We start from the raw sequence: 72,089 nt of genomic DNA, 5'->3' as shown, positions 1-72,089 counted from the left end.
GAGAGGCAAGAGGAGAACAGGGGGAGGGGATGCAAAGTATGAAGAAGTAATGGCAGGATATTTATCTTTTCCATCAGAGGAAGAGCACAGTGTCAGCGTCTTGCTGCAGTCCAATTGTGATGAAAGCTATGTCTTAGTGCTTCTTTATTAAAATGCTCATCCAGAAACTGTTGATCATAATATTTTTATTAGATTGTATGATAAAGTGAGTGAAGTGTGAGATATCTGTTCTAAATCGTTTTCTTCCTTTTTATCTATTGCTCAGTTTATTCTGCCAACTAAAAATAGAGACGGCTGTGGCTGAGGGGTAGAGCGGTTGGCCTCCAACCAGAAGGTCAGCGGTTCGATCTCAGTTTTTCCGATCTGCTTGCCAAAGTGTCTTTGGGCAAAAACCTGAATTGCCCTGAATAGATTATTGGATATTTTATGTAAGTGTTCAGGAAGAACAGTGTGCATTTAATTACAATCAAAACGGATGTTCTTGTCTTTTCCCCAAATTAGACCATGGAAATTTTACATCAGCTCTTACATTGAAACTCTGGTTCCCAGGGACCTAGGGGTAATTTTTGATTCCCGGTCGAGGATTGAGAAATATCCGAAGTCAGTCCTGTTATTTTCATTCAAGAAACATTGCCAAACTACACCCCATTTTATTTTTACAACAGTTCCAACAAATCATCCATTGTTTTTTCCCCTTTTATCTTCACTATTATAATCGTCAGGATTCTTGTTTGAGCTAAGATCTTGTATCATGATTAGATTAGGTTCAAAATTCTGCTACACAACTGTAAGATCCCACAGCTTTAACATGTTACACTTGTATATGTATATATCTGGATTCCTAGGATTGTCCTTAGGATTGTTTCCAAAATACTTTTATCAGCTTTTAAGGTGTTACATAAATGTATTTCAGCATATGGAATATGAGCTCCTGATCCACTACCTTACACAAGTAAATAAAGATAATACATTGTACATACAAATTGTTAATGTGTATTAATAATTGTGAATGTCATATGCACATTGTTTTGTACACATTTTTAGGTAACAGGCAGAAAGAGTAACAGACTCAGGTCAAATAATTGTGGAACATTTGCTGTACTTTAACCTGCTTGGAGTACCAGCAGGTTAAACAAAGTTTATGCCATTAAAACAGCTCTAATAGTGTTGAGTCAAGTTGCCAGCTATAGAAAAGTTCAACAAACTGGCTTTGAAATACTTTCAAACGATGGTCTAATAGTTCTGGCACTCATTGTATTGTTCTATGTGGCAAATCCCACCCATCTGGCACAGAGGCAGGGCCAACACAAATCATAAAAATTATCGTCAAACTTTGTTTGGCTTATTTTCTTGGGCCCCTGGTGGGAAGAGGAGGAAGCAGAGATGGAAAAATGGAGGAGTTATCATCTCTTCAGTGATTCTCTGGCTCCCCCAGTGGGGCGGCTGAGGCATCTCTCAGGCATTCTGCATGCGTTTGTCATGTTCTTATCTGACATCCATTAAAACATAATGGAGAGCAGATGCCGTGGAGATGGATAGCTAACCATAACACACACACACCCACACACACTGACACAGAGAGAGACATCTGCAGCATCCATAGAACTAATTACATAACACTTGCTGTGGAACACCGGCAACCATGCCATGCTTTCCTAAACCGAGAGATTCCGGGGTGATAAGTGACACCCACATACATAAATATACATAAATTAAAATCGAAAAGTACACAAACAAAATTGCACTGCAAATATACTAAACTGATTGTAGGATCAGGATCAGAAAAAGAGCAAGGCAGGCACACAAACTCAATCAGTCACACATTCAGATGCAGTGATGTAGCGATGGGGAAATGGAAGAACAATTAGCGTAAAGCCTTGGGAGAGCAACGCCTATGAACTGCTGAGGACGCAGAGTCATCGACCAAGAATAGACTGTGGACGAGAGGAAGAGAGAGAAACGGAGGGAAATGTGCAGTGTCACTGGGAACAAGTCACCATCGTGCCCTTACACCTGCCAACAAAAACAATCACCACTAATGACACAGGGGGAGACAGAGGAAGAGAAGAGAGAAGAGAGAAGGGTGTAAAGGCAAATGGAGAGAAATGGAAACAGAGGGACAAAGACAGAGGTGCAATGGGAAATAATAGGAAAGCCAGTGTGAAATAGATAGTTTGCAGTTAGTGTGGAGGTCAAGGCCAGAGGGACAACGTAATTGGGCAGCCCCCCCTGAAGGCAGTGTTGATCATGGCTATGATGCGGGGTGCTGATTGGAGGTGAAGGGCCAACGCTGAGGAGACGGGGCCAAGGAGGCTGTCCGTTTACGTGGAAACGAACATTGTTATGAGTACAGTTTGTCCTCTGATGTCATGCTGCTGCCTCTCATGGCCGGGCCTTCAGCCATATACCACTGAACTGCTGGTAACACGCACACACACACACACACACACACAGAGGCCAGTGGCTTGCAAGGATAGAGCACACACACCCATAATGGCACACAAATAATCACACTTTAACCACATAATTCATAAAAATACATGTACTAGCTCATTCACACTTAAACATAACATGGTGTGAAACAGCCACTAAGACCATATGAATATAACACCTCACTGTGTCACCCACTACCTGAACCTATTCAAGCATGAATCCACACAAATATGATGATGATGGTGGTAATGATGATGATAATACAAGAGGAGTATTTATGGAAATGCAGTGGTTAAGCTGCTGAAAAGTGCTGAGAAGTTTCCCAGCTCATTCTAAATGGAGCCGTTGGGCTCTGAGCAGAGGGTGAGGGAGCCGCCTGTCTCACTCCAGGTTCGACCTGCGTTGACTGATTCTATCTCCTTCTGGGTTTTGGTGAACGCTGACAGATCCTGTCACCGCTGGCAAAGTAGGTCTCCACATGTGCAGTCATGAGTCTGCACCCTGCAGCCTCCAAACATACAGTGTACACACAGGCAGCAGGACAGATACACACAGTCTGCTAGTGTTGGCGTAGCATGAAAACTGTCTCTGTTGTTTTCAGTTAGCATTTAAGACACAGTAAAATGAAACTTCCATTTGTCTGAGTAAACCCCGCCCACTTTTTGCCATCCAGTCAGATGCTAAGTTTTGATTTAAATCCCTCTTGTAACTTCACAGAGTGTAAACACTGAGAAATCCACAGTACAGAAGCTGAAGATGGTCTAACTTGTGATTCCCTGCGACTTCACGGTCAAAGTTAGAGGTGCTATATATATATGATCAAAATTACAAATTACAATTGTGGGGTAACGGGGATGTGAATTCTCTTCACTTTAAAAAAATTAAATACAAATCTGAGATTATGAAAAATGTAACTTTAGAAACATATATTTGTGACAGGATGATGATGATGATTTTAGGATATGGTACATTACTTGAGATTAAACTCTGGACAGTGAATCAATTAGTTTGAATTAACTCAACCTTATACATCCACAGCCGTAAAACACACATATGTCATTCATAACTTATGCATTCATGATAAGTAATAAAAAAAACAAAAGCAGAAAGGGGGCATTTTTTTACTTTTCACTCTTTCAGTAGGTAATATTGATAAAATGTACTTCTGTTACGAGGACTTTTACTTGTAGTAAAATATTTACAGTGTGCTATCAGTATTTTATGTAGTTAAGGATCTGAATACTGAATACTTCTTACACCAATGAATACACCACTGACAGAATCAACCATTAACCTGTTGATTTGTGAATTTCAGTCCACAGCTTTAATAACTGGTCTTTCCTGTTTATTATTGTTTAACACTATTTTCAGCAGTGACCTTAGTTTAAAGATGACTTATTTAAAGTTAAAAAGCCTGGTGCAGAGACGTAGTGTAGCTGCTTGCTATATTGCTTCATAGATGTCTGTGGAAAGATGTCAGACACAAACAAGAGATGTATTTCTCTTATGAAGCAGTAAACACGTGAGTATGCCAATAACTAAGACAGGCTATATTAAGACTGTATTAAGAGCTTAACAAGATATTTAGAATTGACAAACAGTAACGTAATGATAATTTAATCAGCAGGGCTTTGACTATCTACTTGAAAACAAGACATCAAGTGAGCTTTCAACTGTAGTCACTGGCCTAGTAACGCTACAGGTACCTTCACAAAAACTCTCTCACGAAGGCATAAAGCAGTACCAGACATCCGGTCCAGAAGCTGTAGAGTGGGACGTGTGGGAGCTCTTACTCTCTAATGGCTATTGAAGAGGTACTAGGGGTGAAGATTTGAGCGGTAGCGTCGGCACCCATAACTGGACCAGTGTTGGACAGACTACTCATCACAAGTAATGTTTACCTGCCAACTAAAGACTGGTCATATCAACATACTGACCATAGCATAGTTTACACTGAAGTATTAACTGGGACTCATGGATGATTGTGATGTCTATTATCCAACACTTAACCACATCCAACGAAAAAACTCTTGAACAAACTGTGTTCTCAGTTAAAGCAGAAAGGAAATCCCGGTTCCTAAAGAACAGCAGCCAGAGTACACAACTACTGAACTGTGCTGTAGGTGAGGTCAAACAAGACCCAGCCTGCTCCAAGCATGGACTATTAATACAAGACTGGATTTGTCCTCGCTTAATCAGTCTGGTTGATCTGCAAACAATCGGAGAAGGTTTATTTTGGCTTATGGGACACCACAGGCTCTGAGTCATGTCATGGCAGATGAGGTGAGCTGGTATCTCAAGATAATTATATGTATGGATTGTGTATTCTAAGTCTCTTCTTTTTTTTTTATTAAAGTGATGTCACCCCTCAAGCTAAAGAGCTGGGGTCTAGTGTACATTAGACTGATTACTGAAGGGTAGGATTGGGTGAAGCGGTTCACAGTGAGTCCACTCTTATTTACAACAATAACCTGAGGGCAACATTTGAACGGGGCGGATCAAACACTCACACCTGGTGGCTGCGCTGCAAAATCACAATTACATATGTGGAGATTTGAACCGGCAGCCAATTGACTGACAGGTTGGCCTAGTGTAAAGGAATGCCTTGGGTGCAGTCAATTCAACACCTGAATGGTAATAAAAGTAAACGTGAAGAAAAGTTTAATAACGGACAATAAGACAGATGAACCAATTACACCAGGTTCATAAATATATGTTTAATGGGAAGAAGTTTAATAGAGGACTGTGTTTTACCAGCCTTATCTGTGCAACCACAACCAAACTCTTTATACTTTGTTTATGCTGGTAATACAACAACCAAAGTTCTCTGACAGATATGTAAGTGCTCTCCAGGGATTGATCGTGTGGATACGTCCTATGGGGAACCCAGATAATGCAAGTCCTCTCATAAATTCACAGCTTTCCGGGGGACTGAATGTTCTTTGGGCAGTGGTGATTGACTGCAGCTCCAAGGGTCATTATTTTCTGGGTGAGTGCCTACATCTTAAAGGAGACAGCAAGTAACTCATGCCTCCAGGACCACAGCTATAAATCTGTGTGTGTGCCTCGAGGCTCACTTGATTCTGCTGTGGAGCTTGCTCTTGCATGCCCATCAATCAGTTCTCACTTTATAACTGTAGTGACTCACAGATTATCTCCGCAGAGTCAAATGAGTTACTGTCCTATATTAAAATATCAGTGATTCATGGATTCGGAAGTTCAGCAACATGATTCTGCAGCCACTTATCATAAGATTTGTTGTTTTCAACATTACACACCTCAGAAGTCACAGGTGGTTAGAAAATGCCTATGATACTTAAGGACACTTGTATGAAAACAAGTGTTGGATGTCCATCCACAATTATGAACGGAGTAACTCCAAACCATGTTAAACAACATATGTAAAATGTTTTCTGTGGCTCTGGAGGGAGCTGTCCAATGTTTAAAACAATAACCCTGAGGATGTCAATACGTTGATTATGTTGACAAAAGTGGATATAACCTGCTTTAGAGGACTGTGTTGAGGGTGTGGATGCAGATAAAGGCAGGTTGTAGAACGTTGGAACACACTGTCGAGCCTTCTCTCGACTTAACAATACAACTAAGTGGACCTGGCTCTCAAATGAAGTTATAGACACAAGGCTACTTATTTAAAGATAGTCTAGCATATCATCAGTCTTAAATTAAGTGCAATACTTACTTGTTAGAGAGCTTAGTTAGAACTTTAAAATGTACTTCAATGAAAGGACATGTTTGAACGTAATGGACTCCCCACTATTTTATGATAAACAACACTTGACATTTTATAGTTTTGTAAATTCATCGACAGTTGTTCTATATTCCTAAAGGTTCTTGTTTGCTACCCCTGCTAGCATGCTGTTAGCCATAAATGCCAAAACAGCAAGTTTTTACCACCAAATGTTACATATTTAAGACCTTCACTTTCACAGGAGTCAGATTTGAACAAAGCTTTAGCAACGCTCTCTTCACCTCCACTGTGCAGATGCACACATTATGTGTAGCCGACATAACTGTCACTTCACGTGCACGCCTCATAACTGACTTTACTGGTTACCAACTGATGTTCTGAGACATGAACAGGCCTGCGGCTGGCGCACCAAGGATGACTCACTCACCCATAATAACACCCTCTGAATCAATCAATCCTCAAAAACAACAGTCAGTCATCTGTGACATTATAAAACTGAGATTTGAGGTGAACTGTGTCATGTCAGTTGTATAACCGTTTGTGTGATGACTGAGGATGTTGGCTACAGCCATTTTGTTGTTCAGTCATGTTGTATTATTTATTCATTTATCTTGTATTTTTTAACACATAAACCTGAGGAAACGTCAGCTCAGTCTATGGTTTTGTATTCCAGCCCCCCGTCTGCTTATCGCTGACACTATCACATCATTATTTCTCCAAACAGCAGGAAGGGCCTAAATCATTGTGACGCAAGCAGAAAGCAAGGACGCACTCTGAATGGCTCGATGAAAAGCGGCAACAACAACATCTCTCTGTGAATGTGGGAAGGCAGTGTCGGCATGACTCTGGATCGAGGAAAAGCATTGTGACAAAGGCTGCATACTTGTTGTTATTGTTATGATACAGCCAGACAAAAGTGAAACATTTTACTCTTTGCAATGGAAAACCCGCTCGGCCCAGTGCGCTCCAGCTGCTTCGGTTTCCTCCCTCGCCCGTCTCCCCCGGCAAGTCATCTTTCATGCCATTGTGGATGTGACACGCTGGAAACACAATGAGACAAGCACAAACCCAAACTGCACTTCCCCTGGCACCACTGCTGCATTGTGGGACCCTGTGGGAGGACATGCTGGGTCAACTGGGGCATTTGCACCCATGACTAAAAATTTACAGTTGAGAAAGCAAAGACAAAAGGCAGACATGTAGATATAAATATTGGCCTTCTGGCTGCTTCTTTGTCATTACCAGTCTGTCTTCGTGCCTTTTAAAGTTAATTCTCACCATTTTACAGTCTGTTGGAAGCCAAGTCTGTTGAGATTAAATGGTTAGAAATCAAATCCAAGTTTGAAATAGTTACACAGGTGAGGGTGGGGAACATTAGGGATGTCAGTGATTAACTGAATACTGGTTAATCACATCCACTTTTCTGTTACTCCCTGGCTAACTTCTGGTTAATGTCTCTGCTTCAGCGTATGTCTCTCTGGCTGAAGACTCCAGTCATGGGCAGGTTGCATAATGCCAGGCAGGTCGGTTATACTATATTGTTTTACACCAAAATTAGCAGAGAAAAAAATGGTTGTTTTTTACGTGGTTAAACCCACTAAAACCGTGCGATGACTCCCATCCCAATGCCAGCAGGGGAGTTTGTCTTTCTGTTTTTCCATAGTGCGTCATGTCTGACATCATGCACCCACCGACAACTGAGATGTTCACCTGGGCGTCCTGTTTCCATAAATGCCGATCGGAGCCAGAGCCGTAAAAAACTTATCAAAACTGGTCTCGGGAGTGAATGTTGATTGAATTAATTCCTTTTGCAGACAAAAGCCAGATGTTAGCAGGTGTTTGTGTGTTTTTTGGCCACTGTTAAAGGATCTTTAGTGACAGACAGGTACACTTAGTTGTGTTTTTTTTATGGTCAACTCTTTTTGTAGACGGCTATCGGCAAACTAAGGATTTCAACAAATAAGATGAAAACCCATAACTCATCCAAAAATTACTCCTACTTTTGATGTTCAGTGGTTTGGTTTAATTTAAGAAACAACTCCAAGTTCACCATCAACACCAACAACACCTGTTTACAGCACACATGAGCTTACCCCAGGGGGCTCTATAGGTAGCACTTATAATCACCACCCACCTGACACACACACACACACATGTACCCTATCCCTGCTTCTCCTGACCATGACCCCAACTATCCATCTCCTGTATCTGTTCAGCCTCCTCCTCCTCTCTAAAAGAGATCAGATTACAGGCCTGTTGGATAATGGTAAACACTGTGGTCAAATGCTGGGCAGTGCTTGTGTGTTTGCTTATGTGTGAGTGTGTGTGTGTGTCAGTGGATGAGGTAGCAGTTGTCAGCGAACAATGAGAGCTATCGCTGTCCTTGTTTTGCCTTTTTTTCTAGGAGCCTTCCTGCTTCAGCAATACACACACATAGGCACTCAGATTATAGGCTGTTTTGTTTTCCTCTTCTGCTGAATTCAATTTGCTACCATACAAGTGGTCGGCACTATGTGTTTAACTCCATCATCCGTTAGGTCATGGTCTGTTCAGCCGTGACATCCAGACCGTTCTGCCCCCGCAATCGAGCCAGTAATCGTATTGATCCAAAACACACCTCGCCCCACCATCACGTCTTATCTACGAGATCGACCACAAACAGCGAGGCAGCCCGACGCTGTAGACGTCCATGCAGTGCTTCGTCTCTCTTGATCGTTATTAAAGGTGACATCTCTCATCCAAATCGGGCGCTACACTGAAGCCTCCTCCCTTCAGAGTTTGGGTTGGAGCTATAAAAAAAGCTGTTGAAACTTTGCTGTGGTTATGTACAGCTGTCTGCTGCATAGACGCGCTAGATTTATGTTTACAAGCTAGCCTGGTTTACTCCGAGCTGTCTGAGGGGTGCGTAAAAGAGCTGGAATTTGGATGATGGTAATCAGAAACAGTCGGGCTTAAAAGAGGTTTGGGAAGAATGTCAATCATCGCCTGCCTTGGTTTTTCTCCATGATTTTATTTTTGTCTTAATCCCGATGATTTTATGGTCTATATTATCTGACTTTATATGAAATAGGGTTTGATTTAATTTAAACAATTTTACTGATTTCTAAAAGAATAATTGATGATCTTGATGAAAATGGTGTGTGTGTGCAGTTTGGTGCAGCTCCAAATAGAAATCCAGATCAGGTTTTATAAGGGGACTGTCGGGCCATGGCGAACGTATGCGCTCTAATAAGTATGTTACTTCACTTCTAAAGACTTCCATTGGTTTAATCTGTATTCATACACACTTTACAACTAGTTGATACAGCTAGTGGCTCATCAGAGCCATTATAACAAGTAAAGCAAGTTGAGAGTTGTGCTGACATCAGCATGCTATCCTCACAATGCCAATGCTGACATACTGATCTTTAGCAAATATGATGTTTAGCATTATCCCCCGCTTAATTCAGCATAATAGCAAGGTAACGAAAGCACAAAATCCTGGAATCACCAAGCCTATTGTAGTCACATGGTGAAATGAATGTGGCCCTGTTCAGACCTGGTGTTAACATTCATCCTGAGAGATCCGCTCACAAGTGGACAGCTCTAAGTACATCTGTTCACACCTGGCATTAGAGTGCGTCCTGTGACCGCTGGTGATCGGAGCTCACATCCCTGCTCTGGATTCAAATAAACATGTACACATGTACAAATAATGTTGTTTTTAGCCAATTTGACGGTACAGACGTGTCTGTTGTCAATGTGTTTGTGTGTGTGAGAGACAGAGAGACAGAGAGAGGGGGGCAAGGAGGGGCTGTGAATAATGTGCTGCATGTAGCTTTACGATGAAACAATGGTATATTTTGTGGTGGAGGCCACAACTTATTCAATGTATGGGAAACGCTGATAAGTGTTCAGATATTTTTGATTCATAGTGAAACTGTTATGAGTCAGAGGACGTCCGCTGAGCAGGCGGTGCTTCATGTGGCCAGGACACATTTGCGTTCACATGGCTAAAAGAATGTGGCCACCTCTGCATGTGGTCTGAGTGATCAGATCTCTTCTCCAATGTATCCTCACTGCATCTTCACACCATCACACCCGTACTTTGAGCTTTCCACTTGTGATCGGATCACTCAGGATGGGTGTTAATACCTGGACTGAACAGGGTCTGTGTGTTTGTAGTTGTTGAGAAATTTTATTTAATACCAATTAGTTATTGGTGCTGCAGGGAAATTGACCAAAGTCATTTGGTTTCATCGTTTATAAATATGAATGTCTACACAAAATATTGTGATGTTCTATCCTGTCGATAGTGTGGCTTTATAGGTGTGAGGTTTCTTTAGAGAGACTGGTTTCACTACTGATAAATAAAATCCATTGATACCATGCTGAGATAAAATTTCTAAAAGAAATACAATGTTCCCTCTAATATTTGAATTATGCTCAATGCTATGGTTAGACGAAAAAGTTTGTCTCAGAGAAAATATTTTCAAGGACTGAAACTCAGACTTATCAATCCAGTCTGTTTGAATAGAAACTTCAGCATTTTTTGTAATTTCAGATCCTCTTCATCTGGGAATTTTGTATATGTGCTCTCATTTAAATGACTAGATATTATGTTAAATGCAAGTTATGTTGCTGGAGATAAAAACAAGGTTCACTACAAGTAGCGACCATAAACACTGTTTGGTAGCAGTGCTCGTGTGCCGAGTGTTAACAGATGGGCCACATACCAGTGTGACAGGCCTGTTTCCATAAAACAGAAAAGGACTCCTGTGATCACCCGCTGCAGAGGGGTGGGACTCTCATCTGCTGCTACAAGAGCGCTGAGAGATGGACAGATTGGGAGATGGGGGGCCGGATTCCGCAGACGCAATCTTCAGTCACACACAAACACACACCTGAGATCAGATCATCACCTGCAAAGATAGACAGACATGCTAACACACATATCTGACCCCCGCCCTCGTCTGCTCATACACACCCACATACACAGACCCTGCACCCGGCATACACATCCACGTGTACAAATGAGTGGGATGAGTGTAATTGCAGAGACATAAATGCAGAAACCTCAAGGATTAACGTGAATAGGTTGCTGCAACAGGTACCGTGATTCAAACCAGACCTGTACTGTTTGCAAAGCATTTGTTTCATTCTGTTGGGATAACACAGGTCATGTCAGGTGAGTGGTGACATCACACAGAAGTGTCTGTCTTTTGTATACAGTAGGTTTTCTGGGATTATCATTCTAAGCAAATCAATTTAAACCAGGCTTATTTTAGATGTCCATCCAGGAGGCCTCTACATCTGTTTTTGCCAGCTGGGAGACACAGAAGAAAAAATTAGAGGTACACAATGTACTTTTCATTCTGGTCATACACACACGAGCACCATGAACACACACGAGCACGGGCTCATGGAATTAGCAGGCAGGCATCCCCTTGCAGGCATTTCTGTGGGCAGCTGGGACTCTTTAGTGGTCAACGCAGACGCAGACACAGTCAGAATGAGAGCTGCATGGAAATCTAAGGCCCTCATTAACACAGATGATTCAGCCCCCTTTCACAGGGCCGTGAGTGTGTGTGTGTGTGTGTGTGTATGTGTGTATGTGTGGAGGGGTGAGGGGGGTGACAGCGGGCGTGAGAGCATCATTCACCAAAGTATTGGTTACGGTGGAAAGGTTGTGACCCCCAGTATTTGCAAACAGCTCGTACAGTTAATTTCTTTCCTGTGCAGGTGCCAGGAACTGATGGTATTATAGGCCTTCACTCGCTGTGGCTGGCGTCATGTTTTCCTCCTCTGAACTGCTCTCATATAATCACTTGAACATAAACAGCTTTAAACGCAGGCTGAGATTTATATGCAGCTACCGAAGCCCTGGGGGTCAGAGGTCACCGCGGAGGGCTGCAGGTGACCACAGGTGTATGTGTGTCTAATCAGTGGTGTGTTCTAGCTACTAATAACATGGGGTCAAAGGTGACTGCCACACAACACCAACAGTAAACATACTGGCCATGACGGACCGACAATGATGTAAAGAATAACAACAGCAGACGAAAGGGAAGGAGGTTAAAGGGAATTTAAAGTGGATTAAATAGGTTTACAGTAAGTTCTGCCTTTTCAAATTAATGGACTCATCTCAGGCTACATGGGCCCGCTAATCTAAATAAACATCTTGGGTAAAACAGAGCAATCTCATTACAGGGTCCGTGCAGGAGCCGTTCGGGGGCTTTAGACTGCATCACGTCATCTGAAGTCTCAGGAAGTCTTCCCATCAAAATTCCCTCTCCTTGAGTGTCTTTATGACCTCTGTAAATCTTCTCCACCATGTCGTCTCAAACATTTGGAAACAGATTGATTGAGGATAGGTGTGTAATGATACCCCAGTATTTTCAATAATCGTAGTATATGTATTTAAAAGATGAATTATTAATCCCATGTTAAATAACCCAGTATATCTTGATCTATTTCCGCTGTGCACTCTTCCTCTCTTATTGACTGTTGATCTCTTTGGAATTAGGACCCAAACTTTTATTTACAACCAGGAAAAACTGAAATAAACAATAATAATAATAATAATGATAATATTATGATTATATACATTTTTTCTCACTTATCTAAACAAGATGACAAAGTGCTTCACACAACACATGCCAATAAAAAACAAATGAATAAAAGATCAAAGGTAATCGGATTCTCAGGATGTATTCAGTTAAATTTGAACAATATCGTGAATATGTTTTTGTGCACCGACACACTCACACAAATGCTGATTCATACAGCATGCTGGACGGCTGATCCTTCTGGTTTTGCAAATTCTGTGTGTGCGTGTGTGATTATATTTGGGGGAATTAAACTATTTTATTATATATATATATTATTAAATGTATTATTATATCAGTACTTCTCCTGAGAAAATTAATAATTGAATACATTAATAGGCAAATTGGGCTGTCTGATCATTCTGACCATCTTCAATCACCAAAATCCTCATATATCTACTCAACCTTAGTAGGTAATAGTACTTTTAGTATTTTTAGCATTGATACATTTGCAAATAACAAGTTAAAACACCAGTAAACAAAGTTGATGTGAAGATTTTATAAATGTACTGATAGTAATAGTAATGATCATAGTAATGCTACTATTATTTTCAAACTTTCTATGGATGTCATGATAGTTTCGTGATCCTGAATTCATTTGGCCACAATAATCATTCGGTGAAAACCGGATATTTGACAGTTTGAACTCTGGGTTCTTGTTTCATAGACAAATACTTTGAAGAGACTATGAAGAGAATTAGACTATATATCGATCAAGGAAATCGTCAAGGAACGATAATTACTATCACCAAAGGATCATAAAGGTATTGATAAGAGGCAGATGAGTGATTTTTTTTCACAAAGCTGGCGGTTTTAGAGGAGATCCATCCTGTCTTTTCTCTGCAGGTGTGGACTGAAGCTTAACCTCCTTAATTAATGCTGCCTCAGGTAACCTGAAGCTAAGTCCACACACACACACACACATATGTACTACTATCTTAGTGAGGACACTCATTGAGATGATACATTCCCTAGCCTAGCCCCTTACCCTAACCGTAACCATCCAAACTAAATGCCTAACCCTTACCCTAACATAAATTCTAACCCTTAAACCAAGTCCTAACCCTCAAACAGCCCATTGAAAGACCCTGTGTGTTCCTGTAATTATATCTTTGCGAGGACCATTTTAAGCCTAGACCCTACATAGTTAGGACATTTTTGGACAAAATATCCTCACTTTCCAAAAATGTCCTCACTCTGTAGGGTCTATGCTTAAAATGGTCCTCACAAAGATATAAGTACAGGACACACACACACCCTTCTTGCTTGCCCGTCTGACTGCCCGACCACCTGAAGCAATGTGCGATATTGGAAAGCCACCCCCGTCCTCCCCCATCTCTTGTTCTCCTTCTACCCAGTCCCATTAAAAACTCGAGCTCCTGGAGGAAACACCCACTTCCTCCACATTCCTGAAGGGTTTTCCATAGAGGGAATAGTAAACAAACCTGTGAACAAAGAGCGGAGAGGGGGGGCATGGACCAGTTAATGTTATTTCCCTTGTGTAGTAAATCAAACTAAAGGGCGAGGTGGAGGAGAAGGGGGGCTTCTTTTGTGAGTTGGCTGAGGTGTTTAACATCAGCAGCGATGGCGGCAGGAGTCAGATAGAGAACAAAGGCCTGGGCGAAGGCCTGCACCACCCTCCTCATCCTCCCACTTACCTTTCCCAGCTGCTTGGTACACCCAGCCCCGCAAACACACACTGGCTTTCATCGGATGGGAGGAGGAAGGAGTTAGCAGTGGGGAGGAAGGCCTCCTTATCAGTTTTCAGCATGAGAACCTCTTGTGTTGTTCACTGACTCGTGTCAAAACCTCGGCCTGAACTTGACGCAGAGGGAGCGCTTTTGTGTGTACATGTGAAAGCAGGAGAGAATGTGGAGAGACAGGAAGAGAAACAGGCTGTCGTTAACTGACAAGTACAAACAGCCAGTCAGACAGTCAGCCTGTGACACAGACAGCTAAATGGAAAGACAGACTTTAGGCCTTTTACATGTGGGACTGATAGACAGCTATGATGTGTAAGTGTTTGTGTAAATGGAGGGGAAGGACACCGAGTACCCGTCGGCGACATTTTGCAATTTACATGATAGAGCCGGTGAGTCTTTGAAATCTCCAGGACTGGGGGGGTCACACTGGCATACAGCTGCTGACTTTTAAAGAGCTGATTTGTGCAGTTGATTGACCCAGGATCCGTCCTGGGTCCCCTCCTCTTCTCTCTGTACACCAACTCTCTCGGCTCTGTCATTCACTCACATGGCTTTTCCTACCATAGTTATGCTGATGACACCCAACTAATCCTCTCTTTTCCCCAATCTGAAACACAGGTAGCAGCACGAATCTCTGCCTGTCTGACTGACATCTCTCTTTGGATGTCCGCACACCACCTGAAAATGAACCTTGACAAGACTGAACTACTTTTCCTTCCAGGGAAACGCTCTCCCACCCACGACCTGACTATTATCTTTGACAATTCCGTGTTAGCCCCCATCCAGACTGCTAGGAACCTGGGTGTGACACTCGACAGTCAACTCTCCCTTACTGCCAACATTACTGCAACAACACGTTCCTGTAATATACATGCTGCACAACATCAGGAGAATACGTCCCCTTCTCACTCAGAAGGCGGCGCAGGTTCTGGTCCAGGCCCTGGTCATCTCACGCCGAGACTATTGTAACTCCCTCCTGGCAGGTCTACCTGCTAGTGCCATCCGACCTCTGCAGCTCATACAGAATGCAGCAGCTCGACTGGTCTTTAACCTAAATTCACTCACACTACTCTGCTCCTCCGCTCCCTTCACTGGTTACCAGTGGCTGCCCGCATCCGTTTCAAGACACTAGTACCCGCGCACCGTGCTGTGAACGGATCGGGTCCAGTCTACATCCAGGAGATGGTCAAACCTTACACCCCAGCCCGTTCACACCGCTCTGCATCTGCCAATCGGCTTACTGCTCCCTCACTGCGAGCTAAACACTCAACAAAATCACGACTGTTTGCTGTCCTGGCTCCTAAATGGTGGAATGAGCTCCCCAATGACATCAGGACAGAAGAAAGTCTATACATCTACTGCCGCAAACTAAAAACACACCTCTTCCGACTATACCTTGAATAAAATATTTTTTTGTTTAAACAAAGAATTTAGTAGCACTTTGTAGTTTGGCTTTCTTGAAAAAAATTGTAATTTCTTGATTCTTGATGTTCTGGGTTTTGTACCCTCATGGTTGAATGCACTTATTGTAAGTCGCTTTGGATAAAAGCGTCAGCTAAATGAAATGAAATGTAATGTAATGCAGTTGTTGTATATTTCGTGCTGGCACATTGGCACAAACTCCCACAGACACACATACGAAACCATTCCCCACAGAAACCTCTGCACTTATTAAAAAAAAAAAGAAGCCAGCTTCCTTCCTTAAAGGTCACTCCACTCAGTGTTGACAGCTTCTGAGGGCATGTGAATTCGACATCCACCTAGCGTCCAGAAACAATAAAAGCCCATTCCAGCCTTAGACCTCTGAGCTGTAGAAAATGTCTGCTGCTCTCATATAACACAGAGGGCCCGTTAAACCGTGTCCCAGTGTCACAAAGGCCGACGCAGGATGTGTGAATGACTCATCTTCTATCCTGCTATCTAGCAAGGGCCTACTAAATGTGAGTCCTGACCTGCTGCTTGTTCTGACGACGTCCCTTCTGCTTAATCCCTCTGGCAGAGGCCGGCCTGTAGCTGTGGATCCTGCCCCGGCTTGCACACAGGAATGTACTATTGAGAAAGCGCTGCACCGCAAACCCTCCCAGCCATTCCAACCCGTAATCAGATCCAGCCTGTCATCCCCCATCCCGTCTCCAATCTCTCTCTCTCTCTCTCTCGCTCTCTATTTCCTCTTCAAATCCTTCTCTCTCTAAATGACATGCACACACGCAGAAAACAAACACCCACATATGAGAACAAGCACTCAGACACCCACGCACAATCGCAGACACCAATTTGTAGACATGTAAGCTTGTGCAAACACAGCGCTAAAGTCACAGAGACTTCCTGCAGCGACGAGGAATTGTAGCTCTACAGGGGGAAAAGATCACTGGCTATATTTGCACTTAGAGAAGTGAAGAATAAACTGATACACAACATTTCCACATTCAGGGCATTTCTATCTCATTTACTTGTAAGAAGTTCTCCGCAAGCAAGCTTGTGTGTTAGCAAGTTTATTAGCTTTGTCATGAAAGCTGTATTCAGACATGATCTTCGGAGGATGTCTACAGAATTTCTCCGGAGTTTTCCTTTGACACCTGAACAACGCAGCAGGACATTCTCTGGTCAGACACATTCACAACAACACATTAATAACCAAAATGTTCAGGTAAGGGGTGGTGCAAGAGAGGGCCGAAAGTAATCCAATAATTCCACTGACGAGATCATGTGTTTTTGTTTACAGAACATCGACCCCGGCGTGTGCCCTTATCACCAAAAGCTCTCTTGAAATCTTTGTCGCTGTCTTCTACGTGTATGGCACGTTTCATCCGGAGATATTTGTATTCTTGAAGTTTTTTCATTTTTGCATCTTTAGCATCACATCATCTACACACCCACTTGTTCAAGCTGAATCCTGCAGAGGATCTCCCTCTATGTTGTCACATTGGCTCATTCGGACATTAACCAGAGTTCTTACTAGGGGGCTAGCAGGAAAGTTCTGGAGAAAGTTCGGAACCTCTCACTTGGACATTTGCTTTCTCGCATACAGCCCCAGGAGATTATCCAGAGTTCAGTGCAAAAAGCAGGTAAATAAGACATTCATATATTACACTCTGACAGAGGACGTTAAATTAAACTGGATAAGGCAACAAATAGCATAGCTTCCCTCTGGTCCATCAAAGGTCAGCAATTTCAGGATGACTTCCCCTTGGTTAATGGTGCAAACTTGTGTGCCATCAAATTTCACCTCAATAATCCTTATTATGATCAAATCCATTGATCACAACAAAATGTTATAGGTGTAATTGCTGATTTAACCAGGTCTTTTGTGAGGGTTTCATCATGAATGTTACTGTGTACTTTCTCTACTTTTCATTCTCACCTGTATGGACTTATGGTTGTGTATGTTGAAGCTATTTAAAGATTCTCCTCTTGCGTCTATAAGAGGTTATTTAATGTAAGAATTCTAACTCCATGTGTTTCATAAGAGGCAAATATTTGTAGCATACATGTCCACTTACAGTCTTTGTCAGAGTTGCAGTTACTTAATCATCCTAACAATGAGCAGTTTCTTCCACCCTCCCTCTCTAACCACCAAATCTCCTCATCTCGTTCCACCTGACTGCCTATGATTGCCGCTGATCCTTCCCTCTTCATCTCCAGACCTCCTTCCCTCTTCTCTCGCTTTCTGTCTTTCTGTCTCGGTATGGGGAATATTTCTTTAAGCTCCGTTTTCTTTCTTCTCCTCTCAGGAAACTCTGACTGCGGGGCTGTTTTGCTGGCTTTCAATAAACTCTTGGATCCTGCGCCTCTCTGAAAAACCACAGCTTCGATTACACAAAATGAAGCACCACACAACCCTGGGCAACCGAAAGGTGTTTTCAATAATTACTTATTATATGTGTTTGGCGAATCCGAAACATCTGCGGTGAATTTGACTGAAAGAGCCCCAAAACATTCCTAAAATAGGAGTGACGCACGCAGGCTCTGAGACACAAACTGTCTTTCAGACACACGCACACACACTGGAGGGCTACACTGCCCCATTGTCAGTATGGGTCTATTTGCGGGCTGTTTTTTTAGCTGGCCACAGCTGCGGAAATGAATATCAAATGTGGTTCTGCTCCCATAAATCAAAACCGTTTGCCGTGTTCTGACTTTCTTTTCCCCGTTTAAAGTCAATTCGCTGGGGCAGTGTGCATTACACTTGCACCCCACCGCTTAACTCTTTCCTCTGAAACAGTCACAGAGGAGCGTTCAGGAGCTGGAAGTTGGGGGGGTATCCCTATTAAGACCTCGTCATACTAGCATTTAAAATAACAGCATTTTAAGGCGAATTCCACTCGCTGCAATAAAATTGCAGCTATCAACGGATTTGCTCAAGTATATTCACACATATTTTTACTATCAAATCAACTTTGGTGAACGTTGACAGGCACATTTGCACCACTGACTGATCATCTAGTAGCTGTGGTCTCCAGTTTCATGGAGAGTCAGACTGTCTAGAATGAAAGAACCTATCATAGCTTATTAGCTTTTTTGCACATCCACTTGAACTTGCACTCCTCTGTTGGAGTATATAATATGATACAAAAATTTATAATGGTTTGCAGACAGTTATGAGACAGTAGTCAATGGTACACTGTTAGTGACAAAGTAAGCTTGCTAACTTCCATCCATCCACCCATCCATCCCTCTGCTTATGGGACTCTGGTAGCCAGCCAAATAGGGTATCCTACGCTCCTCTTCCTCGCCACGCTTTTCAGCTCTTCCTGCGTGTTCCCAGGCCAGATGGGATATGTACTTCTGGGTCTACCCAATCCCGATTGGGCGTGCCCAGTAAACCTTAAAAAATACATCATGACTAGATGCCCAAACCACCTCAACTGTCCCCTTTCGACGTGAAGGAGCAGCGGTCCTACTCCAAGTTCCCTCTGGATGTCTGAACTCTTCACCCTATCTCTAAGGCTGAACCTGTCCACCCGACAGAGAAAGCTAATTTGAATTCGTGATCTCGTTCTTTTGTTCACTACCCAGAGCTTGTGTCCACAGTTGAGGGTTGGAACGTAGATCAGCCGGTAAATCGAAAGCTTGGCCTTGTGGCTTTGTTTCTTTTACACCAGTATTACTGTAACACCACACTGACCTGCCTGTCGATCTCGTGCTCCATCTTCCCCTCACTCGTGAACACGAGCTCTTGATAAGTCCTTCACTAGGGGCAGAAACTCATTCCCATGGAGAGCACTTAAACTCGTAAACTGGCTATGTGTTTCTTTTCCCACTTCCCACATGATCATCAATCTAAGCCTGGGAACAAAATGCTAGACTACAATAAATGACAAACAGCAGGAAGCCTAAATACATTTTGTGACTGACTACCCTAGCATGTTACTGGCTTGCTAACATACTAATAGGCTGTCCAGGTACAGTAGTTCAGCCATACAGATATTTACCTAACATTTGGGACCATAATTGCGAATACTTTGTGAATGCATCCATTGGCTGTATCTCTGTATGGTGCGATCCGGCCTTTTAGGTAATAGAAGACATCATTGCTGATGTTTATGGGATCCAATGATAACATTGTGTGTGTGTGTGTCTGTGCACATTAGTGTGTGTGTGCACATTAGTGTGTGCAGGTGAAGGAGGGTGTATAGCTGAAAGCGCCGGAGGTCCTGGACCAGGCTTTACCTCTGCTTTTCTGGGATTAGAGGGGATCCAGTGCTGTCCAAATCTTATCCTAACCTACCGTCCAGGCCAAACCAACACACACACTCCAGATCAAGCTGTGGGACAATAGACCTGGCCGTCTGTTAGTTTAACAAGTCTGGATGCTTGCTAAAGGGGGATTGGGGAGGCCTGCTCTGATGTCCAAAGGCCCGGGAGGGTGAAGGAGGGAGGAGGGACTGAAGCATTGCCAAAGGGGAATGTGTGTGTGACTGTGTGTGCATGTGTATGTTCAAGTAGGCCAGGGTCACATAAGGCCGTGTGTGTGTGAGCGTGTATGTTTGGGACAGTGGAATGTGAGGGAGGAGAGGGGGTACATGCAGCGAGGGACATCCCATTAATACCGGACCTAATCTCCACCCTGGGCACTGGATATATAAACACACACACATACAGTACACACACACACACACACACTGGCAGACTGACGGACAGCCAGACTGAAGGAAGGGGGTGAAGTTGATGTTTCTATTCTGAACTCAAAGGGATAGGAAGAGGAAATGTTTTCATTCCATTTAATATAACCAGCACCTACAGTTACACTGTCAGAAATGAAAGAAACATGTTTGAACACACGGCATTACTTTTAACTTTCTAAAACATATTTTAAAACGTCACAACACAGGTTCTAATGTGACAGTGTTTTCTGTGTTACATATATTATCCTGAATGCTTCAGTCCTCGCTGGTGGCCTGTGTTGAGCACCACTGACACTACATGCAGCAATAGCATACCATGTTTAACCTCATGAGTGACCATATGCTAACAAATACCAGTGAATCAGACACTAATAATGTAATAATAAATAATTAATTATATTTATATAGTAATAAATTAAGTCTGGCTGAGGATAAAACTTGGCAGGTTAACATTTTTTATAGTTCATTTTGTTTATTCTTTTTTGTGGGGGGAAAGTAAGTTCCCAATTTGACCAAAACCTGGGTTTGATATAATGAAATGTTCTCTGCAACATCTCGGATCAAATATCCTCTGAGTTTCCTTATTCTCTTGAGTCCCCTGCAAAATGTTGAATTTAATATGTTCAACAGTCCAAAAAAATAAAAAAACACTCTGGTTTCCCTTTTAAATTATTGTCACACAGCTTGGTTTACAGTGTCTTAAATGTACTTTTTTCATATAAGAGTGACGAAGTGCATCAAAGGCCTGTTCATAAGTCTGACATGTATCCAGTTACTTTGACCTAAAGTTTCAAAGAAGGCTTATTTCCCATCAGCTATTTCCCAAAGTCAAACTTTTTAATACACATGTGAGTACAGATGGTTAAATAAATTCCAGATTACACCTTCAAACTCCATTCAGAGAAAATGACTGTTTCCCCCGCACTGTGCTGTCAGCCTTAATAAATTTCCCCTGAAAGCGTGTTCTTTGCATGCAGCCTAATGTGTTTAAGCCCTGAATCTGGGCAACATGTGCAAGTGCCTACTTGCACCCATGCACACACACACACACACACACACAGCCACCACCCCAACCCAGCTTTAGATTATTAAAATGGGTGGATTTACAGCTGATGTAGAGACATAATTGGCAGTTTCACCTAGAGTTATAATGCAGCAGTGTCATCCCTACAGTACACTCTGTAATTACACTAGAAAGTTATCTGTCTGTGTCCGTGTGTGTGTGTTTGTGCTGATCAGTGTGACTGTGTCTTAGTATGTGCAGGTTTGTGTCTCCGTCAGTGTTTATATGCTTGTGTAAATGACAGAACCCCTGTGATGTCGAGTCCCATCGAAAATATTTGCTGCAGCTCCAGCTCCTCTATGCCGAGAATGGCAACAATAACAACCCCCTCAGCACTGGAAGGAGTGATGTCAGCCTCTCCCCTCCCTTCACACACAAACAAGTGACACCCCCTGGATCGTTCATCAGACACTGGCAGCATACCAGCCTAATTTAGCCAGACCTTACAAAATCACGCACATACACACAGCTTCTGTCGTTTTACTCCCCAACCTTTCCTCGCACCCTCCACTGAATAGTCACATTCATCGCTGTCTGCACAGAAACATAAAACACTATTAATAAAATAGCAATAGCCTGCTGTGTGACACCTGCCCGGCTTTGCCAATGTACACTTAAACCCCACTCCAGCAACAAGTGTTATCATAGTCAGCACGAAGGGAGGTGTCGTAAAAAAAAAAGTTTGAGTTAAAAAATATAGATCCTGGATGGCAATTTGTGTGTGGCTGGGGGAGGTTACACTGTAGCTTGGAGGCAGGGCAAGATGGCAGGACAACAAGAATAATAGTATCTACAGCCAGGTGTGAGTGCATGGACATCAGGTTATAAACACCAAGACACGAGTGTCAGAGGTGATAGCCAGTCTCTATATAGGGCACAAAAGAGTGGTGCTACAGAGAGCCAATGGAATAATACCAGTGGGAGCACTTCAGTGAGCTGCTGCATGGAGCCAATGGAAAATAAAGCTGTGCCATGCTAGTGGAACGGGCCAGATTGAAAGAAGAGGAGAGGAGAGGAGAGGAGAGGAGAGGAGAGGAGAGGAGAGGAGAGGAGAGGAGAGGAAGAATAAAAATGAAGACCAAAGGAAAGGGGGATCTGTAGGAGTCAGAGAAAGATCATGATGATGAGGAGTCAGAGCTTGCATAGCGCCACATCACTCTGGATCCATATGGACTGACTAAGGATTTGTCCATTTGCAGTATCTCAATATCAAAATATAGAGTGGGGGGCCATCCAGAAATCATTCATAGATATTCTTCCCGACTGTACCAAACTTCCTGGTGTGCCTTTACTTATCCATTTTCTCTCTTCCTTTTTTTGAATGTTTAGTTGTTTTTTTTGTAGTTTTCTTGCGGAAAGTTATTAGGGCCATGTTGAGATTTCAAGAATAAGTTCAAATTTGAGAGTACAGTATTACAACATTATTTTTGTAATATTACGAGTTTCTTCTCAATTACAAGTTTATTGTCGTAATACAACATGGCACCAATACTCAGTCATAGAAAATTACTTCAGAGCTTCAATGTTTTGTGCTGACAAGAGGAAAACTCACCCTCGTTTACCCTTAAAGTTATTTCTTTTTATTGTTAAACCCTCTTCTGTCTTTTTTGTGCAGTCCTGTATCGCTTGAAATCCCACGATTCTCTGTTAATGTTTTGGGAACATACACATATCAACCATAACATTTAAACCACCATACCAGCTCTAACCAGCTCTAACCCCTGGAGGCGTGACCTCCACAGGATCTCTGAAGGTGTCCTCTGGTATTTAACACCATGATGTTAGCATCAGACCCTTTAAATCCTGTACATTTTGAGGTGGGGCCTCCATAGTTCCTGATCAGATTGAGATCTGGGGAATATGCGGGTTAAGTTACCACGTTGAACTCTTTGTCATGTTTCCCGTGTGGCCGAGAACATTATCCTGCTAAAAGAGTGAAGTGGTTTATTTGGTCTACAACAGTGTTAAGGTAGGTGTCAGATTAACATCCACATGAATGTCAGGACCATAGGTTTACCAAAGCATTGTCCAGGGCCTCACACTGCCTCCATTAGCCTGTATTCTTCCCATAATGCATCCTGCTGCCAATCTCTTGCCCAGTAAGATGACGTACACAGACCCAGCTGTCCACATGATTCAAAAGAATCAGACTAGGCCGCATTCTTTCATTGCTCCATGTTCCCGTTCTTCTCAGCCACTTGTGTTAGTGTAAAGGTTTCGGCATGGGTACGCTCACTGGTCTAAGGCCATGCACCCCGGCGAGCACTGTGTGTTCTGACAGCTGTCTGTCATAGCAAGCATTAAGGTTTTCAGCCATTGGATTGTACAACAAGGGCCAGCCTTCGCTCCCCATACACATCAATGAGCTTTGGGTGTCCATTACTCTGTCTCAAGTTCACTATTTTGTCTTTGACTTATTTTGTTAGTTACTGACCACTGCAGCTTGGGAACACCTGATGGGGATGTTGTTACCCATTTATCAAATAATCACAAAGTACATACACTTCAAGAACTAACTGAGATTCTGCCTATTTTATCCAACCCCTCAAAAGGTGCTATTGTAACAAGATAATAAAGCACCAGTGGACATGTAGTATCTGTAAAAGTCAAAGATAAAAACACGCTCATGTAAAACCAGACTGATTGTTGATGCCATATCTCAAACAGTTGATTTTTTTCATTTTCAATTTACACAAAGAAACTGCAACAGTATAACATGTGAACAAGCATGAAAAACTTAAACTCTGGTATTACAGGGATGGAGGTCAGAGGTGAAGAGTTGAGGTAAATTCAGAAAACATGAGTTTTCAGCCTCTGAAAAAACAGAACAACATCAGCATCGACTGATGGAAAGATCAATATCACTTTTTCAATGCTTTGGACCGAATGTCTTGAGACATATTCATACGATTCACTACATAACAATACACTACACTCTGTCATCCATCAGCACTTACCTCACAATGAAATACATGGGATATTGTGAGTTTTTTCAACAGATCACAGGTTATCATGGAGCCTGAGCACTATGCAGCACCTGTAAGTCCACTTGACTCTGTGCCTGTAACCACAGGCGAGGACGGGGGGCTGCAGAGTTTTTCCCAGGCCTGCCCAAGGTGAATATAAAGGCAGCTCTGTTCGCTCTCTGCCTGCATCTCCTGCGCCATCTCTTTGAACTGGGCGGTCATGTCAGCAGCTCCCAGCCCCCAGTCACCATACCGCCCTTCATGTGCCCACGGGGAGCGATAGACTGGTCGCCGACAGATCCACACAACACTCAGAACTAATGCGCGCATGCACGCACACATACACTCGCAAACGCACACCTATACACACATGTGCATGGTTGTGCCCTGTCTGCCTACAGGAGACGCTGATACAGATATGTACAGTATTCATTAGAAAGAGAGAGGGAGGGGGAGTATGGGCCATTGGCTGAATATTGCATTTAACATGCATTCAGTTACACACACACAGGGTTAGAACCAAAGGGCACCATTATAACAATGACCCCTTAACACATAAAATGTCCCATTGCTAAAACGTCCTTTTGGTCTGTTGTTCCTACAAAATCATGGGCAGGATAAATGCTAACCCACTGCAAGTGAATAAATTGCATCCCTTTAACTGTCAGTGTGTCAGTGCTTGCAGTCTAACTCATAGCTTGTTCATTTCTAAATATTTTATGATGTTAAGCTCTTCTTTCAGGCTCCACCAACTCAGAAGGGAAATAACTGGCTCTTCAGGTATTAAATGCTCAACATATGCTCACCACCTAGTTGCTAACATAAATGGTATATAATGATAGATGATGCGTCACCACCCCCTCCCATTTAAAATTTAGGCTTAAATATCCCCATTATTAGTGGTGCCATCTTGCGCATTTTACGCATTTGGAGCAAGATCAGTAGTGATCATGGTGTGAAGTCGCAGTGTCGAGGTGCCTCCGATACACATGCTCATCAAATCGCGAGTCAGTCTCAGCTGTCAATCGTGAACATGAACACTTGAGCATACATCAGTGGGATAAGAAATACCTCAAATGCTAAATAATTTTTACGAAAAAATGTTCTATTAGGCAGGGTTTATGACCTATACTGCAGCCAGCCACAAGGGGCACGTTCCAGGTGATTTGGCTTCACATTTGGGGAGCTGTCATTTCATCCATCTTTATATACAGGTATGTGGTCACTTACTGTGTCTGTTTTCTGTTTTGTGTTGAGCATTTAGAGCTTTTTTCTGAAAACAGCTGCTGTCTGTTCCCCTAAAAACCTATGAGACCTGTAAGAGTGAACAACAGCAGTGAAGAAGTGGCCCAGACAGCGAAAAAGTGAAGCTCACAATAAAGATCTGTAAAGCCAATAGGAACTATGGGTGACTCCTTTCACTTTGCTTTCACATTAGCAAGTGTATCTAATAAAATATTGACTGTAGCTTATTTAAATACATAACCCTCACAGGGACAGGGGTCACAGGGACATTTCCCAGCAACAGACTTTTCAACATGAGGACACACACCCACTCACACACATCTTCAGTAAGTAAACACACTAATCAGGGGTTCTTCCTCCCTTTCTGGCTGCGGCAACGTTGAGCTGGCAGGTAGAGTGCACAATCAACTGGCACAGGATCAGATGTTCACTTCCCTTATCAAAGGAAATCATTTTGTTAATTGTACCATCCATATCTGACTCATACTGTGATTGCTTCACAGTGAGCTAATCAGACACAAAGAAAGCCTTGTAAATTATTGACTCCATATTAAGTATTTGGAGGACTGATGAAACACACTTGTGTCATGCCAAAATGAAGACTTTGCTGTTTGTAATAAGCAAAGCTGTAAATACACACGTCAATATGACCGGAGGGAAGAGTGTGTGTGTGTGTGTGTGTGTTTTCTTCTCTTGTCTCTTGTGGCATGAGCGGATGGTTCAAAGAAATTCAGAGATATTCAACTTGTGTGTCTGTTTATCTAAAAATGCAAACTGTTCATGGGAAAAGACAGTGAAACAGTCAGAGAAACAACTGTGAAAGCAAATAAGACAAACACATACTGGAATTAACTTTATATAAAAACTGGAGTCTCTCTCTCTCTCTCTCTCTCTCTCTCTCTCTCTCTCTCTCTCTCTCTCTCTGTCTCTCTCTCTCTCTCTCTGTGATGAGCTCAGGATAGTCCATCCAGCTGCCTGGCTCAGACTCTCAGGAAGGACCCTTTTTGGGATGCTGGCCCTCCATCAGGTCACACAATCTTCCTCTTCCACAGGGCTGTGCGCACACATAAATCAAACGCACTCCCAGCGCTCTCCCCATTATTTGTGACATCTATCTGGATGGGCAGCCGAGATGTAGAGGATGTGGTCGTTCACCAGACCTGGGCCTGGGCCAGGGAAGAGGGGTGGGGGCTGGAATACAAACAAATCTCTGGCTGGGATGATAATACTCCTGTGCTGTTTTTTCCTTTGAGAAATGAAAGCCTCAAACCTTGCTGGGACGATACAGGAAGTTACACAAGTAAAGGAGTTTCAAGCCCAGGTTTCCTGAAAGTTATGTGACGCTGCAATAGTTTGCTGTAAACGTTTAAGTGGAGTCTTCCTGGATATAAAATGAGAAAAAGAAAAAAAAACATGAATTTGTTCTTGTGCAAATACACACTCACACACACATTCATATGACATGTTGCACGGCTGATCCAAGACATCATAAATGAAGAGTGGTGCTGCAAATCCTTTAAAACCACTGTCATTTCCAGGAAGAATGTGTGTGTGTGTGTGTGTGTGATTGGAGTGGCAAAGGAGCCAGGCTAGTGGAGGGATGTTTAATTAGGTTAAGGAGGTGCAGCAGGGAAGACAGCCAACCGCTGTGTGTGTGTGTGTGTGTGGAGGATGTGTATAGCGGTTGTACACTCCATTTCTCAAGTATACCTGGCACGTCAGGCTGAGAGCGCTGTTCAGTACACGCAAACTTTGGAAAACTGTCCACGTCTCCAGCTGCCACCTGCTGCTGTACTCCCTTTTCATTAATCCTGAGTGAGAACACAGAGCACAACTTTCAGTGACCGGCAACCTAACATTTATTTGTCTGTAGAAATTGACAAAGCAACCGTACATAATTTGAGCTTGCACTGTAACCTTCTCTTTATTTTACTACGATTCAACACAGTAGAGGAAAGCACACACACATCTGGGAACTCATCTGTCATGTCCTAGTTAAAAGCCCTGCCCTTGGGCACATCGGCAGCAGACATGGGTTAATGAGTCTGTGTTCACATTGATGAAATAGCACTGCACCTCAATACACAGGCTTGTCATTGATGTCAGTGAGTGCACTGCACTGGCACTGCAGGATCCTGACACAGACAGAGGTAACCCATATGTTGGTTAACTCTGAATCAGCCGCTGAGAGGAACGAGTAACAACTCCTTCGTGACTCATTACTTAATTAATATGTAGTTTCTCTTTGTTTTTCAAAGTGAAGTAACACATCAAACTAAGCACTGAAATAAAGTGATACATTATATAACCCTTTCACACCAAAATTTGAGTGTAAATGCAGGGCTGGTTCACACATAAGGATAATCGGGCGGATTTTAGACCCCCTAACCCTAACCGATTATCGTTTTTCGTTAGCTTTCCTGATTCAAGGCCAGTCGGAACCGATTATCTGCTTCAATAATCCTGAGGGGTTTACAAAATAATCTTATAACGATTGCGTCAGAGCCTCCCTGTTTTCGAATAATATTACAATCATTAATAATAACAGCATTTACAATAATCGGCTCCAACGAAATACTGAGCAAACCTGCAATTGCCAATGAGAGCGAGCTGAGCTGCAACTAAAATCTCTCTCTATTTCCAACGAGCCTCCAGTTCGCACTGAAAAATGTATAAGCCAATTACGCCTTCTCAACCATGCCAAAATAGTGTTGTGCTGCAAAACAGAACACAAGCAAGTGCAGCTAGCAGACGACGTTGATCCTCCTCTATGTTTTTTTTCTTCTAAAGTCACGTTCTGTGAGATAACAAGTCTCACAGAACACAGAACGGCAAGTGTGTGGTTGTACGTTCTGGCCAAATCGTGTAGTGTGTGCATTCTGATCATTATTATATGACATAATATGATAGAAATATGTAGCATCAATTGAATCAAGTAATGGTTCTGTCAAAAACAAGCGCTTGTCTGAACGTGATTAAATCTTAACTTTTGCCCTGATGTAGTGCACTATCATGCATGCAATATTGCATTGATAAATCAAATACATTCATGTATTTTTGACAATGCCTTGTAGAGTTTCTCTTAATCATTGTGTAACTGTCAGCATAACAGAAACGGACACATATCCAGAGTTTTGCAACCTGTGTGATAGTTCTTTAATGGATTTCTTCTGCTGCTTTGCACTTGCTATATAGGTTGTTACAGACTGAATGCACACACAACATACACACAACACACACACACAAGACAGATTCTATCCAGTTTCTATTCAGTTGCTGCTGAAGATGACAATGATGAAGTGTGGGAGACATTCACAGATTACCTTGTGAAAGTGGAGGTTAACAATGAAAATGAAACATCTGGGAATTCTCCACCAGATGACCCCACAATTCCCATGAAGAACAGTCACATAATTGGCTTCGTAGGAACAGGAACATTATCACATGTCTTCCTCAAAACTCATTCACCCTCCCTGGACGGAGGTCATATCCAACACACACACAAACACAGACACACACACACACACAATTCTGACAAGGCACACCTCTGACCTCAGAGTTTGCTGGTATGCCGCCAGGCTAAATGACATCACTTCCTTTTGGCAGTTTGAAAGACTCTTCATCAGTAAAGTTGCCTCAGGCTTAAGAGCAGAAATAATAATAATGATAATAATTATACCTTCACACGTAATGAGCAGAGCCCATGGGCCACAATACATAACAGCTGGGCCTGGGAGCTGTCAGACAGCGAGAGGGTGAGTGAAGACTTGCTGCTAACCAAAGGCAGATGTGAATTACAGCTTGTGACACATATCTGGATGGTTAGCAACATGTTGGGGGCAGATTTGGATCTAAATATCGTAATATGCTGTTGCAGAACGGCTTTCAAAAACGCAGAATTGCTGTAAGTTTAACATTATAGGTCAAAGTTATTGCAATATCTGTGCTTTTCGAAATTCTGAGATGATTTCAATGCATGTTTCCTCCCACAACCGTTTTGGCATAAATTATTCTGTGGGAAACAATTATTCTTAACAGGTAAATAAAAGCGTCATTCTAACCACTAGTGGTTTGCATTCATGACAAGTGTATTTGAGATTTACGGTCTGTGCAGTTTTATGTGCACACTCAGTGTGTGTGTGTGTGTGTGTGTGTGTGTGTGTTGCTGTACTTATTTCTTTGTGAGGACCATTTTAAGCATAAACCCTTCGAAAGTGAGGACATTTTGACTGGTCCTCACTTATTCAATGGGCTGTTTAAGGGTTAAGACTTGGTTTTAGGGTTAGAGTTAGAATACGGTTTAGGTTATATGAGGCATTTAGTTTGTATGGTTAAGGGTTAGTGGCTAGGCAATGTATTATGTCAATGAGTATCCTCACAAAGGTAGAAGTACAAATGTGTGTGTGTGTGCTCTTGTACAGCTATCTTTGTGAGGACCAGTTTGAGACTACAACCTACGGAGTGAGGACATTTTGGGAACGTCTGGACCTTTGGGCCGGTCCTCACTTTGTGACCCCCCTTTAATGGACTGTTTGGGGGTTAACACTTGGTTTTAGGGTTAGAATTAGGTTAAGGTTAGGTTAAGGGTTAGGGTAAGGCATTTAGTTTGGATGGTTAGGGTTAGGGTAAGGGGCTAGGGAATGCAATTAGTGTCCTCACTTAGATAGCTGTACAAACTTGTGTCTGTGTGTGTGTGTGTGTGTGTGTGTGTTTGTTTGTGTGAAACTGGCTGAGGTGACTAATGCTGCAGGCCAGATCAGGGCAAAGATACAAAGATATGATAGGCCTTGCCGCAACACCTACAGACTCGCAGACACGGTGCCCTCAGGTTCTGTTTATTCTCCCTCATCACGCACTATGTGGATTCCTGTCACCATTGCACACTCTCAAACATTTTGTCCAATCCCGATTTCTTACTGTTTAATCACATTATCCCATACTTGTGCACGCACACTCTACACAGGAAAGCAATTGATCTGCAAGCTGTGAATTCACTTCATAATGAATCCAAAGCTGTTGGACAACTACAGACAGGATGACCCACATAATGATCAGACAGACTAAATGTGTCCTAAGTGGAATGTGTTGGTTGATATGAACATTACAATATAACCAATACTACTAATTAGCCGTCTATGAACGCTGGTCGGCTGCTGTCAGTACAGTGTGCATGGGGTTGTATGTCATATTACATTTTACAGGAGGCAACAATCTTATCGAGACATTGTTTGAATTTGAGACAAACGAGATTTGGAAAAATGAAGGCACATGAAGGAAACTGGTTTTGGTATTTTGGCCTGATACAGCTAGGGTTGATAATCCTGGAAAATCTTGCTAGAGCCGACTACAGTTTGAAAATATTCAACGAATCACCCACCCCCTCCCAACGGCCCTCTCCTCAAAAGCTACGCCCCCAAAACACATCAACGTGCACTAACAACTGCTAGAAGCCGACTTTTCTGTGACTCGCTCGCTAACTTCTGGCAGTAGCGTCTGCTTCAGTGGTGCATATGTTTCTCTGATTTGTGAAGACTCCGGTCATGTGCAGTTAGAGCACCGGCCAGGCGCACACAGGCAGGCAGGTTGGTTAGTGACAGACAGGTACGCCAGCCAATCATTTCATTATGTCATGTGCAGTTAGTCATTATTATTATTTATTATTTTTGATTTATTACTTTCTGTGCTAATTCTTTGGCATGTGCTATGTTGAGAGCCCATAAAACCCATGATAATACCTTGTGCACTGACATAAAGAAGACTGCTAACACTATAGCATATATGAAATTTGGTTAGAGTGGCATCTACATTTTTTGCATTTTGTGTAAGACTAATGTTTACCACTATTCTCAAGCTTGATTTTAAACTAGCATTTTGCTTGAACACTTTTTCCTAATTTTCTCTGCATTCGAATTCCTCTATCACATCATAACCCTTGCGTTAATGGTTATTTTTACAATAATAATAGGAACGGACCATTTTATTTTTACTGCACTTTCACATTTATATAACAGATATAAACTTATCTTGAGACTGGTTTACAATGGATGGTAATTAAGTGAGGGATATAAATCAGCTATGGGGGGACGAGGAAAAAAGGCATCAATGGCAGAATGAAAAGAAGTTTATGTAAGAAAAGAGTTATGTAGTTATGGTGATTTTTTTTCCATCTCATACACACATGATTTTTGCACAATGGTGATCTCATGCTCATTGCATCTGGCCTGATCACAGTGGAGCAAGTTGGAGTCTCTCAGCACACCATGTTTTCTACATTAGCTCTGTTGTTAAGCTGGCGACAGTCAGGAATATGCATCCACCTCAGGCTTTAAGATGGAAGAAACCTGTGTGTGAGTGACTGTGTGTTGAATCAAAGTTTTATCAAATAATATTTACCAAATCTTTTCATCCGTCCATCCATGCAGACATACATAATCACATCTCCATAACTTCCTCCTACTCTCCTCCTCATAACTGGGTACACTACAAATGAGACATTTTCATCAACACACATTAAAAAAATATCTATTCAAAGATCGATATGTGCACATCATGCTGTAGCTCCCAGTAGATAATGTATTCAGCATTTGGGAAAAGTGAAGAAAAGGAAAACACACACACACGTGGAATATATACGTACAGTGCAGAAGTGGGAAGAGCAAAACTAGAGCAACTGTTTTCATTCAAACTGTAGCTGCAGCCAGTCAGATTCAAGCAGTCACATCTGCATCAGGGGGGAGGACCAGCACATCCAAACAGTGGACAACACTGATCCCTAGTGGCAGAAATATAAACTGTTGATGAAATAAACTGAATGATAATTCATTCAGCACACTGACTCGACAGTCATGTTCTAATCACTTGCATGAAAATTTATTTTTGCATTCCTCCCAGGAGCTTTGAACCATGTATTGTTTGTAAGAAGAATTCAACAATATGTTATACTAATGGAAAATAAATTTAATAGAATAAATTAAGGCCAGGAAAATATTCAATTAATATTACAATAAATAATAATATCAGATCCTTTGCTGGATCTGATATTTTAAATCTTGAAGTCGATTTTTTAATTGTTGAATTGATTTAATTGTAAATAATTACTGCATGGTACTGACATTCAAAATATCCTGTAAGTTACTATAAGTATATGAGCCTTTTTTTCTATCTGTTTCTATCTGTTGAACTCTGCAGGCATGGAGAGATACTGCCCCCTGTTGACGGAGGAGCTTGACTACTATGGAGTTTTTACTGTAGAGAATATCTTGTTAAAATAATATTTTTCACCGGTTTTTCATACAATATAAATGATGGGTGATATTTTTTAATGTTGTAAATGAATGGGAATAAATGCATGGAAATATTATGTGTTCTCTGTGTACTGAATTTATCATGGTGTGTCCATTGGTGATTAGTGACCTTTCAGTAACCTACTTAAGGAAATGAGATAGACGTTTCTATTGTATCAGTGTAATAAAGTGAGAAACCTATCTATCTATCTATCTATCTATCTATCTATCTATCTATCTATCTATCTATCTGTCTGTGTACTATGCTGCACATTCACAGACAGAAGAACATGTCGAGAAAGCAGCTCCCTCAGATGCTGCAGTCAGAGATCACACCAATGAAGGGCAGTGTCTGTCAAACAGTCAGGTTTGTGTGAAGAAATGTCGGACGACTCACAGTCGGACAGTGTATCCACTGCTGGAACCCCTGTTAGAAACACTTCTCTTTACACATTACAAGAAATTAACAGCTTTCTGGATGAAACTTTCAGGAAGTCTGTTAAAGTGGATGAATTCTTCAAAGACAGTGATAAATGTATTTGATCTGTGGCCTTTTTGAAGAGACAGGTCGGTTTCGATCAGCTGGATGAGAAGAAACGTTGCCGCCTCAAAAAACACATGACAACTATGAGGAAAGATGCAAAAGTTAAAACCACTAAAAAGACCAGGAAGACGTCAAAATGATCATGCATCACATGGAGTCTTCCTTTCTGTACTGTTTTCTGTCTCTTTCTTGTCTTGTCCTCTGCTCTGATTTCTCTATGAGGAGACTAAGAACAGGATTGTTAAACATCAATGGAGGGAGAGACAGTCAAAAGAGGGCACTAATATCCAAGGTCTCAGAAGTAGAAGTAGTGAACGGGCGGTGGTTAATTGTTAGGGAGGAAACAGACAGTACAGTGTTCAGCTTTTTCAATTTGCTAAAAAATGAACTGAATAGTTATCATCAGGACCGGTTAAGCATCGGTGACTTCAACTGTACTGTAGATTTTACTGTGGATAGATCCAGTGAACCAAATCCACAGTCATCACAGAGCATCGCTCTCATAACCCATCTAGATCTGATTGACACATGGAGGATTAAACATCCACAATCAAGACAATACTCATGGGTCAGAAATAACAAGGTGAGTACAGCCAGATTGGACATGATTCTCATTTCTCAACATCTTACATCCAGACTTATTTACAGTAACATAAGCCCTGTTGGTTTTACCGATCACCATCTGGTTAGCATAGATTTAGTAATTTCACCAGGAGAAAGGGTTAAGTCCTACTGGTGTTTCAACAACAAACTGTTGCAGGACACTACATCAAAAAAAGAAAAAGAAAAACTGATTTCAGTTCTTTAGAGCTCTGGTGGGAGTTAGGCAAGGCACAAATCCATCTGCTGCAGGAAAAAAAGCTGAAATGTGAGGGTTGATGGATGCTGTTTACCAGATGGAATCAGGACGAGCACCAGGAATCGATGGTCTCTCCAGTGATTTCCTAAAGAGGTTTTGGAACATCATTGGCCCTGACTTGCATGGTGTCTTATTGGAGTACCTTAGAAACAGGATCCCTCCCTGTTTACTCTCAGTGAGCTGTCATTTCCCAGCTGTAGAAGAAATAAGATTTGGCCTTACTTAAAAACTGGAGGCTCTCCTATTTACTGACTATTTGGTGCTTTCCAAAGCCTTGGCAAATAGACTTAAAAACATTCTGGAGATAATTGTTCCCAGAGATCAGGCTAACTGCTTACCAGATCGGACAATTATGGACAATGTTTTTCTTATTCGGGATGTTATTGATAAATGTAAACACTATAATTTTCATTGTGGAATTGTGTCTTTAGATCAGGATTTAGCTCGTCTGAGCCATGGCACCAGTTTTAGAGCAGGGGTTGCAGTCCTCTTTAGAACAACAGCTAATGCAACTTTTCTGATAGTCACAGGGGCGGTCAAATGTTGGCTACTGGTTATTAGAGCGGAAATAGAGAGTTATGCTTTATTAACATATATGATCAAATAAATTGGCAGAAAGTGGCATTTTTCATCAGGCTAATTAAATGAACTACAGAATTACCATTGGATCAGCTCATCCTTGGGGGGGGATTTCAACTGCACTCTGGATTCACACCTGGACCCTTTGGACACATGGAGGACTAAACAACCACATACAACACAATACACGTGGGTTAGGAAGAGCAGTGATCGGTGAGCGGAGCCAGACTAGACAGAATCTACATTTCCCAGAATCTCAGTTCCACACTAGCACACAGTACAATAAGCCTGATTGGTTTTACAGATCACTACCTTCTCAGCGCACGCTTGATTATTTCAGGGGAAAGGGTCCTAGTGGTATTTTAACAATAAGCTTTAACAGGACAGCAACTTTTGTCAGAGTGTTTCTGGGAGTTATGGAAAAATTAAAACATCCTATTTTAGCTCCATTAGGCAGTGGTGGGAGGTTGGAAAGTTGCAAATCCACGTCTCTACCTCAAACTCCATCAATATCATTAAGGCTGCTGTCAAAGAGCGTAAGGCCACTATAAGAAGTATTGAGAAGTCATCTCTTGGTGGCTTGGATCCCAATGTCGCCCAACTGTTGCAGGAGGAGGTTGGAGCTAAGTTCCTTTCTGCAGGAATGGGTTAAGGGAACTCTGATCAGGACTTATTTCCTCCAGTCAGGGACATGGATGCTCCCAGCTCCTATTTCTTCAACCTGGAGAGATCGGTGGCGCAGAGGAAGCGGATGACTTGGACCTACTGCCCTACTGCCCAAGAAAGGAGACCGGGCTGCTCCATAGTCTGTCACTACCCGGGTCCTCCAGTCTTTGCTGTCCCATTGTTGCCTCAGCTAATGCTGACAATGTGAACATCAATGATCAAGCTGATGTTGACCGTCTGCAGGATACCTTGTGTCTATATCAGAGGGCTTCTTCTACAAGGGTAAATTGGATATAAAATCTTCCGTTGGGCAAACATGGACTAAGGGTGTTGGGGGTGTTTCTATGCTCATAGGAGTTTAAGAAAAAAGACCTGGGAGGGAATTAAGGAGAAGGTGTGTGCTTGGTTGTCTAAAGTGAAATGGTTGCCGCCTCAGTTGTCATAAAGGGGAAGAGTTGTGGGTGCCAATAACTTGGTTGCCTCGACTCTGTGGCACAAGCTCATTGCTCTGACACCACTAAGAGACCTGTTGCAGAAAATACAGAAGACAATTGTGGACTTTTTTGGGGTCTGGCCATCACTGGGTCCGGGCTGCAGCTCTCTACCTTCCAGTGGCAGAAGGAGGGCAGGGTCTGATCGACATCCAGTCGAAGATTGCGTCGTTGATACTCCAGACTGCACAGGAACTTCTCCATGGATTTGGTCCCAGCTGCATGTACACTGCTAGACTGTTGCTGAGAAGAGCTGGGCGACTGGGATATGACAAGCAGCTCTTTTATGAGCAGAGCAAGTTGGTTTCACTGGTTTGTCACCATTCTACTGCTCCGTTTTACAGGCGTGGCAGGTTTTCAGAGCCTCAACGTGTTGCTGACATCACTCATCACATCACATATAGCTGTTTGAGGAACATCGGGGACTGTTGAAGGCCCGACTCAGAGTGGAATACTCATATTACAAGATGGTGGACAATATACAGGCCTTTAGTCACAGATGGACTATTGGGGGTATTTTATTTTATGTTCAGTGGGGGGCGGTGGAGAGCTGGTCATTCATTTATGACTAGAGAAATGTACTGATTAATTGGTTTTGTTGTTTTGCTTATATTTGTTTTACTTTTTTGCTTTTGAGTGATGGTTTAGAGCAACTTCTGTTTTCTCTGCAATGGTCCAATAAAGGAACTTGAAAACCCAAACCATCTCCTCTCATATCATATCATATCATATCATATCATATCATATCATATCATATCATATCATATCATATCATATCATCTTGCCTTTAATTATCTCTCCCTCAAACTTATTCCAACTTTATGGGCAAGTCATTTACTTATCTTCTCCCTCCACTACGTAATAGAAATACAATTTTGGTGAATTCAGTTCAACATACCATACTGAATCATGACTGATAGTGACCGGCTTGTTGAGAGCACCAGGTGAAGCACCTCTGTGTTTTCTCAGATAGATGGGGGTCATTTCCCTAACCAAACTTTTCTTTGCCAACCGTTCATTACATAACAATGAACGCACGTACACATAGAGTCCGCCCAGTTCACCGTGAGGAGGTTAACCTTTGTGAGCTCGATAACTTTATGGCCAGTGACTCCCACACAGTAGTGTAGTCGCCCCTTCACCTCCCTTAAGGTGTGTTTGCTAGAAACTCTGGACTCTGATCTAGAGGTCCACCATTAATCTAACTGTTTTATTAGCGTTAATAAAAAGTAAACACAGAACCCAGAAGTGCCACCATGTTAGGACTGACATCTGCTCTCACAGATACTTTATGACACTGTATGCTGTACATATATGAAATTCTGTGTCCATATTTATACAGTGTGTGTATGCAGTATAGACTGAAGGCTTAGTGTTGGTGCATACAGGGTATACACCTTATTTCTGTATTAAGATATGAAGATAAATGCTATAATAAACTTGTTTAATAAAAGATATTTTCCCTTTTATTTAAAAATGGACTTTACCAACATCGAAAAATGTTTAACACAAGCACATTGTAACAATACTAATGGTCTGCAGACATGCTAGCAGCTGTAAGGGGCTACACAGCTGAAGTTTGAGCTCATACTGCAATGACATGCAATGTTAACCACAATCCCCATCTTATTCAATGTCTTAGCATGCTATTATAATAACATTTATACATTTTGGAAAAACTGAAGTTATAGTCAGATGAAGGTGCTTGAGAAGAAGCGTGGGTATTTTCCAAAAGATGCTACATGAATGCATCAATCATTTAAAAAGATATTGAAAATAAATGTGAGCCTTAGCATGAACTGAAAGAAAAGTCAAGCACTCAGTACCATGTCCAATTTCCATGAACTTCTGCTGGTACCACGTCTAATTTCCCAGAATTTCTGAACAAAACCTCATCGTTATCTATTGAGTAGTTGACCAAGAGGCTGCCAGCTTTCCATTGAGCCATTGATACTGCCAGTATGGCTAAAACCTGGATATATTGTACATGTTTAATTGCGTTCTGTTGGAATGTAAGATTCAGATTAGTCAGTGTATATTATTGAGCAGCTTCTGTGACACACCCAGCAACTGTTGTTCACTGATAACTCCCCAGTCGGCCCACAACATGAAACATACAGCATTATAAAGAGCTTCTGTGATACAGACGATGCCAAGTCTGCACACATCGATGCATTTATTTGCAAACTTACTGTATGCTCAAAAGATAACATTCAAGCAGCCACTGTGGGATCAATAATGTAATTGGTAGTGCACAAACACGCACAAGTGCACGCATGCACACTCACATACACGCACACAAACACATGTTTCTTAGCTGGTCCAGGTTTGCTTCCTGGGTCTCTCCCTGAGTTCACAACTTCAGCCTGTGACAGAGCCATCACTGTCTCACTCTGATAACATGGGGCAGCTTAATATTTAGCCCATACACACATACACACACACACACACACACACACACACACACACACACACACACACACACACACACACACACACACACACACACTCACTCACTCACTCACTCACTCACTCACTCACTCACTCACTCACACTCACACGTACACATACGCACACTTAGGAAAGCAGAGGGATTACAAAGGCACAGATACCCATATGCTGCCCTGGGATGGAGAATAGAAAACTAAGTACAAGGAGAACACAAGGTAGCTGCGACCAAGGTGAGAATTATAACGTGTTTCTGCTGCTATTTCAGTTGTATGAAATTTGATATTCTACATAAATGGCTGCCAAGGACACAATTTGAGGCTTAATGTGCATGTTTGTCAAGTTGTAGTGAGCAAAAAGATGAATTGGATTCACAGCTATTGTGTAAATGTTGTTGACTGTGTTCTACTTTGAGGAGATAAACTGATAACAGTAACTGTGTTGATAGGCTTTGAAAAATTGCACAATTTTCTGGCGTAGAGTGAAAACCTGTTGAAGAGTTTCTTAGCCTTCAACTGAGCTAAGCCGAGCTATTAGCCTGTTAATGTGGATTAACAGGCTAATAGAACACATGCATGTGCACTGCGCCATGTGTCCTGTGGAGAAACAGGACTCTGTCACACTGGAAAGATAATACAAGTTAGAACATCTATGTATGCTAGGAAAGATGGACTCTTTCAAAAATACATAATATTACCTGTCAAAATGTACGTAATAAAGTGTTAACATATCATATGTTGGTTCATATTGAAGCTCATGTTGAAAAACAAATGCTAAAACAGATATGAGTTACACTGGGAACATTTGTTTTTCACTTCCTATGCAAGAAGATTAATTATATGGGAGAATTTTATGATTGGCAATGTAATATGATACTAGATAATGATAAGTTATATATTAATAAAGAAGAAATTAAGAAGAAAGAAAGATGAAAGATATAAAAGAAGAAGAGATAGAGAAGATATGCTTAAAACAATAATGGTAAAGTGATGGTAATGGTAAAGTGAATAAAGGTAGTGCTGCCTTATAGATGCTGTAACCTATGTAAAAAGGTTTTACAAATGTTGCAGCCTTTCTTGATCCACCCTAAATCCCAGTGTAAACTCACCTGTGGTTCCAAATCCAAACTTCAAAGCATTGTACTGCACGTTGCTTTAACTCACAGGATTTTCTTCAATACAAGGACATAAAATATAGGCCACAACAAGTTCTAGTTATTGCTGTCATTTTTTTTAACTGTAACAAATTATACATCAGCTGTATACAGTAAACTAAGCAGAACATTTTTATTATGCAAAAAATATTATTAAAAGTTTTAATTATTTTCAGGGAAACACATAACGTCCATTATCCAAACTGTCTCACAATTATATTTGTATAAATGTATCTCAAATTAATATCGACAAAAATCTAGTGATTTATCAGCACTTGTCAGCGAAACAGTTTTGTACAGTTTTTTTTCCCACCCTAACCTAGGAAGTATCTTTAAAAATACATATAAAAAAAATGATGTCAGTTTTGGAGTGGCTTGTAAAATTCTTCACGTGGGTAAAAACTGACCAATATTTCTGTTTCCATGTGACAGGGGCCAGTGTTGAAAATGAATCCCCAGCAGAACAACTTGGCAGCAGCTCCAGTCGTCCTCTCTCTGCTCTGGTCCGTCTCTATGTCTATGCACTGCACGGCTGCCTATGTGAGGTGGCCTTCACTGCCGTGTGCGACTGGTGCAGCACCAGAGACCGGAAGCTGGCAGGTCACAGCAGCCTGTGGGCGCTGCCCATGTACGCCATTGCAATCTACCTCATGGAGGGCCTGAGAGCGCGGCTGCTGGCTCAGCGTCAGCCACTGCCTGTGCGTCTGATGGCCTACACCCTGTTCATCTACTTATGGGAGCTGAGCTGGGGAGCAGGGCTGGGGCTGCTGGGGGCCTGTCCCTGGGACTACTCAGGTTATAGGTACAACCTGGGAGGACTGGTGACTCTGGAGTACGCACTGCCCTGGGCTGTGGCAGCTTTTACAGCAGAGCAGCATGTGATCAAGAACACTCTGCGGATAAGACTGCACGACTGAACTGGTATCTGTCTGGAATAGTGTCCTTTCAAAGACAGGAAAACATTTATGGACAATGTTTTAGGATATCAAAGGGACTTTTTGACAATTTAGGAAATAACCCCAATCGGGGTTTTTTTTGCCAAGAGAAGGGTATGAAAACTGGAACCACTGTCATATCTGTCCAAAATGTCTTCAACATGAGGCTATTGCCAGTAGATGGTTCATTTAGTTCAGCACAAGGAATAGGACGAAAGAGCTAGCTTGGACAAAAACAATAAGTTGTGGGTTTATGGGAGGTCTGTATTGGATCGTCTTTAGCTGGTGAGTGTGCATTGGTTACTTCTTCCCACTATTTAGAACTGAAGCCAAACTATCTCAGATACGAACGCCACCATCTTGACCATTTGGAGCCATGGTTCCATCCCCTGTGCATTAGTAATCAGGGGATGGAGCCATGCTTTTTAGGTCCCACTGATGCACACACTTGATTGATCTTGAGTCAGTCTTAGTTGTCAATCATGGCCTTTCAACCCATTTTTATAGCATCAAATATATAAATAAAACCAAACTTACCTGAAAAAGAAAACAAAAATGACAGAAATCATCTTTGAGAAAAAATGTATTGATGTTTACTTTGACTTTTTATTTTGATCCATGTCCCATCCACTAGCATGGGGCAGGGGGGGTTATAACCTGAACTGCAGCCAGCCACTAGGGAGCAATCAATATGCTTTGGCTTCATTTTTAGAGAGCTGTCATGTCGTCTATCTTTATACACAATCTTAGTAAAGGAGTGAATGGGTATATTTCCCAAAAATGTCAGATGTCAAATGTATTGCTTTAAAATAAGTGTTTTTCTGCCATCTCACTTTAAAGAGACGTCACAGTGCCAGGAGGACACTTTTATCAGTGGAAAGAAAAGTCTAAGCAGCCACAGTGAATATGACATCATATCAAATCTCTGGAAAGGTTTCCCTTTGTTTTCTCTGAACAATAAAGATGTCAATATAAAGTTACGTACAACAATTTCATTAAAAGTTAATATAATTACATCACACCACTGGTCAAAAGGCTTAGGTTTAAAATATAATTTTCCCATTTTAACTGATCAAGTTAAACTCCAGTTAAAAAACTGTAATGGTGCCAAGGTCAGCCGTAAACTGCCCATGGTTAAAGAAAATAGGTGAATGAAAAATGATGTACATTTCCTGAAAACAGACCTTTTCAGGATCAAATTAAATGATTCATTTACAGATTTCTGCACCATTGGATGTAAATCAAGCTTCGAAAGTATATGCAAATTAAAAATTCTGCTTGTGTCAATAAGCTGTGTGATGCATTATTAGCACAATACAAGAAGTAGTGTTGTTTATTTCTAGTTGGTCAGAGCTTCAGTCTACAGCAACATACTGACAGAAAACGTTAGAAGACAAACGGATGGAGGCTTCACATGATGAACAGCAGCTCAGTGTCCAGACATGGACCTCATGGAGCTGCTTTAGGAAGAACTGGACTAAAGGGGACAGCAAATCAAACCACAAGTGCAACACACATGTGGGAACTTGTTTAACAGTGTTGGGTTTTTTTTAATCACGTTTTTTATTTAAATCACAATCTGTTTATTTGTTCTATGCTTCTGTACATTGAGAAAAATAAACTATGTCGATGTATATAACAGTATTAAGCAACAACTGAGGTGTTTTAAAACCTTTGAACCCAACAACGTTTCAGGTTCAATAACTTCTTGTGACCATTAACACTCAGACGGGTCAAGGTTCATATAACACAAATGAATGTATGATTTACATGAAGATACACAATCTACTTTTCATTACTTCATTACTGAAAGATCCAGTTGTTTCTGTCCAATCACATGTATTTATAATGAATAAGGGTTTTTCTCTCCTCATAGGAAGTCTTATGTGTATTTAATGGGTGTTTGTGAATTGGCAGGTCATGGTCTCTTCCGCTCAGGGTTTTGAACCACAAACAGGGCAACAGTCCCGTCATCTCTCTGCCACTGGTACCTACAGAAGAAGAAGACATTTCAAGTTTTTCATATATCTAGTAACGTGGACCCTAGGTTTGTCATTAATTGTTAATTGCAGACTCACTGGCTCTGTTCAGGAATAAGTAAACTGTCTCCTGCAGAAAGAGTTAGCTCCTGCTCATTCATGGTCACTCTAGAGGATCCTTCCTGAGAGAGACACGGAGAGAAGGTGAAGGAAGGGAAGAAAAAGTTCGAAAAAGATGAGATTTTATAATGATACATCCCTCTTACAAAGTAAGTGAACTTTTATAAAACGTACCATCTGCCAAATCCACAAGTTACTCTGTGGTACTGTTGTCTCTGTCAGGCCAGGTCCAAACACCATCGCCTGTTGGGGTCATAAATAAGAGAGTTAAAGCATTTTCTCCATCACTGTCATCACCGCAGAACATTGCATGTATTCCTGTCATCTCACTGACTATTCTGTCTCCTTACCTCCGCCAAGGAGATTAAGTTTTCATCAGCGTTGGTTTATTTGTTTGTTCGCAGGATTACGCAAAATATACTGAATCAAATCTCCTTGAAATTTTGTAGCGGGGTGGGGAATGACCCAAGGACGAACCCAAAAGATTTTGGAGCAGATCCAGCTAAATGGGCAGATCCAGGATTTCTTTCCCGCTTTCTCTAACATGGTGAGACAGGGTGTTAGCCTTGGTGCAGGTATGCACTCTCCGAGTTCCCTTCAAGTTCTTAAATGTTTCTATATTTACAATGAAACCCTCTGTGGCATATGTTCATGTATTATGCTCTACAGTCATAGGGGATTTCCACAAGCAGTTGAGTGCCTAAACTGCCACTGTTCTACTTCACTTTCAGTTTCCCTTCAACCAAACCCTTTAATTTAAGTGTTTCAGTAAAGTGAAAAAAAGGTGCATTCTGACAGCAAAGAGTAAGTAGAAGTTCCCAATAAAACCATAGCAACTTAAATGTATGTATAAAATAACTGGCACGTGAATAAAAAATAGACTGTGTAAACACCAGATAGACTTTACATGTCTTTTGCTTTTTGACAAAAGACATGAAGTGTTTCTGGGTAAATTTAAGGTCAAGTATGATGATAGATTACTGAAGTTAGACACAGTTTTATTTCCTTGTATAAATCAGGCATCAATAACTGGTTACTTATACAGTACTGGCTCTTAGCAGAGGAAAGGGAGTGACAAGTAGTCATCTATAAAGAGAAGGAGCAACACATTTTATTTTTAAATACTGTACTTAATACAACAAGTCATAGCTGAAGTTTGAGATTATGTAAGCGCACTGATATTGTGTAAGCCAACAATAATTATGTTATGTATTTCACGTTCACAAATTGAATGCTGCAGGACTACAGTAAGATAATGAAAAGGGCCTCAAAAATCTGGAGGGATTACTGAAAAGCATATATAGTTAAAATATATAGTTATGCTTGGGCCACAGATCTTGGGATAATGAGGGACTTGTCAATCCATTATATCGTATCGCAACATAACAGGAGACAGGGTTAATGCTGGCCCACTGCTGAGCCTCACAGCTCAAGCCCTTTGGACTGACCACAATGTTAGTGCTGTTTTTTTAAAATACCTTTGCCCTTTGCTCATGGTAGTAAATAGGTAAACTTGCCCTGACAAGGGGCAAGTTTACCTAACCCTAACCCTTTACCAAATCTGGTGCCCAACTGTCAAATACTGCTATGGAGTTATTACTGCTGTTATAGAGGAGAACTGCTGTTTTATCCAATAACAATGTGGTTAGAATAAAAAATCAACTCCCCTCTTTTACAAAACCACAAACCATTATTTGGACTCAAAAATGAACTGATTAGTTCAAGGTTGCAGTGGCCTCACAAAGCCCATTTTTGCCTTGTGAACACAATATCTCCGGAATGCCTGTAGGGAATCCTTTCACATATATCACAAGTATTCTCCTGGACTAAAGGATTATAGTTTCATTTTGGTAGCCAAGGGTCAAAGTTCAAGGTCACAGTGGCCTCACAAATTATGTTTATGTGTTTATGTGTGTCTTGAACCTAATCTACTAAAATCAGCATGAAGAAATGTCTTAAAATTTAGTACAGCCACTCACTTGGACTCAAAGATGAGCTGATTAGACTTTGGAGGTCAAAGGTCAAGGTTACACGACTTATGTTGTTGTGAACGTGATATATCAGGAATTTCCAAAGGTTTTTTTTTATTACATCCGCCCAATTGCTCATTTCACACTGGATGACTTGAAAAGAGTTTGATGGTCAAAAGTCAAGGTAACTTTGACCTCTCAACACATGTTTTGCCTTGTGAATGTAATATTTCAGGAACACGTTAAAGGTCATGATGACCTTATATGAATCTGAGAGAAAATTATAAAGTTGAATCCATAGTTTTATTTAAGATTCAGTTAGGTCTATATATTGTTTAAATTTTTTGCTAGTATTGGCAATATGAATTTTTCTACTGCACACATTTTATATCTTACTTTGAGAGAAATACAAATATATATTAATTCATCTTCTACTAAACACTTCTTTCATTTCACTAATCTTGAATGTTAAACACTCCCCAAACAAAAGTAGCCACACAAAAGCCTTTCCTGAATGAAATGGTCTAAAAATGTGTTGGTACTAAAAAAGAATTGAGGTTGAAAACATTACCTCTGTCTCAAACTGAGCTCCGAACATGTCGACGGGCCTGCCACTGGCCAGCGACGGCCTCTGCTTGTCCAGCCAGTCTTTGAAGCAGAAAGGCGACATCACGTTCATGGTGTTCATCTGGAAGGGAGGCTGCCTGAAGACTTCATCTGTTCATCAAACGACACCAGGGATCAGACTAGATATCTCGATACCTTGTTCAAAATAACAGGAATCCAAAGAAACTTAAACTCAACTCACCCGGATCAGGTTTTCCTGTTCTGTACTGCTTTGTTAAAAAGAATCTGCAAATAAAAAGTTAACAACAACTGTAGTCAAACATGTCACAGTGATCTGATGGTTTGTGAGTGTGAAGAAAGAAGGATGTCTTTACTCTTTGATTATTGGCACCAGTTGGGTTCCAAGATCCTGACAGTGGAACCATTTCTCAAACAGGATGTCAGTGGTGTTGTCCACATAGTACCTGAAAACAGCAACACACAGTCAAAGAGGAGAAGAGATGAGAAGAGAGGGGAGGACAAGATAAAGAAGACAAGAGAAGACAAGAGAACCTCAGGCAGTCAGTCTCAGTCAGCAGTCGTCTCCTCTCCACCACCAGCCCCACAGTGTTGGCCTGTCTCTGTGGGGAGTGGGGTATCCGAGCCGGCAGCAGGAACATCTACAGATGAGAAAAGAATGAATGACAGTGATTTAATTACATATATTTTGGTTTGTAAAAGTGACCAAAGTGACCAAAGTTTGTTTTTATTACAATAAAATCCTAAACCCAAAAGAAACATTAGAGCTCACCTCTCCCTCTCTGATGTGCACATCCTTGTGTTTGCCGTTTTCAATCACTTTCAGACACATGTCTCCCTTCAGCTGGTAGAACAACTATTTCAAACAGGGAGCCAAAGACAAAAGAAGAATGGCACTGAATTTAAGTCTTCTTCCCTAACCACTATTCCTTGACCCCAGTTGAATACATCACAAGGTCAAGGAAAGATGTGGAGAAGCCATAAGAAGTTATTGCATTTAAAAAACAAAAACTAATATATACTATACATACTCTTCGGATGTGATTGTTGTTTAAATAATGTCAATTAAGGACATTGCTCTCATAGCATGTAGCTAAGTGTTCACACATGGGTACTCACTAATTATATATAAAACAGAGACAGGGCTCGGTCACACTGAACTCCTCGAAGCCAGTTTTGCCACAGGCACCAAGTGTTTTATTTGCCTCCTCGCTCGCAAAGATTGGAAGTTAACGGGAGGCGTGCCCACTCATTAGGCCCAGGCTTATAAATGCCTTAACTTTAATTTGGTAATCAATCACCATATCAACTATAATTAAAGACTTGGTTTTAGAAATCTAAACACAAAATGATGACATAATGAAATGTCATTGTGTGGTAGCCGTCATTTAATTGCATCATGTACTTGTAGTAGATAAACTCAGAGTTTGCATTGAAAAATCAGAGTGTAGTTTTCTTGGTTTAAGTCAGGAGGCATCAACACTGCTGCAGACACACTTTTCTGTAGAGGAATGAAGACCTCTTACAGAATATATCAGTCCTGTCCTCTCACCTCCTCCCCTTCTTCTATGTGATAATCCTTCCTGGTGTTTGGACCTCCAACAAACATGATATTCAGCTGACGAACGTGCCTGAGGAATTAAAGACAATCATTTATTCACATGTCCTCAAATAATCAGTGGAAGTTACTCGTTGATTTGTCAGTGCAGCACTTATTGTGTCAAATAAAATGCAGAGTGCTCATCACATCACTTATCAAGTTGTTGCAAAGAGGAACTCACACACACATGTAACCATGTGGCTACTATGAAAACATTAAAGGTATTTACTCACATGAGCTTGTTGCACACTGGCGGGAGAAAAGCATTCTGGTTCTCTGCAATCCAGTTTTCCACATTCACAAGAAGAGGACTGTTACTCATTTTGTTAAAGTGATCGGCTTTGTGCTGTAGTGTCAAGGGTCTCTGGCCTGTCTCTACTCCTCTATCTAGTTCAAACAACGTGACTGACACTGAAAGTCCAAAATACAGAAGTGGCTGTAGAATAAGTGGGGAGGAGCTCTGTCTCCCAGACAGGTGAAAGCCTGCTTGCACTGTTTTAACAAGTAACAATGTGTGGCCTGGTTTTAACTCCAGATCTACTGGAATCCATTGCAACCTCCCATGGAGTCAAACCAGCAAAATACAGACACTGTGCATTAAAAGCAAGTCTCTCCTGGGAAGGCTAGTGCATTATTTTGACTGGCAGATCCCTGTGCGACAAGAACAGCAAACTAATATTAAGGCTTCAACACTGACTAATAAGATGAATACAGAATAGTTAGAGGTGTAAAACACCAAGTTTTTATGTGATATTTGGTTTAAAACACTGTTGACAAAACAACACTGACCAGATCCAAACCAAATGTCGCATAGACTGAAACTTTGCCCCTTCATACATTCATATCAGTCTTGCTCAGTAATATCTCATTGTTTTTAATGAACACTGTTCACATACATGTTTCCTTCATGTGTCATTTCACACGCCTGCATCACATGTGCAGTGTCATGCCTGTCGCACTAAACTCTGCAGAGTTCTGACAGTGCACATACAGTAAGTCACTGTTCACTGATCTGAACAATATGTCTGAGATTTTACATCAAGTGTAATGATTCAAACTGTCCAGCAGGTGAAGCTGTTTAACATGGAGACATTTGGTAGAAGTAGTGAATCCTGAATAAATGGTCTGTGTTCATAGAGCAGCTTCTCTAGTCTTGATGACCACTTAAAGCACAGTACAGAACAGTTGTGCCCTTCACCCATTCACACACATATCAAACACTGTATCTATGTGCCACACTTTCTCACACAGCAGCAAGTTGGGGTTCAGTGTCTTACCCAAGGACATTTTAGCAGGCAGGATGGAGGAGCCGGGAAGCAAACCCCCAACCTTCATAGTGGACACCCGCCTACCTTCTGAGCCCCAAAGGTCCCAAAAGTCCCCAAAGGCTCCTCATTTGGTGACCTTCAACTGAGAGAAGAAGTTTAAAACCCTAAAGAAATATATTAGATTCATGAATTAATCAAATGAGCAGTTGTCAGAAGTTCACTTTTTTAATGCTCAGTAGATTTTGTTGTGACTGTGACAAGAGCAACCTCCAGGTCAACATAAAAACACATTCAGGAGCTGGTGGAGCGAAAAAGAGGGAAAATTGTCTTCATAAAGACAACTTCCATTTTGCCTATGAAATTTGCCGTCTCCTTTATTCAGCACCTCACATCCTCAGAGGAGCCATGAATGGAATCTAATACTGAATACTGAAACTGACTGATTCACTCCATTTTGTAAACAATAATTTATACTCAAAATACAGGATCAGGGCTCTAGCATGGTGGGTTGATGATATATAAGTGAGTTTATGCAACACATGTTGAAACTTCCACATTATTTCTGATTTATTTCTCTTTTCCATGTGTGTCTGTTTAACTCTGTCATTTAAAGTACTTGTTATTATATGACCCACATTCCTGCTGGTTACTGGTTAGTAGTAGTGGTTAGCACTAGTTAAATCTGAGAAAATGAACATAAACATGGAGGGAGCTGTGTATTACAAATACATTTTCATCCAACAATCATTTTTTTAATTTCAACACAACTATAATACAACAGCTGACTAGATCTGTTTCACATGGTATTTCATATCAGATTACAATTTCCTGTTACTGAGATAGGAAACGGGCAGGTTTGGCAGATCAAGGTGAGAGCACCTCAGTCAGAGGCTGATGGAGCACATGAGTGTCAGCATTCATTCCTGCTCCTGTGATCAAGCTTGTGCACGTGTCCTCTTGGTGAGCCGCACAACCTTTTTGTGTTTTAATTTGAAATGTGTGAGTGTTGGATAATGCGGGGTATTGGATTTGTGATGTAAATATTTAATGTGTTGGAGTTTTACTATAGTGCTTTTATTACAAAGTGTGGGTCTACCAACAATTTGTTTCTTTTGTAAAGGGTCATAAGGGTCCAGGATTAGTTGCAGTGGCGAGGTATGAAAATGTATTTTACTTTTAAACTGTGTTAGGTGGTTAGACTGAAAATAACATGTGCTGTGTTCATTTTACTGGCAAAGTGCTGGTTGCCGTTTATTTTTATATTCATTTTATATTGTTTTATTTCCTGTATTTTAGTATATTAAGCATAGTGTTAATTTACCGTTTTAACATTTTTAGGTGTTGTTGGCCCCCAGTCACAGGAGCGGCTGGTGCAGTGGGACTTCACCTGTTGATTTGTGGTTATTATCATTTGTGGTTTGCTGTGGCACTGGTAGTAGTTTGGTGTTTTCTATTGGGAAAAGGGTTTAACGTGTGTATAGTTTTTGTTACTCACTGATAACATACTTCCAGTGCACAAGCCTGCTAGTTGGTGTGCCACACCACTGTAGCAACTTTTAATTAACCTTTTAATAAACCAGCCAGTTATGGCACTTTGACACCGACTGTTGGCTTTATCATTGAAGTTCACCTGTACTTACATTTAAGTCACATCAGTAATTCACACAATGTATTGTAAACCAATGAGAGTTGGAGGTGACAGCTTCTTGAAAACACATCAGTTCAATAACTTGACAAGATGAATCATTTTACGCAGGGTTAGTGAGACGCTGTTTATACCTTCTCTCCTGCTGTGCGTTCAATGTTCTTTAACTGTTTGTGTAGAAAGATTACACTTTGATTTTAAAAGATATATGAGAGCTGACTGTGTGATTATATCATCACACCCCATGTTTTATAAATGAAGAATTTTGTACCATGGGCCAATCTTTTACAGTATATTTTATATTTTAATAATACAATCCCCTACTTTCTCTTAGGCACTAACATCAACTCAGTCTCACATTTCTGTCACAACAGTAAAATCATTATACAAAACTGTGCTGTCAAATCAGCTGCCTTCATCTGGGGTCTCATGTAGAACAGCACTGAGCTTACAGGTGATACAAAGTGCATGTGATGCATCTGGTGCAGTTAGTTGACCTACAATCGACATCATACGGCCAAAGACATTCCTCTTCTTTAAGTGTGTTTTTTGAAAATGCTAAATTTTACAATTTTACTCTTTTCTCTCCTCAGGTGGCTCCGTCTGGCCTTTACCTTGCACTGCTCCTGCTTTCAGTCCTGGCCGTCTTCCTTTCCCTCATCCTGCTCATTCCACTCTTCCTTTCCCTTTTCCTTTGACTCATGCTCATCATTTCCCTCATGGTGCTCTTCTCCCCCCCGCAGCACCATTTTCCCCTCATCCTGCTGCTCTTCCCTTCCCCCCTGAAGAGGAAATTCCATATTTTATGGACCACATTTCAGACAGCTTACTATTCTGGCCTCCTCCACACTCCTCCAGAAGAAGAAAAAGGAAAGAGGACGACAAAGAAGAGGCTCCCTCGAAGAAGTCAAGGCATTTGGAAGCCAGGAACTGATATGGACTCTGTACTATACATTGTAAATTACCATGAAAAAAAGTTGATATTGTAAATCTGTTTACAGTAATTTTCTTTAAAAATAACAGTGATACATTATCTTTGATAAAGATAAAGACAAAGATAGTTGATTGTGTTATGATGTGAATCTGTTTATCTTGTCATTTCATGCTTGTATCATATTATGTTAAGGGTTATTGAAAAAGATAAAAGACAATGATTTGGAGGTGGAACAGTTCAATCTTGTCTCACTTAACTATGATGACATTGACTTTACATGAACACTATGCAAAAACAGATGGGAAAATGTGCATATATAATTTAAATCATATTTCCGGTTTATTTTGATAGAGCTGAAACATCAACACACTGATTAGTTTACTCATGTCGCAAAGACAATAACAATGTTTTGGAGGACGTGCAGACTGTTGTCATGTATTGTCAATAGAAATTGGCTGAGTTTTTTAATATTCTATTTAATGATGCAAACATCAATCCATGTTTAAAACATGCCACGTCCAATGATTGACTTTTTAAACATGTGTGTTAAGAGCTTGTTGTGTTTCTATATTTAAATATAATTCACATTTCTTACTAAAGGCTGACATTTTATTTAATGTAAGAGTAAGTACTTTCTGATAAGGCACCATTTCTATTGCAATTATCAGCTGCACTTAATGACTTTATTAATAGTAATAAATAATTAACTAATGCTGTTTGGATCAGTTATAAGCTATTGATGGACAAACATAACAATTGTCTTTTTAACACTTTAACTCATTAGTGAGACATTTCCAATGTACTCTTTAGACATTCTGGAATGGTTGCGGCACATCTAATCCAAAATCTTTGTATAAATATATTACTAACACTTAAGAGTATTGTTGAACCATTTATTATTAACAAACTGGTTAATACATTTGCCTTAAAATCTTTGATTTTCACAGTTGAATGAGCATCTGTCAGTTATTAAGTGACCATCAGGCACAACTAATAACTATTACCTGTTATGGTTTGGGGGTCTACAGTCATATATTGGTACATCTGTCATTTATCCATCTAGTTGCTTTTTAGTTTTATACAATTATCTCAAGTTCTCTCTCATCCACTGTGTTTTCCTGGGAAAAGGCCCCCCCTGGTGGACACAATAACACACAGCAACAATAAACACGACATAGCAGTTCACTTTAAAGGCTTTATTGTACACAGATAGAAAAAAATGCTCTGTATATCGATGGAAAATAGTTTTACACAGCTATGATAGTCTTAGCATATAATTAACATCTTTACATTCCCAAAGTAACACATGTCACTATGTCACAAATGAAGCTGGTTATTTTATTGCACTGTTTAACAAGAACCACTTTCACATCAACGACTTTCAGTTTGATTCATAAATACACCTGTAGTGATGGCCGCACACTTTACTTGGTTCAAGGGTTTTAAAGAGAGCAGCTGAAGTTCTGCAGTTTTAAATGTGCTGTAAACTCTTGTGTCGTCACATGCTAACAACAAATAGCCAATAACAGCTCAGCTAAACTCACCGATCTCTAACAATAAATGTGCCTTAGCTTCCACGCTCCTTCATTTAGAAACTAATGGGTTGATAATGGGTTGATAATGTGTTGATGTGTGTAGTGTTTTCCTGCTTCAGATCCACCGTGTGTGAGCTGTGTCCGCCATGCAGCACCTAGCTGTGTGTGCTAATATAGCTAGCAGCAGCTAATCTCTGCTGCGCTCAGGCAGCGCCAAGGCCTCCTCTCTGCTCACGTGACGTGTGGCCTGTGTGATGAGGCGCCCCCTGTCGGTGGATGCTGGGCGCGCAGCACGCAGACGTTTCCACGACTAGAAAAAAGCGCTGTTACATTTGTAGTTTTGAATAATTAAAAAAGTCTTAACAGCAGTTCAACTTATGTTTAGCTGATAAAAACCCTGTGCGCTCTGCGGCGGAGTTAGAAATGAATATTCTTCCAGGGTTATGTCGCTTTTCTTCTTATAAGAAGTGATTCCGGTTCAGTGGGAAGGTTTGAACGCTCTCTGGAAAGTGACCATTGTTGTAATCAGGTCGAGGCTGTTTTCATTTCCACTTGCTGCCTCTCTAGGTTTTCTACGGGTCCGCAGCTGGAAACGGGGCAGGCTTTGTAGTGTGTCATGAAAGAGGTGTCGAGGTAAGTCCGGCATGTGGCACATTCTCCACTCATCGACAATGTTGTTCGCGTTTTACAGAGTCCTGAAGAATAGGCTAAAAGCTAACGCTAGCCAACTGTCACAACAACCAAACAAGGCCCGCAGCCGCGGTTCGTGGGCTAGCTCGCTCGTTTCCCGCTGGGTAGCTGTTCTATAAATGCGCCCGACAAAACGAACGAATTCCCGCGTGGTCTTTGTCTGTGATAAACGTCAACCGCGAAGTCGCTGTGGTCGGAATGCGAGTCACTGGTTTCGCCATTTCTTCCGTAGCGGCCAGCTAACGTGTGCTAACTTGCTAGCCTAGCTAATTTGTTAGCGCTTCCAGCCTGTTTGTAGCATCTCGGCTAGCATGTACTCGCCACCAGCCGAGGTTGAACAGAGGCACATTTCAAACACGTCACTCGATTCCATGTTAAACGTGTGTTTCGGATTTGGTTTTCCACACAACTGTAGAGTCAGTGTTGAGATAGTTGTTTCAGTAATATAACCACGTTGCTGTGATGTCGTGTAGCTTCGTGTTTACACATGGTTACGCGGCAATTGGAATGGGAGGAACATAAACTACCAAACATTGACATCTTCCACATTCGACCTTAGCAACAACTTGGTAAATAATGGCAATTTCACATCTTGTTCACCACTTGTGACCGAATGAAACCGTGAGCCGAATCGGTCAACGTAGCGGCGTCAAGTGTCTTTTGTGTAGTAGATGTCATTTCATGTGTTTCCATGTTCCCTCGCAGCACCATGCCTGGTGGGCAGCAGCAGCAGCCTCAGAAACACTATGGCATCACCTCTGCCATTAGCCTTGCACCTCCACGTGATATAGACCACCAGTACACCAAGAAACTCTGCGATGCTATGAAACCTTTTGGGGTATTTGAAGATGAAGAGGAATTGAACCATAGGTGAGGAAGCGTGTCATGTTTTAAATTGTATATTTGACTTGTCACGTTTAGTGGGGTTCTCCACTATGCAGCTCTTTGCTGCAGGTGCAACTACACATGAAAGGGATGCCCAGTCTCAGCAAAATTATTCACAGCAGCATGTATTGTATTTATTGTCGGCCTGCTGATTTCTGCTGTGTTCTAATATACACATACATGCCATTGTTGTAATTAAATGTATATTCCTTAATGTTTGGACATTTAAGACAGCTGAATTTGTAATTGTGAATTTTTGCAGTGTCACTGTCTGATAAATTAAAGGCGTGGATTATAAAAGAAGCACCTGCTAATCCTTGTATTTCCTTGCAGACTTGCAGTTCTTGGGAAGTTGAATAACTTTGTTAAAGAATGGATCTCAGAGATCAGTGAATTAAAGGTATGTTCTGTTATGTAGGTTTTTTTACATTTAATTGGTGGTATATGATAAATTGTGGAGTCATCAGTGGCGACTGTCCAATCAGAGACTGTTAAATCAAACAACGCAAACACTGATTTCATTGTATATGCTACTCTCTTCAACAGAATCTTCCACCATCAGCCATTAGCTGTGTTGGAGGCAAGATATTTACATTTGGTTCGTACCGTCTTGGAGTACATACAAAAGGTACGTGTAGTTTTTATTCAAATGTGAAATTCCTTTTTTCAATCAGATCCCTGTTCAATACCTGTAAATTGTTGAAAAACACTAAACTTTGATTACTACAACCTGTACTGTGTGTCTGACTATATTGGCCTTTTAAAAGGAGCTAAGAGAGACGGATGGAACAGGACATTAATGCCACACTGCATTTGACCCTGTCTAAGCAGGCGTGAATCGTTGTTTTTGAACTGCTCAGTTCACTCTGACCACACTAAAGCACGAGGCTGGCATTGTCATATTCATCTGCTATTGAGTGTTTTTGAAAAGAGCATTTTGAGGGTTTGAAAGCAGCGTAAACACTGGCTCACTATAGGCTGAAGGCATTGGTGTGAAAGTGGGCCTGCTTAACACCTTGCTTCAAATAACAAACGCAACACATGTGTTTAAAAACGTAAATAATTTTAAATATAGATGTGTTTAGCTACCAAGGTGATTGATATATATTTACTTCAGCTATATAACCCCTAATCAGTTTCTGATGCTTTGTTTATTGTAACCAGATCAGTTTTTGATAAATCAGGTGTGAAATTACCTGTGTTCCATTAAAATGTTTGAACCTATTTATATCAACTGTGAAGGTTGTGAACTGCAGAGTTACAGTAAACAAAAGAAGAGCTGCTGAAGTTTCAATGTATAATATCTGTTGATACAACATGTGTAGGCCAACATAATGAACTGAGGCAATTTCAGTTGTGTTTCACAGATACACCACACCTGAATTTTTTGCTGCTGTTTTAAGTGATGTGCTTATCAGAGATTTTTAATGACAAAAATATGAAATCCCCAAAAATACTGGGTACCTGCTGTTCCTGAATTTAATTTGAAACTTTGCCTAAGCTTTTTTCAGACATGAACTCTAGAGAATGTCCGCACAATGGGGTCTGGACTTTCTCTGGGGTTTGCCTTTCACATATAAAAAATTGCTGGAAATTGTCCACTCAACATTACTAAAATCTCCAAAGTGTTCAGGAGGGCCCAGCATGCAGGCAGGGCGAACAAATTAATTCTGCTGTGGAGATCACATGTTTTTGTTTACACTACATCGGAATCGGTCCATATCACCAAAAACTTTTGACATTTTAGTGGGTGTTCTCTACATGTATGGCACAGCTTTTTCATCCTGGGATAATTGAAATCCTTAAAATTTTTGCGTAGCGTTCATAAACGTCATCAAGAATGGATTTCTTGCTTTTTTACTAGGGGCTGGCAGGAGAAACTCCAGGGGCTCTTACTTGGACATTTGCAGTCTCACATAAAGCCCCTCCAGAGAATGTAAAGAGATTATCCGGAATTCAGTGCAGCTTTAATGACATAGTTGCCTACCTAACACAACTCCAACCTGAAAATAAACTTGTAGTAGGGTGTGTGAAGTAGTGCTTTGCGAACTTCTCACTGGAGATCAAGAACAGGCGTTTAAACACAATTAAAGAAATCACATTTTCCCATTTATCAATTTTTATTTGATTTTCTTCATGAAGCCCTTAGGCTGGTAAACATGGCATTTCTATAGGATGCAGTAAAATCATTATTTCATATTCATTAAGTTGGCTATCAACAGAAACAGAAAAACAGGTCACTGATAATAACTACGCTGTGATGCAGTTTTTGTATTCTGCCAAAGACAAAGATATTAAGTTGTTTTAATGTTGTTCAGGCATAATAAGGTCTCAACCTTACCATGTAATGCCTTGAGATAATATATGTTGTGATTTGGCACTATACAAATAATTGAATTTTGTTATGGACAGATGTCTCCACTAAACTTTTAACTGCTCTACTTGTTAAATGCCAAAAGTTGTTTACTTACACACTCTTTAACCTTGAATGCCGCCGCCTTTCTTAGTCTACTTATCAGATTGTTATTGAAGTCATCAACCTACTGAGCAACACAGATTATACTGATAAACGTTACTGTTTATTACAGGAGCTGATATTGATGCCTTGTGTGTGGCTCCACGTCATGTAGAGAGGAGTGACTTTTTCCAGTCTTTTTTTGAGAAATTGAAACAGCATGAAGAAATCAAAGACTTGAGGGTAAGTCTGGTCCATTTCTCAACAATTGTCATTATAGCACAAGGCAACAAACCAATGTATCTGCAGGCTTCAATGTTCCCTTAATTCATTTAGAGAGTAACGGCAATGTTTGGACGTTAACCCAATAAGGAAGCTCTTGTTTTATCTGAACCTTAAAGTCGTGATCATGTAAATTTGAAGGTTTCAGTGTAGAGGATGACATCACTTACATCAATGTTCCCAGAGGAGAAAGCCACTCTCTCTTGTTCACTCTCCTGCGAATGAACAACTATATGTAGCCTTTTTACATTGCTGGATTATGTCTGTATGGTTGAGTCTAACTTTGATTACATATAGAATTTAAGAAAGAACATCACCAGAGTTGTATAGTGACTGTAGTAACTCCCAGGAGATTAGATAACAAGTGGTTGCGACTCTGGAGTTAGAGCGGATCCTCCACTAATCAGAGGGTCGGTGGTTCAATTCCGGCTCGTCGAAGTGTCCTTGGGCAAGACACTGAACCCCAGATGACTCCTGACAGTGTTTGAATGAGATGCTTAATTGGTATTAATATCAAAGCACTAGATGTAGAAATGCCATGGAAATGTGTATGAATGGGTGGATATCAACTGTACTGTAAAGACTAGAAAAGCATTAGTAATACTTAGGAACATTATTTTTTGTTCTGCCGGAAATCTTTATTGTAGATATTGACACTAATACACAAGATGAGGAGCGTGTTTGTGTTTGCTGTGACACTAAATGATCTTAACATAATATTAAAGCTTGGCAGTTCCTCTAGGGGCGTCACTGCTTCACCATCTGTCAGATAAACACTGCCTACATTGGATGTAGTAAGATGCGGGTGATAGTCAGAAAGGCACAAAAAAGCTGGTTGCCAACCACCATACAACAATAAGATGATGATAATTTGGTTGAATCTTGAAGACACAATCTCCAAAGTCGCCTCCAAAGTCACATCCAACATTATATTGATGTTAAATAAATAATAGTTCCACTGTAAATTGTTTTTATCTCTGAGAAAACAAACCTTGGTTAACAACTCTTTCATGTGATATTCATTATCATTCCATGATTCTATGTCAGTCTGCCATATTACTGTCTTGTCCAAGATTTGTTTTTGATATTGTCTGTCTCTTTTTGTTAAGGCTGTCGAGGATGCTTTTGTACCAGTGATAAAGTTCAAATTTGATGGAATAGAGGTAAGTTACTGAGATATAACTATTCCATTTTGTTAAGCCTCCACGCCAGCAACAGCCAGTGGCCCGGAGGCTTTATGTTTTCAGATTGTCCGTCCCATTCCTGTGAACACGATATCTCAGGAGAGTTCAAGGTCACAGTGGCTTCAAAATATATATTTTTGGCCTCCTGATATCTCAAGCCTGCTTGAAGGAATTTCTTCTACTTTTGATCAGTTGTGACCTGGACTCAAAGAAAGTGATTATGTTTCAGTTGTCAAAGGTTACAGGGACCTTTTTATGAATCTGGTTTACATAAGTCTTCAGTTACTTGGCCCTGACCTAGTACTGACTTCACCACATGGATATTGCAAAACTAAACACAGGCTACTCATTAATGACATGATTGTCATTTTGATTTTGATTTTATAGGCACTGTTTTCAGTATCTGGTGTAGTGAACTTATTGTCTACTACAGAAGCCTTGTAAAGCCTTGTAAAGAATAATGGTTTAGATCTTTATTTTGGTCAAATTTAAATAAATACAACAGGTTTTTCGGACAAATATAAGACACAGGTTGGTGCCCAGTTTGAATTCCAGGTCTGTGAAAACCTCAAGAGAGAAGAAACAATGATATTTAATGATGTGACGGAGATGAACATCAACATGACTGCTCTTCCAATGTGTCGCTTCCTTGTCTAAAGTAGTTAAACTCTTAACATGATAGACAGAAGTATAAGATTAATATTTTGAACCGTCTCCAATACCTACTTTCTGTCTCTGTCTGAGCAGATTGACCTGCTCTTTGCAAGACTGGCCTTGCAGTCCATTCCAGACAACCTGGACCTAAGGGGAGACTCCATCCTGAGAAACTTGGACATTAGGTGTATTCGCAGCCTTAATGGTACGTTTCTTTTCCACAGTGACAGTGTATATAAGTACAAGAATTGTTTGTTGTACACCACATTTGGCAGGTATATGACTAAATCGGAAACTTGAACCATATCATATTGTGAATTAACACGCACATTTTAATGTAACGTTTTAATGAAATGAAAATGAAAAAATATTTTACCCATTTGAATTGTTAAAAGTGTGGGTTGCCACAAATAAATGAATGTTTGGGAAACACTGGTGTGATGCGTGTTTGAGATTTATGACGTTTTGTTTTAGGGATGTCACAATACGAAACTTTGGTGTAACGATTATAGTCATAGGAAATATCCAGGTTTCATGGTTTTCACGATTATCGATACTTTAGAAGGAAAAAGACACACAACAAGCAATATATAGCTAATAATATACCTAATGAACTTAAATATTTATTATTATCAACTATTTCCAGTTAGTTTTTATAGTCTAACGTGTGTTTGTGTCAGCTTGTCAGCTGCTCCTTTTGGAGCTGGTCAGAAACCGAAAGGCCAGCATTGGTGGAAATAAGGCTGTTAAAGCAGTTCCCTCTTCTCAACTAACTTTTCAGTGGCTCACAAACACATAACGTGACCCCGAGAGGCAGGACACCATACTTAGATATCGTAGTTTTTAGATTTCTTACGGTTATGAAACCGTGGTTATGGTAAAATCGGTTAATCCCGACATCCCTATTTTGTTTAATTCCAGGCTGTAGAGTGACAGATGAAATTTTGTACCTGGTGCCAAACAAAGAAAACTTCAGGCTGACATTGAGAGCCATCAAACTGTGGGCGAAACGTAAGTGAATTCAAAACATTTCAGATACTTTCACAACTTCTTTTCTACTTTAACTGCATGTTATTTCATCCAAGAGTCCTTTTCAATGTATCTTTGGCATATGAACACTAGGCCGTCATCAGTATTACCCATCAAAAACAGTTGTTACAACTTAAAATATAAATGCCCTAAAAAAAAGACTAACACATTTATCTTCACCTTCTCCAGGTGTTCTGAGTTCAGTGTATTTTTGAAAACATCACTTATTTCATATTTGGGTAACCCCATTATTTCAATTCATGATGGATTCATTATCTTCATTATAGTCTGTATAGATGTTTTCAGACATGACTTGCGGGTAAACTCTGGAGAATTGGGTCCAGAGTTTACCCAGGGTTTGCCTTTTAGACATGCACAACACAGTGGGAGGTTTTCTGCACAGGCGCATTCACATCAGCAACAAATCCGCTGCATTAGTCAGAGGGGTGGAGCAGCCGGGTGCAGCAGACAGAGGCAGTGTTGAGGAAGATTTCTGGAAGCTGATGAAAGGAGAACTCAGGCAGCAGCTGATGTCTTATGCAGAATATTTTACTGTAGACTTGATGCATCAAGGAGACCAGAAAGTGAAACAATGTACAAACGTTAACACAGTAACATGAGCAATGGTCACCCCCAAGTCCGAAGATGTCTTCCACAGCATCCCCATATATCTTCTTCAACTTGCGTCACCCATTCCAACAGCACATCCATGAATGGCTAGAATTGCTGTCACTCTCTATGTTACATGTAGGTGTTCACATCCTATTGGATAGTTAAGCCTGAAGTATGCATTCCTAAATCACATTGTGTCCTTATGTCTTGCCACTGGGGAAATACACAAAAGAGTTGAAGTTGGTGCGTCTCTGTCTGGAGCATCTGAGTTGGATATGAAAGTCCCTAAGCATAGACTCAATGTGCTGTTGGTTGGTCCTTTATCAATGACCTGACCTTGGTGTACTGCTTGGAGAGAAGGGAGTGTGTGTGGAATTAGACAGGCACTATTCTCCTGTACAGATATAATATTATATACATAATATATAGTGGCATCTACAGTAATGTGTGAGGATGGTCAGAAATTCCTCAACAGGCAGGAAGTGACGTATTAATTCTGCTACAGAGAGCACATGATTTTCTTTACACACAGACACCAGCGTCAGCTCTTATCACAACAAACCCTCTTGAAATCTTCGTCTGTGTCTTCTACTTGTATGACACTGCTTTTTCACTGGGAGGTACTTGTTTTCTTTTGTTGGTTTTTTTCAGTCCCCGTCTTCGCTATCTCTGCCTCCTCCAAAAACAAGAGTCTGCTTCTACTGAGTAGAGTTTCCACAGTTGCACTAGTTGTTCCAGCGTGAGCCATTTCTTTCACAAGAGGAAAGGCAGATTTAAAAAATGCACTATCATTTTCCTGTTATGGTTTCTTAATGACAGACTCACTTCCTTTTGTGCTGTAAATTGAGCCTTTACTTTCCCAAGAGATTTCATACCTGGTGTCACTCAGAATTGTACAGTGAAAATGCTTATAGAGAATCTACATTTACTCCAGCGTGATAGGTTAAAACATAGGCTTGTCGTGATCTGTCATGTGTAGGTCGTGGGATCTACTCCAACATGCTGGGGTTTCTGGGTGGAGTGTCGTGGGCCATGCTGGTGGCCAGGACCTGTCAGCTCTACCCTAACGCTGTAGCCGCCACGCTCGTGCACAAGTTCTTCTTGGTTTTCTCAAAATGGTGAGAATCTGGCTCTTTACAACTCTAACTTTATTTTTGTCCTGTTCCACTTGATGGCAGTATTGCACAACCTTCTGCAGTCACAGGTGTTGATATTCAATATCCACAAATTTATTTACTACATTTGTGATTTCCATTCTGCAGGGAGTGGCCAAATCCTGTCTTACTGAAACAGCCTGAGGACAGTAATCTGAATTTACCCGTGTGGGATCCCAGAGTGAGTATGACATAAGTGATGCATTTCCACATCTTTAAAATGTTGCTATGCCCCTGTTATGTGTATTTCTACAAGACACAGGTAATACAGTAGTATCTGCTAAATTGTTAAAAGTTTGTTTATTCTTTTTCAAAGTTGGCTCAACAGAAATGAGTACAGGTACATGTATTGTCTCTTATTTCATCTCTCCTTATTCCTCTGTCCTCATGTGACCACGACATTAATCGGGTCCCCCCCCTTCATGAGTTCCAATGCTCTTAAGTCTGCTCGGAGGACGCTTCCCCAGAGCAGCTCGGGGCTAGGAAGACTTCCCACGTGGACGTCTTTTATCAGACAGACACATCCCTTCAGTTAAAAGGCATTAGTCCAATCGTCAAAACAGTCAAATACCTGTGTGGACAGGTTAATAATAGTACTGTGTGCACTGCAGTAAATACTTGTGAAGAGCTTGCTCTTCTTGTGTCTTCTTGACTTTTCCCTAAACCCTCTTTATGTCGTTAACTCTTATTTAATGTGCTCCTAGTCAAAGAGCAGGAGAGACTCTCAGTCTGAATGTTTGTTTTCTAGGTCGGACTTCCCTTTATATATGTTTTGACTTTGTTTTTAATATCAAATTTACCCAAACCAATTTGTCTATTGCATAAACTGAAAACAATTCTGGTCATTAAAATTGCTGTGTCATGTTTGTTGTGTCCCTTCAGCAATAAACACATTTTAATTGTCTATTGTTGTCATTTCCGTTGAGTCACAGTAGAGCCAACTACCACTATGCATTGGGCAGAAAATTATAAAGACCTTTTATTTTTTTTTCCCCCCCTATGTTTATACTATGTACTGAGACATTTTCAACATAAAATATACTTAATTCATTTTTTAAAATATGGAAGTACAAACTTACTTGTGATCTGTCTGTATACAGGTTTTTTCATAATTTGTTGAGGCTCAATGTGAACATGTATTATTTATAATTATACTGGACAACATTAAAATACAATGGGTGAATCTAATGGTACTAACACTGCAGACCATTCACGCATAGTACGGCTGGTACGTCATATTATAAGTACTAAGTAGCAGTTCAGCTACATATGGGTGATCAGCTGTGCAGCCTTCATCAGTAAGCCCAGATGATTTAAGAGAGGGAACCTGTCCCATTTTTAAAAAAAAAAAAAAAATTGATTTGAATTGATTCCTCCTCCTTGGCATTAATTGAGGAGGTCAACTTTAAGACAGTAACGTGAATTGGGATGTACAGTGTATGGGCAGTGCTCATGAAGGCTCATTTCCTGCTGTGAAACCAATTTTGCTCCCCTGTGCCATGTTTGTAGGTGAACCCGTCTGACAGATACCACTTGATGCCCATCATCACGCCTGCCTATCCCCAGCAGAACTCCACGTACAATGTGTCCACGTCAACACGCACCATCATGAGCGAGGAGTTCAAATACGGTAAATCAGCATGCATATGTGAAACAGCACTGAAAAAAAGAGAATTCATACCTAATAACCATGTGTTTGTGTTCTCTTAAAACATGTTTTGGCCAAAGGCAGTGATAATGGTACAGTCACTAAGTAATGTTGAATTGTCAAGCCTTACATATGTTTGTCCATGTGTTTGTCATGAACAGGCCTAAGCATCACAGATGAGATTCTTCAGGGAAAAGCAGAATGGCCTAAACTCTTTGAGCCACCCAACTTTTTCCAAAAATACAAGTAGGTATTGAATTTGTCAGATGAACGATGTATGGGAGGAACTTTTTACTGACCAAATCATAATAAGTAAAACATGCGGAGCTGTATCAAGTAACACTATGTGGAAAGAAGCTGCCTGTCTCACATTAACAGTTTTGAAGGAAACCGTTTATTTGTGTTGGGCTTTTTTTCCCCAACCAGCTCATTGTTTTCACGTTTTGAAGACTCGGCAGATTTGACTCATCCTGACTGTGGCTGCTAGAGTTGGATCGACTCATTTTGTTTATGAAAGTTCCTCCCACACACACCTCAATTACCACAGCTAAGTTCTAGGACAGGTTCTGTAGGAGCTTATACTCCACAGTGGGAGCTTCGTGAGTCAACTGAGCACTGGTGTGGTCAGGATTTATGTTCCACCATGTAACAACAAACTGCACAATCAAAAGGATGTACATGTGAGCCAAGATTGATGAATCAAGCTGCCCAGTAAAGATGTAAAGGGGTCACAAGATCTTTATGCCAGCACAGCAGTACTGCATCAAATACTGACTGTTATGACAAATGTTTTCACTATACACCTGAGTAGGATACAGCAAATGTTTCTTAAATGTTGATTTTCTGTTTTGTGCTGCAGGCATTATATAGTTCTGACTGCCAGTGCATCCACAGAAGAAAACCACTTAGAATGGTGAGTGTCCATCTACTGGATTTCTAGTAGGTCTACAAATACCTCCATTCCTTATCGTGTTTAATGTGCATTGGTGTGTTTCAACTGAGCCGACTGGCACAGTGGTGCACCTGTCTGTACATTAGTACTGTGAATGTAACTCATTTCCATCTCACCTGTGTGTACATCCTGATGTTTTTCCTCAGGATCGGTCTGGTTGAGTCAAAGATCCGTGTTCTGGTTGGAAACCTGGAGAGGAACGAGTACATCACCCTGGCTCACGTCAACCCACAGTCCTTCCCAGGGTCCAAAGAGAACCGCAACGAGTGAGTGTACTTGTATCCAAGCTTACAAACACACGCTGCCCACACTATACACAGAGAAAGTTCTGGAATAGGAAAGATGTGTGTGCGTGCGCATGCTACTAGTGCAAGTCAGTGAGTCCAGAAGTCCACTGTTGTCAAAGGTCTTGTTAATCAGACAGACACATGATATTCAGTAGCTTTGAAATTAATAGTGTTTGCATTTCTAGACTTGCTGGAGCAAAACGATCATAATTATTACTTTGGTCTGCAATTAGCATATAATAAACAAAAGTGATTAAAAGTTTTAATTTGAAGCCTTTGTGTTTTTCTGCAACAGGAACGACTTTGTATCCATGTGGTTCATCGGGATTATCTTCAAGAAAGTGGAGAATGCAGAGAGTGTGAACATTGACCTGACGTACGACATCCAGTCCTTCACAGACACTGGTACGTCCTCTCATATCACTTAGCTTTGACTGTGTGTATAAGATGGTTAGAAAGGAGGCTTGATTATGATGATAAACTCGTAAAATAAATGCTGTTAATGCATGAGTTCATGGACAGTATCTGCATTTTTAGATTATTTACCAAAAAATGAATTGTAATTTCTCAATACTTATTTCTAATCACATACATTATTATCAATTCTAGTAGCAAACCAGAAAATAACCATATCTAAACCTTTTCCAAATATTAATTTTAAATTAAAATAACAATTTTTCAGCACAACAAACTTTCTGTTCAAGTCAAGATAGAAAAGATGGTGCCGGGTTTCAGAATGGACCGTATTTCTGAAATATTGCCCAACCCTCAGCACTATCCACTAGTTTTTCTCATACAGTTAGACTGAAAGAAATATTTGAGATATTCACCCAGCAAGAGGAAGTGCTCCAGTTCCAAGGTGTCACAGTCGATGAAATGGCCAGCACACACCTGGCCACGGTATCAAGAAAGTGTAACGTGTGAAAATGTTCAGCGAACCTGAACGTGACCTGTGTTGTTCTCTGTAGTGTACAGACAAGCCAACAACATCAACATGCTGAAGGACGGGATGAAGATTGAAGCAACACATGTAAAGAAGAAACAGCTCCATCAGTATCTTCCTCCTGAAGTGGTGCAGAAGAAGAAGAGGGTGAGATATCTTCCTCAGCACGTCGGGACAAATCTATTATCATTTTTCAATACACCAGGGATTTTGTCTTAATATTTTGCCTCTTGTTAAATTGTCTGTTTATTCCCCCTCTCCCCTTCATGCAGAGCATAGCAGAGTTGAACCGCAGCTCTAACGGTGGGAGCTCGAAGCGGATCTCTCTGGACAGCAGTCATCTGGACAGCTCCAGAGACACAGACTCAGGGACTCCCTTCAGCTCCCCACCCGAAAAACCCTCCAAACCTGCATCGGACACAGATGACAGGTATGTTATATTTCTGTCTTGTGCTTTTCCCTTACTGTTACTCATCCTGTGTTGATGCTTAAAAATAATCTTCCTTTTTTCAGTGTCAGCCCTCCCAAGCAGCTTTTTGAGGAAGGTTCTCCAGCACCCAGTGCCGCACCAGTTGCTGATGACCAGGGCATGTCTATCCCTGTCATTGGCTCAAGTGAGTTTTCCAGTGACTACTACACAGAAATTATTGTTGCATATGAAAAAGGAAATAATTTTTCTTCCTAGGGTAGGTTGTTTATATTATATTTAGCGATTGTATGGTCATATGGTATTTAGGCTACTTGACAGTCCTATTTCCCTGCCAGCATGTGTATACATGATAGGAAATCAGGGTTTCCACGGGGTCTGAAAAACTCTACAGTCTAAAATGTAATGAATTGTATCATTAAATTAATTTGACCCCAAAAAACCTTTAATGTGTTAAAACGGCTCTTAAATTAGCAATTTTACAAATTTCTCATTATGTAAAAGTTCATTTAATGGTACTAATGTAGCGCTTTACAATTACTTTGGTGGCACGCATTGTCTCCATTTGCTCTAGTTTCTTAACAATACAGATACAAGCACGCTGTAATAAAACTACAAACTGGAACTGATAACTGTCCAGAGACACCTCGGTCAGAAAATATCTCAGCACACTTGACTTAGCTGTTGGAATCACCATGGATACCTGTTTTATCTGTAGTCTGTGAGATAACATTTCGTATGTAGGTTTTTTCTTTACGAAGCTACATCACCTTATTTTCATTTTTAAAGAAGTGTAAGTAATTGTAGGACTCTGATATTCCTTCATATCTGTCATACTTTACAGAGATGCTACTTTTCATGCATTATGTTCTTACAAATTCTTAAATGTCACTTATTGACACCTGCAGAAACACAAATACAAATCTCGAGAACTGTATTAATTCATGCTCTTTAAATGGATACCAGAGATTTGAACAATACTCCCTGATCTAATTTCTTCACGTTTGTGTCTTCCTCATTGTGAAGAGCCTCCGGGTAAAGCGAAGCCTGCCTCCCCACCAGCCAGCAGCAGTGTGGAGCCCAACGCTGCCAGCAGCCCCAAAGAGGAGCCCAACGGGCTGGACGACTCCATCAGTGAAGCTCCTGCCAATAGACCACTGTCGCCTACACAAGAGGACCTGGCCAAGAGGCAAAAGGACACAGAGGTAAGGAGGGTGTTCCCAGTTCAGAACAGGTGTCAACATTATGAATGTGTTAGGATTTAAACTAAATGGGATGTACTGCTGTCACTGTTTTTGCTGCAGGTGGTGCCCGTTGATGACTCTATATTTAAGGAGCCATATCCACCATCCTCTGACTCCAGTGTACATGGAGATGGAGCCGATACTGTAGGTGTCATCTACAATCTACCTTGGTTAACTGTTTATGTAAAGACAGAAAGATAATGAATGTATTTAATCACATGTTGTCTCCTCACAATTAGACTCCACTTTCTGGATCTAAGGCTAAGCCCATTCCAACCATTGATACCTCAAGAACACAGGTAGCAACTTCTTTTTTCAACCATCAGCTCTATCTCACACTGACATGCAAAATAGTAACTTGTTGACTAATTAACCTTGTTCTTTGTGAGCGCAGAGACTTCCCAGCATGGAGCTGCCAGACGCCTCCTCGCCCCTCCCAGCCAGCAACAGTTGTCGTGTCGTGAAAAATTCAATTAAATTGGCCCTCAACCGCCACAAGTGAGTATCTGTTTTTATATTCCTGCACCAACAGGCCAGTGAAACAGTTTTTTAATTGTATGTCCATATTAATTATATTTACTTGTACTTTCCAATTTCCTGCAGCATCACACCTCCTAAGCCCCCGATGTTTGAGGGCACCCTCACCCCTGACGCTGCCCCTGCCACGGAAGAGAAGGGCATGTCCATTCCTGTCATTGGCTCGAGTGAGTATCTGTTTTAAACCATCAGTCTTTGTAACTGAACTCATCTTTCTCTAATATTGGCGAACAAGACTTGGTCTAAACCTAGTTCATGGGGAACCTGCTTATATGTTGCTCACATATGCAGTATATTATTACACCTGATTAGACATTATAATGCACCGATATGGAAATTCTTGACCGATACCGATATTTAAAACAACAATCTAGCCGATACCGATATTTGTTTATTACTTGAATAATATGGAAAACAGAAAAAATGACCAGTGTAACTTTAGATGCCATGGATGGACATAGACACCTATTCAGCCAAACATTTAACAGTATCACCAGGCCTACTCAAGACATCATCTCAACTGTAAACAGATGCTTGCAATACAGCCTTACAAAACACTAGCATAAACCCTTAGGGAATGCCATATAAATTCAAGTCAAGATGCTGTGCAACACAACACAATAGGAGGCTCTGATTACAACAAATAAAATAAAAATATTTTTGTGACAAGCGTTATCTCAGTAACTGTGCACAAACTTTAGAACTGTACTTTTTCATTTAAAAAGGATTAGTCATAAATTGAATTAACTGCGATTACAATATGAGTGTGATGAGTGGTTAAAACCAGTTGTCCACATGACCAATGTTTTTGTGCTCTTGGTTTCTTTCTGTAGAAAATGTGACATCCAAACACGTGGTGCCCCCTGTTGGCAGCTCCATCCCTACATTAGTGAGCAGAGGAGCAGACCCATTAAACGGAGCAGCCTCCAAGAGACCCCACTCCCCCTCCCTGGAGGAGCAGGCCAAGAGGCTGAAAGAAACAGAGAAGGCCAGAATCCACATTGCTTGAACTGACAACCAACAGACTGGATTCACACACACACAGAGGTGGGGCTTTACAGTTCAGGCAAACACCAAGGAGATGACTTCACACGGGGACAGGGAGTGCGTTCCGATTGGTCAGTCTCAAGAGTGAAGCAGCAGGACGGACACCTCACGCCACATCTTCAGAGATTACAGATTTGCTTGTGGATAGGTGATTTGGTCAATGTTGTCTGCGCCCTCTGTCACACTCACCACCAGAGGGCATCTAACACAACTTTATGGAGAAATTTTACATGAGATCTAAAGCAACAGTTTTTTTTTTTTACTTGTCTTCTCCCTCAGTGGTTAAAAACGAGCTGCTCTTCTGTTCATTTCCCCTTTTCTCTCAGTTAACATATTTTAAAAACGACCAGAAACAGTTATCAACTCTTGCTACACACATTGGTGTACGCTGATTTTCTTTTTTCTCTCTCTCTTCTCTCCCAAACAGAAACCTGTACAGTAAATGTTGATGTACATAACTTTTTTTGTCTTAAAAAAAAAAAAAAAGCAAAAGATCACTTAAGTCTTTTGACCATTCTATTGTAGTTTTATCTAAAAAGGAAAAAAAAAGTTAAAAAAATTGTAATTTCTTGTTTTTCTCTACTGCTTGTCCAAAAAAAATGTGTCTCCAGCCCTGGATATTTTTTTGTAAACATTGTATAGGTTTGGATACAGTCGTGGGGGAGGATTAATCGAGTGTTTTACCTAAAACGGAAATCACAACCGTGCCTCTTTGGGCTACCATGACAACCCAGAGAGGGCCTCCGGTTAGTGTTGGACTTGCTGTGTGTAGGTGATCATAGATGCCCAGTGACGTCGATGCTTCTCAGGTGCTAGAGCAAGAAAATCATTCTCACAACAACGGGAAATGTTGTGCATTTTCTGGAGGTGAAGCTTTTCTGTCATTCGAGGGATTAGCACCGAGCATTGGAAGAACCATATCAGAACGCTTCGCTGATCCTTCTGCTCAGTAGCTCCAGTGGCACTGTCACACCTGCTGTTGGTCTCGGGTTAGAAGTAAAGTTTGATGGGTTTTCTTCTTACTTTTCATGGTGTGTTTAAAAACCCGATGTCAGATATGTGCTTCACGCAAAGTGAGTGAAAACGTTAACGAGTGTTAGTTGTGTGTTCGTATCTGTGATTGACATAATGTCGCCCAGAATGATCCTCTGGACCATAAGGAAGGCTAACTAACAAATCTCCCTCCCCCCTCTCACCCCACCATCTTACCCACCGCCACCGCTTCACCATGGTCTGTTTGCTAGCGGCACTTCGTACAGATGCAGCAAAGTCCTGGTCATTTTCCGTGTTCCGCGTCCATGAAAGAGTTGTGTGTTGCTTTGTAGGGGGAAAAATGGTTCAAAGCTTTTTTGATGAATTGTGCCGGTGTGTGCATGCATAGGCGGTTTACGTGTTGGAGAGAGACGGAATTCCCTTCGTTTTTTTGGGTGTTAACTCTCTGCGCCTCCTGTGGAGGTTCTTAAAAGGCATCTCCTGGGGCCACGGGTGGGGGTGAGTGGCAGGGGGTCAGGAGACGACGTTTTCCTGCCATTGGCCCCCGACCCTCCATCTTTACGGTCTGAAGCTGGGTTTCTTTGTGTTGGTCCTCAGCACAGAGGTTATATGTATACAACAAAGTGTAAAGTGATGCTAAAGAAGCGCCCTTGTCATCGGAGCAGGTAGAGAGTTGGGACACAGGCTCTTTTTTTCCAGCATCAGTTTCTCGAACTAAATGTACAGAGATCAGATTTTTTTTTCTTTACGTTTTTTCATTTTTTTTTTCGAAAGACATATTCTTCATTACCGGGGGTTTTCTTATCACTTTATTTATATTTGCATATTTGTACCATGTGATCTTTTTTTTAATAGCATTCATAGCAGGTAGGTCTTTTTCGAATGAAATCTACACCACTCTTTCAGACATGTTTCGCTCTTCAGAAACATTTAACTAAACAGGTCATTTAGATGTTTGTTTCTAAAATGTATTTTTGTATGTGTTTATCACTTCCTTTAAATGAATCCGTACAGCAATTAAACCCCTAAAAAAACTACTCTGGAGTCTGAGTTTTTGTTGCATATATTTTTACACTGCGTGGCCATGTTGGATCACATGACGAAGATGATGTTATAATTGATGTTGCGTTTGATGTGAGGAGATGGTTTTGGGACCCTAATCCTTTACGTCTCTTATGGGTCGCTAAGAAAAATATTTAGAGCTCTGGATACTGATTGAATAGCTGCTACATTTATGTTTACAATATAATAACTGATGGAAAATTGCATATACAATATTTTTATTTTGTGTTTTTTGACTAGGTACAATTGTACTAGATACAATAGATCCGCTCTCAGGAAATGATCTGATCCACATATTTACAAATATATACACCATCTCTTTTTGATGCGTGTGTGGATGGTGTTTTAATGCACTTTGGGTTTTGGAGATAAAGAGAAAAAACTGAAAAATAGGTTATATTTCTATAAAAAATGTCAGTTACGTATGTCTTACATTTTTCAATCTTTAATTTAACAAGAAAAATGAGCCTCTTGAGTTTTAGGCTGATAGATGTTTTCAGTTATTAAAGCACTGATATCTTGTGAAAGAACATGACAGTGTTTATACTATTTAACCACCAGAGGGCCCAAAATACGCAAACTTTCAAATCTACAGGTTTCTTTAACTGGTGGTCATGAGGTCATGATGCTAGGGTCGCAAAATGATTTACATAAATTACAGGCAATTTATAAACCATATAAAATAGCATATTTTAACCTAAATTAAAACAACATATAAAAAAATTCTACTAAAACAAAATTATACCATGCAGATGAAAAATATGTCACCGGCCATCTTCTGTTTTTGTCCCCACATGACCCCTGAGGTGATGTTGACAGATTAGCAACAGCATCAGTTGCAGCAGCTCAGTTTAAAGCAACACAGGAAACATTGCAACATGTGCACGTAGGTGGTGATGATGACTTTTTTATTTTTTTTTTGCAAACTCGCCCAAATTTCTTTACTGGTGGTCTGTGTGTCTGGCAACTTTACTTTGAGGTCAGACGTGGAAAAGTTTGTGAAGCTCCGTTCTCCAGAATAAAGAGAGCAACACAAAGGATGCCTGCTCCTGCTGTTGTGACATTTTTGAATCATATCCATACAGAGAAGCATGTATTCTGTCATTTCTTTATCAATTCATGATTCACATACATTTTAGGTTTTGCATACAATATTAATGGATGTTGTACTACAGTGCCAACCCACCAATGAATAAAAGGATTGGGGATAGATGAGGTGAAAGCGAGTTTGATCCTGCAGAATTTAGTTATTAAAGTAAAGTATTTGTCTATGATCTAGGTTGAAGCGGTTTCTACAGATGCTGCAGACGCAGTGCTGTGAGTTTATTTCTCAAGATGTATAGACCAGCCTACAGTCAGAATCCTGCAGACGTCATCCACCTCTCTACTCACATTTGTAACGGCACCTTTTATGTGGGCAGCCCCTGTCTCTGTGTAAGAAGACACTGCTGCACATACACAACACTAATGCACAAACTTATCTCCCATTCTTCATGACGTCAGCAGATTCACAAAGAAATAGATATCTTGTGCATTTTTGAATTATTTTTACTGAGTATTTATTTAACTTTCCAGTACT

At 40.9% G+C, this 72,089-nt stretch overlaps 3 protein-coding genes across 3 annotated transcripts; 2 read left to right on the top strand and 1 right to left on the bottom strand.

The window, feature by feature from the left end:
• Window positions 1–38,640: 38,640 nt before the first annotated feature.
• On the top strand, window positions 38,641–41,334 carry LOC118118609 (transmembrane protein 229B). The gene is made up of 2 exons (XM_035171750.2): window positions 38,641–38,934; window positions 40,287–41,334. The coding sequence occupies exons 1-2, from the start codon at window positions 38,883–38,885 to the stop codon at window positions 40,769–40,771; spliced, it is 537 nt and encodes a 178-aa protein (XP_035027641.1). The 5' UTR covers window positions 38,641–38,882; the 3' UTR covers window positions 40,772–41,334.
• A 772-nt stretch (window positions 41,335–42,106) lies between these two features.
• haao (3-hydroxyanthranilate 3,4-dioxygenase) lies at window positions 42,107–47,438 on the bottom strand. Its single transcript, XM_035171749.2, has 10 exons — window positions 47,277–47,438; window positions 46,996–47,074; window positions 46,216–46,299; window positions 45,978–46,084; window positions 45,800–45,889; window positions 45,667–45,710; window positions 45,430–45,575; window positions 43,063–43,131; window positions 42,868–42,950; window positions 42,107–42,780 (listed from the first exon to the last, which is right to left on the bottom strand). The coding sequence occupies exons 1-10, from the start codon at window positions 47,363–47,365 to the stop codon at window positions 42,708–42,710; spliced, it is 864 nt and encodes a 287-aa protein (XP_035027640.1). The 5' UTR covers window positions 47,366–47,438; the 3' UTR covers window positions 42,107–42,707.
• A 5,254-nt stretch (window positions 47,439–52,692) lies between these two features.
• papolg (poly(A) polymerase gamma) lies at window positions 52,693–70,485 on the top strand. The gene is made up of 24 exons (XM_035172340.2): window positions 52,693–53,058; window positions 53,821–53,985; window positions 54,334–54,400; window positions 54,547–54,628; window positions 56,589–56,698; window positions 57,847–57,900; window positions 58,669–58,780; window positions 59,497–59,586; window positions 61,196–61,334; window positions 61,479–61,551; window positions 62,880–63,000; window positions 63,180–63,264; window positions 63,878–63,931; window positions 64,117–64,236; window positions 64,553–64,662; window positions 65,226–65,347; window positions 65,473–65,630; window positions 65,714–65,814; window positions 66,654–66,832; window positions 66,932–67,015; window positions 67,111–67,170; window positions 67,266–67,369; window positions 67,475–67,575; window positions 68,242–70,485. Exons 1-24 carry the CDS (start codon window positions 53,042–53,044, stop codon window positions 68,415–68,417), a joined length of 2,484 nt encoding a protein of 827 aa, XP_035028231.1. The 5' UTR covers window positions 52,693–53,041; the 3' UTR covers window positions 68,418–70,485.
• Window positions 70,486–72,089: the final 1,604 nt, after the last annotated feature.

This window comes from Hippoglossus stenolepis, chromosome 12 (assembly GCF_022539355.2).
Source record: "Hippoglossus stenolepis isolate QCI-W04-F060 chromosome 12, HSTE1.2, whole genome shotgun sequence".
In the NCBI taxonomy this organism is placed as follows: domain Eukaryota; kingdom Metazoa; phylum Chordata; class Actinopteri; order Pleuronectiformes; family Pleuronectidae; genus Hippoglossus; species Hippoglossus stenolepis.
The sequence above is the reverse complement of the archived record's forward strand: the minus strand, read 5'-3'. Positions and strand labels throughout refer to the sequence as shown.

What these genes read in the sequence shown, in the direction of transcription:
- haao (XM_035171749.2), bottom strand. Translation starts at nt 47,365, where the DNA reads ATGAGTAACAGTCCTCTTCTTGTGAATGTGGAAAACTGGATTGCAGAG. An exon ending in ACTGAGACTGACTGCCTGAG is followed by an intron (nt 45,890 to 45,977) that starts GTTCTCTTGTCT and finishes TGCTGTTTTCAG; the next exon opens with GTACTATGTGGACAACACCA. An exon ending in GAGCTCAGTTTGAGACAGAG is followed by an intron (nt 43,132 to 45,429) that starts GTAATGTTTTCA and finishes TGACCCCAACAG; the next exon opens with GCGATGGTGTTTGGACCTGG.
- papolg (XM_035172340.2), top strand. An exon ending in TTCTTGGTTTTCTCAAAATG is followed by an intron (nt 61,335 to 61,478) that starts GTGAGAATCTGG and finishes TCCATTCTGCAG; the next exon opens with GGAGTGGCCAAATCCTGTCT. An exon ending in CCAGTCCTTCACAGACACTG is followed by an intron (nt 64,663 to 65,225) that starts GTACGTCCTCTC and finishes TGTTCTCTGTAG; the next exon opens with TGTACAGACAAGCCAACAAC.
- LOC118118609 (XM_035171750.2), top strand. Translation starts at nt 38,883, where the DNA reads ATGGAGAATAGAAAACTAAGTACAAGGAGAACACAAGGTAGCTGCGAC. An exon ending in ACAAGGTAGCTGCGACCAAG is followed by an intron (nt 38,935 to 40,286) that starts GTGAGAATTATA and finishes TCCATGTGACAG; the next exon opens with GGGCCAGTGTTGAAAATGAA.